Source organism: Procambarus clarkii, chromosome 85, assembly GCF_040958095.1.
Source record: "Procambarus clarkii isolate CNS0578487 chromosome 85, FALCON_Pclarkii_2.0, whole genome shotgun sequence".
Taxonomy (NCBI): Eukaryota; Metazoa; Arthropoda; class Malacostraca; order Decapoda; family Cambaridae; genus Procambarus; species Procambarus clarkii.
The window spans coordinates 6,104,652-6,176,740 of NC_091234.1; positions in this window are offsets into that span (position 1 = coordinate 6,104,652).

The following is a 72,089-nucleotide window of genomic DNA, read 5'->3' on the forward strand; positions in this document are numbered from 1 at the left end:
TGACTGGCGTAGGCAATTACTACTCTGGAATCTGGTTGACCAGGTTTGTGTTGGGCTAAAACAGCACCTAAACCAACAGGACTAGCATCCACCATTAACTCAGTGTCCATTGATGGATCAAAATACACAGCAGTCGCATTCTCTACTAGTGCATCTTTCACAGCATCAAATGCATTTTGCTCGACATTGCTCCAGTACCATGATGCATTTTTCTTCAGGAGCTCACGTAGAGGCTTCGTAATGGTAGCAAAATCTGGAATGAAGCGAGAACAGTAGTTTGCCATTCCCAGAAAACTATGTACTTCAGTGGACGTTGAAGGAGGTGCAGCATTCTTGATAACTACAACTTTCTTAGGATCTAGAGACAGACCTTTGTCACTAAGTACATGTCCAAAGAATTCAATTTTACGTTGATTGAACTCACACTTTGCTCGGCTTAATGCCAGATTCTTTTATCGTAAGCGTTGCAATATTGCATGAAGAGCTTTGTCGTGTTCAGCTTGGGTACGGCCATAAACAATGATGTCATCAGACATGTTGTCAGCATTAGGTATATCTTTCAATACCTGGCTGATGATGTGCTGGAATACCTCGGCAGCACTGTTGATACCAAAACTTAGGCGCTTGTACCTATACAGACCTCGATGTGTCGTAAACGTTGTGATGAATCGACTCTCATTATCAAGTTCAAGCTGATGATAGCCCTTGTTTAAATCTATCTTGCTAAATACAGTTGCACCATTCAAGTGGTAAATCATATCATCTACAGTGGGTGTAGGATGGCGTTCACGCATTATTGCCTTGTTGGGAACACGCATGTCCACACAAATGCGTATCTCATCTGGATTCTTCGGCTTTGGTGGAGTGACAATTGGGCTTACCCATGGTGTTGGGCCTGTTACTGGTTCAATGATATCTAGTTCGATCAGCCTATCCAGTTCGGCAACGACTTTCTTGCGAGTATGGAATAGTTGTCGGCGATGTGGTTGGGCAACTGGAATTACATCTGGGTTGATATGCAGATGTACGTTGCTATCAGTATAACAACCTATGGATTTAAATCGATCAGAAAATTCAGCAACAATACCATCAACATTGTTTGCAGATTCCACTGCTACAGCATTAGAAAGCTGAAGTAGCCCCAATTTGGTTGAAGTCTTGTAACTGAGTAAAGATTCCTTTGCATTCCTAACAACATGGAATGTAGTAATGAGCATTGCACTCTTTGACTTGATCTCTGCAGTGAAAGTTCCAATCACTGGCAAGGCTACCTTTGAAGCATGGGTAGTGGCTTTGCCATTATAGTTTTCAAGCTTTGGGAACTGTTTTTTAAATTTCTCATAGTGGCATTCAGCAATGGTGTCAATATTTGATCCAGTGTCAATGAGAACTTTGAGACAAATACCAGCAATGTATACTATAGTCTCTGGGTTGTTTGGAAGATCATTCCATTCTGTGATTGCTTGTATTCCATAAGTATAATCACATTCACTGTCATCTGAGACTGGTTGTAATGAAATGTTGTCTTGTACATTATTATTAACATTCTGGATATGAGGTGCAATATTGTGTTTACCACCTCGACCCCTATGACCTGATCCTCGTACAGTGCTATTATTCATTGACTGTGGTTTCTTTAGTGCGGAACGACACATAGCACCAAAATGACCTAGTTTTCCACACTCATAGCACTTCTTACCGTGAGCAGGACAAACATTACCTTGGTGTGGGTAGTCTCCACCACAATTGTAACATTTATTGTTGACACCCTCTGATGTGAATCTTTGTGACTGCTTGAGTCTTGTTCCATGACTCCAGTTGTGATGTGGCTCTCGGCTCAATTTACTGTTAGGTTTGCCATGATATCTTCTTTGATCATGGTGTCCTCCCTGAACCTTACGTACCTCATCACTGTTAGTAACAGTGGCAGAACCGTTATTGGCACTGCACTCCATGACACGAGCAAAACGTGCAGCATCTTCCATTCGACGAGCCATATCCAGTATCTTGATAAGAGAACTTTCATCATCAACAAGTTCTAGAGCTCTTCGACGGAGACGTGTAGATGTGCATGTTTCAATTATTTGCTGTTTGATTTCTTTGTCAACATCAGCAAACTCACAATGGGCTGCTAAACCCTGCAGACGTGTATGGTATTGATCTACAGTTTCATTAGAGAGTTGTTTTGCTCTCCTGAAATGCATAATTTCCATTGCAGTATTTTGTCTTGGTTTGAAATGTTCAGTTAATTTGGCTTTGGCAATGTCATAATCTTTGGCACCACCAGTGTCTTTCAGTGTGTGTCAAAGATGTCACAAACTCTATCACCTGCATAATGAAGTAGAAAGGCACGCTTTCTTTCAGCACTTTTGATGTCTGAAACTATCAACAAATTTTCAAACCTTTTAAGCCATTTGATCCAACTCTGTGACAGGTTTGTCTGGTCACAGTCAGGATCAAATGCAGGAAACTGAGGTATATTTGCCATTTTTAACTGAATATAAGTAAACTTATCACTTAAAATGTTCCTCAGAATACTAAACACTTACTGCACTGTATATGTTAGTTAAGAATTCACTGTAATTACTTTAATTTTGCAAAGCACACAAGCATTCTAATGCAAAAGTTCACAGCAGAGCACAATACAGCAGCAACTGACTTCTTACCTAGCCCTTGTGTACATGTGTTGTTCCTACTCACAACAGCACAGCAGTTGGCAAAGCAGTAGTTAGCAGTTGGTACAGCAATTGGCAGCTGTTGGTACAGCAGTCAGTTCACAGCGTGAAGAATTGTAGCACAGAGCGCGTTTCGTATACAAAACATCGGGTTTTGTATACAGCATCAAAGCGTCGTTTCGTACACCGCGTCGGCAGACTCCTCAGTACACAGCTTCTTCAGTCAGCACAGCTTGGGTAGCACACAGCATTGGTTAGCACACACCATTGGTTAGCACACAGCATCGGTTAGCATACAGCATCAGTTATGGTGCTCACAGCTTCTCATCCTCCTCCTGGCAGCATGCTTCTCCCTTGTGTTTTAAACTGAACAAATACCTGGGTTCACAGTTCATCCTCGTCGCCAATGTGGTGTTTGTGTGTTACTGAGGAAGTCTTGGTCGTAGGGTTGATATAAAGCCATCGCTTGGTTACTGACTTTAATACTTATAAACAATTACATGACTATTAGCTTCCAAGCTGGTACTATTGTTTACCTTCCTCTCCCTCTCTCTGGCGTCTCAGCTGCCGAACATAGAAAACGGATGGTACCATTTTCTGTGAACATGACAGCCATGAAAGCAGCCACCTCACAGGAGGCGGCACGCTCCACTAGCCAACTGCTGGAAAGGAACAGATCAGTGGTTGCTGTGGGTATTAAAGAGCAGGAAAGCTCTAATAGGACAGTGTGGAATGACAAGGACAAAGCAGCAGTGAATGAAGGACTGAAGGTACTAGACATGGAAGAGGCTGAGCATAGCATTGAGAAGGTTTTCAGGCTAGGATGGTACAACAAAGACCGAGACCGAGTGATAAAAATAGTGTTTTGCAAACGAGAGCACAAAGGAGAAGATTCTATCAAGGAAGAGCTCCCTGAAAAACATGAGAAAATTAAAAAATGTATTCCTCCAGAGAGACATGACGAGGGAGGAGAGAGCTGTGGCGGCAGAAGCAAGGAAGAGGCGCAGCTAGGGCGAGACGGGAAAACCAAGAAGTCACAGCTCCCAACACAACACCCCCAGAGGCGAGGGGAGAACCCACAACCAGCTACCCAGTAACACCAGAGGAGAGGACAACCCTGCCACCCTCCTCTGCATAGAAAAGCCCCCTACCCCAAACCCTCCCTGCCCCCACTCAAATGTTCAACCAAATCTCCCTCCCTCCACACACCCAATCCACACCCTTCTACCCTTCCCCTCCTCCCTCCCCCCCTTTCCTTCCTGTCCTCCCTCCCCTTTCACCCCATAACCTCCCTGTCCCTCCCCTTTCACTGGATCCCCCGCCCCTCATCCCAGTATCCTCTGAGACCTTGTTATCCACCTCACAGGTCCTCACACTCATGGAACAGCTTCCCCCACCAGCAGAACACTCACCAAGGAGGCGATTTGAGAAGGGACAGAAGAAAGTGGGCCTCAAAGCAATGTACACTAACACAGATGGAATTACAAATAAAGCAAATGAGCTTGGAGAACGGGTACTAGAGGAAAACCCAGACATAATAGCTCTCAGAAAAACAAACCTAACGAAAACGATAACAAACGCAGTGTTCCCACAGGACTATTATGTTATGAGGATAGAGAGGGAAGGAAGAGGTGGTGGTTATGTAGCTCTGCTGGTAAGAAAAGGCTGGGATTTTGAGGAGATGGTTATTCTGGGCTGTGAAGGCTTCAGTGACTACATAGCAGGTACCATAACAAATGGAGGGGAACATTTTTTAGTCGTAGTCATATATAATCCACCACCAAATGAAAAAAGACCCAGACAGGAATATGATAGAAACAACATGGCCACCATTAACATAATAGAAAGAGCAGCTTCTGTTGCTAGCAGGAATGGATCTGGATTACTAATTATGGGAGACTTCAACCATGATAAGATAGATTGGGAGAACAGAGACCCGCATGGAGGACCAGAAACATGGAGAGCTAAGCTGCTGGACGTGGCAACAAGAAACTTTCTAAGCCAGCACATCACAGAACCAACAAGAATGAGAGAAGATGAACCAGCAATGCTTGATTTGATATTTACCCTAAATGAGTGGGATATAAGGGAAGTCAAGATGGAAGCGCCCTTGGGAATAAGTGACCACAGTGTATTGAACATTGAGTACCTGGTAGAGCTAGGAATTCTCTCCCCAAAACAAGAACTAGGAATCAAAAGGCTGGCATACCGAAAGGGGATTTATGAACAGATGATAAGTTTCCTAAGGGAAATACCTTAGGACATAGACCTCAGAGTTAAGTCTGTACAGGGTATGATGGACTATGTTACCAAAAAGTGTCAGGAGGCAGTAAACAGGTTCATCCCGGCCCAAAGGGATGAAAGGGATCCGAGAAGCAACAGAAGAATACATGGTATAATAGGGCATGTATGGAAGTGAAGAAACTGAACAAAAGAGCGTGGAGGAACTTCCGGAATAACAGAACACCAGAAAGCAGAGAGAGATACCAGAGAACCAGTAATAAGTATGTCAGGGTGAGAAGAGAAGCAGAGAAAAGTTTTGAAAATGATATAGCAAACAAAGCCAAGACCGAACCAAAGCTACTCCACAGTCACATCAGAATGAAAACAACAGTGAAAGTACAGGTATTGGAACTTAGAACAGGCGAGGACAGGTATACAGAGAATAACAAAGAGGTGTGTGAAGAACTCTACAAGAGGTTCCAGGAGGTCTTCACAATAGAACAAGGTGAGGTCACTGTGCTAGGAGAAAGGGAGGTAAACCAGGCGGCCTTGGAAGAGTTCGAAATTATGAGAGAGGAGGTCAATAGACACCTGCTGGATCTGGATGTTAGAAAGGCTGTTGGTCCTTACTATACACTCTCCATAGTGTATAGTAAGTCACTGGAGATGGGAGACCTAACAGAAATATGGAAGAGGGGCGAATGTGGTCCCAATAAACAAAAAGGGCGACAGGCAAGAGGCACTGAACTACAGGCCAGTGTCCTTGATTTGTATACCATGCAAGGTGATGGAGAAGATCGTGAGAAAAAACCTGGTAACACATCTGGAGAGAAGGGACTTCGTGACAAATCGCCAACATGGGTTCAGGGAGGGTAATTCTTGCCTGACTGGCTTAATAGAATTCTATGACCAGGTGACGAAGATTAAGCAAGAAGAGAGGGCTGGGCGGACTGCATTTTCTTGGATTGTCAGAAAGCCTTTGACACAGTACCGCATAAGAGGCTGGTACATAAGCTAGAGAGACAGGCAGGTATTCACCTAATTGTACTCACTAATTGTGCTTGCTGGGGATGAGCTTTGGCTCTTTGGTCCCGCCTCTCAACTGTCAATCAACTGGTGTACGGATTCCTGAGCCTACTGGGCTCTATCATATCTACATTTGAAAATGTATATGGAGTCAGCCTCCACCACATCACTTCCTAGTGCATTCCATTTATTAACTACTGACACTGAAAAAATTCTTTCTAACGTCTCTGTGGCTCATCTGGGTACTAGGTTTCCAACTGTGTCCCCTTGTTCGTGTCCCACCCGTGCTGAAGAGTTTTATCTTTATCCACCCTGTCAATTCCCCTGAGAATTTTGTAGGTGGTTATCATGTCTTCCCTTACTCTTCTGTTTTCCAGGGATGTGAGGTTCAGTTCCTTTAGCCTTTCCTTGTAGCTCAATCCTCTCAGTTCCGGGACGAACCTGGTGGCATATCGCTGAATCTTCTCTAACTTAGTCTTGTGCTTAACTAGGTATGGACTCCAGGCTGGAGCTGCATACTCCAGGATTGGTCTTACATAAGTGGTATACAGGGTTCTGAAAGATTCCTTACACAAGTTTCTAAAGGCAGTTCTTATGTTGGCCAGTCTAGCATATGCCGCTGATGATATTCTTTTGATGTGGGCCTCTGGGGACAGGTTCGGTGTGATATCAACCCCCAGGTCTTCCTCTTTATTTGACTCTTGCAGGATTTCACCTCCCAGATGATACCTTGTGTTCAGCCTCCTGCTCCCTTCGCCTAATTTCATCACCTTACACTTTCCCGAGGTGAACTTTAGCAGCCATTTTCTAGACCATTCCTCCAGTTTATCCAGGTCATCCTGTAGTCTCTGTCTATCTTCATCCGTCTTGATTCTTCTCATAATTTTTGCATCATCAGCAAACATCGAGAGGAATGAGTCTATACCCTCTGGAAGATCGTTCACATATATTAGAAACAGGATGGGTCCAAGTACTGAGCCCTGTGGGATTCCGCTGGTGACATCTCGCCACTCTAATGTCTCCCCTCTCACCGTTACTCGCTGTTTCCTGTTGCTTAAGTACTCCCTTATCCACTGGAGCACCTTCCCATTTACTCCTGCCTGTTGCTCCAACTTTTTTAACAGCCTTTTATGGGGTACTGTGTCAAAGGCTTTTTGGCAATCCCGGAAAATGCAGTCGGCCCACCCTTCTCTTTCCTGCCTAATTTTTGTTACCTGGTCATAAAATTCTATTAAACCTGTGAGGCTCGATTTAACATCCCTGAACCCATGTTGGTGGTGCGTTACAAAGTTATTTCCCTCCAGATGCTCTACGAGCCTTTTCCTCACGTTCTTCTCCATCAACTTGCATGGTATGCAAGTTAAGGAAACTGGCCTGTAATTCAGTGCCTTTTGCCTGTCACCCTTTTTGTATATTGGGACCACGTTAGCTGTCTTCCAACTTTCTGGTAAGTCTCCTGATTCCAGTGACCTGTTATACACCATAGAGAGTGACACACTTAGTGCTTCTGCACCTTCCTTTAGTATCCATGGCGAGATTCTGTCAGGCCCAATAGCCTTTGTCACATCCAGCTCCAGCAGACACCTTTTGACCTCATCACTGGTGAGGTCAAATTCCTCCAAGGTTGCTTGGTTTGCTGCCTCCTCATTTAGTGCAGGGTCTTCTCCTTGTTCTATTGTGAAGACCTCCTGGAATCTCTTGTTGAGTTCTTCACACACCTCCTTGTCATTCTCTGTGTATCAGTTCTCCGCTTTTCGCAGCTTCATCACTTGTTCCTTCACTGCTGTTTTCCTCCTGATATGGCTGTGGAGCAGCTTTGGTTGGGTCTTGGCTTTACTCGCGATGTCATTTTCAAACTCTCTCTCTGCTTCCCTCCTCACTCTGAGGTACTCATTTCTGGCCCTCTGGTATCTCTCCCTGCTCTCTGGTGTTCTGTTATTTCTGTAGTTTCTCCATGTTCTTTTACTCAGTAGCTTCGCTACCTTGCATTCCTGGTTGAACCATGGGTTTTCTGTTGTTTTTCGTTTTTCTTCTTTTGGACGGGGATAAACCTGTCTGCAGCTTCCTGGCACTTCTGGGTGACAAAATCCATCATGACTTGCACATTCTTGTCTCTAAGTTCTGTTTCCCATGGTATTCCCCTGAGGAAGCTCCTCATCTCGTCATATTTTCCTCTTCGGTAATTCAGTCTTTTTCCCTCTACTCCCATCCTTGGATAGGTTATCCCTACCTCCACCAAGTACTCAAAGGTCAGTACACTGTGGTCACTAATTCCTATGGGGGCTGCAACTTTGACTTCCCTTATTTCTGACTCATTCAGGGTGAATATCAAGTCGAGTCTAGCTGGTTCATCATTGCCTCTCACTCTTGTGGGTTCCTTGACATGCTGGCTCAGAAAATTCCTTGTTGCCACTTCCAAGAGTTTAGCTCTGCACGTATCTGCACCACCATGTGGGTCCCCATTCTCCCAGTCTATCTTTCCATGATAGAAATCGCTCATGATTAAGAGTCTGGAGTCATTCCTGCAGGCAACTGAAGCTGCTCTCTCTATTATATTAATAGTTGCCATGTTGTTCCTATCAAACTCCTGTCTAGGTCTTCTGATATTTAGGGGAGGGTTGTAAATGACTGCCACTATTATCTTAGGTCCAAACATTGTTATAGTTCCTGTTATGTCATCTCTGAATCCGTCACAGCCAGGAATTTCCATCTCATCAAAACTCCAGTCCTTCCTTATCAGCAGGGCCACTCCTCCACCTCCTCTCCCTTCCCTCTCTATCCTTACTATATAGTAGACCTTTGGAAACACAGCATCTGTTATGACTCCTGACAATTTTGTTTCCGTTAGTCCTATTACATCAGGGTTTTCTTCTTGCACCCTTTCTGCCAGTTCACTTGCTTTATTGGTAATCCCATCAATGTTTGAGTACATTACCTTAAAGCTCACTTTCTTATATCCAATTTCACCCACACTCCCTACAAGTGTAGGAAGTTGTTCTATGGTCATTGCTGCTTGGGTAGGCTCCTCCTCCTGTGAGGTAGTTTCCTGGGGTTCAGGGGGAGGTGGAGTGGGGGATGGAGGGCTTAGGTGTTCCTCAGGCCTGCTTGGGGCAGGAAGAAGTCCTGGGGGTGAGAGAGCAGGGATTGCTTGGGGAAAGGGCACGCCCTCCTGCAGTGTAGTTGACAGGGGTTTGGAGGGAGGTGGAGTGGGGGATAGAGGGCTTTGGTCTTGCTCAGGCCTGCTTGGGGCAGGGAGAAGACCAGGGGCTGGGAAAGCAGGGGCTACTTGGGGTAAGGGGAGGGAGAGGATTTGGGTTTCCTGATGGGCATTGTGCAGGGGCAAGGAAGGGTTTGTGCTGGGGGGTAGGGAGGGCCCTATTGGGTGGTGGGATGGGGTGTTGCATTCCCCCCTGGGGTTCCTGGGTTGCAGGATTGGGGCTCCCCACTCCCCTCTGGGATTGCTGGGTTGGAGGCTGAGGTTCCCCTGGCTCCCATCCCTCTCCTTGCGCCTTTTCCTTGCATCTGCTGCCCTTACTATCTCGTCTCTGGTCATGTCCCTCTGAACATATACCTCTTTGTAGTTCCTTGCATACCTCAATTTGCTCTTCTTTACTAGGATGTCCTCTTTGATGTCCTCGCTCTTGAATACTACCTTGATCAATCTCTTTTTGTCTCTGTTGTACTCGCCAATCCGGAAAAAATGTTCTATGTCTCGTTCAGCCCCTTCCATTCCTATCTCCTTTAATATCCCTGCCACTTCAGCTTTGTCTTTATTCCTCGATTCCTCCCTTGTGGAGCCCTCTTGTTCCTTCACACCTACCACTACTACAGCTCTTTTCCTTTCCATTAGCTGGCTTGTGCATCTAGCTGCCTCCTGTGAGGTTACTATCATTACAATTTCCTTGAGTGTGGAGATTGCTCCTGGGCTCTTCAGCATTTCAGCAAAGGTTGGGCCAATTGTTGCGGTCCCTGCCATTGGTACATCTCCTGGTTCCTGGGGGTTGGTCCCCTGGGCCAGAGTCTGATGAGGGCCTGTGTTTAGGCTTTTTATCTCCTCTTGCGCTGCACTTAGTTCTGTCTGCAGCTTACATATAGTTTCCCTCAGGTCCTTCAATTCCCCACTGACTTCCTTCCATGCCTTAGCAATCATCTCCTTGAATGACTCGTCCAGTCCCTCTCCTCCAGCTTCATTCTGTTGTCTTACCATCCCGCTTGACCTGTGTGTGTGTATGTGTGTGTGTGTGTGTGTGTGTGTGTGTGTGTGTGTGTGTGTGTGTGTGTGTGTGTGTGTGTGTGTGTGTGTGTGTGTGTGTGTGTTTGTGTGTGTGTGTGTGTGTGTGTGTGTGTGTGTGTGTGTGTGTGTGGTTGTGTGTCTGTGTGTGCGAGAGTGTGTGTGTGTGTGTGTGTGTGCGTGCGTGTTTGTGTGTGTGTGTGTGTGTGTGTGTGTGTGTGTGTGTGTGTGTGTACTCACCTAATTGTACTCACCTAATTGTGCTTGCGGGGGTTGAGCTCTGGCTCTTTGGTCCCGCCTCTCAACCGTCAATCAACTGGTGTACAGATTCCTGAGCCTATTGGGCTCTATCATATCTACATTTGAAACTGTGTATGGAGTCAGCCTCCACCACATCACTTCCTAATGCATTCCATTTACTAACTACTCTGACACTGAAAAAGTTCTTTCTAACGTCTCTGTGGCTCATTTGGGTACTCAGCTTCCACCTGTGTCCCCTTGTTCGCGTCCCACCAGTGTTGAATAGTTCATCCTTGTTTACCCGGTCGATTCCCCTGAGGATTTTGTAGGTTGTGATCATGTCCCCCCTTACTCTTCTGTCTTCCAGTGTCGTGAGGTGCATTTCCCGCAGCCTTTCCTCATAACTCATGCCTCTTAGTTCTGGGACTAGTCTAGTAGCATACCTTTGGACTTTTTCCAGCTTCGTCTTGTGCTTGACAAGGTACGGGCTCCATGCTGGGGCACACAATTTGTGTATGTGTGTGTGTGTGTACTCACCTATTTGTACTCACCTATTGTGCTTGCGGGGGTTGAGCTTTGGCTCTTTGGTCCCGCCTCTCAACTGTCAATTAACTGGTGTACAGATTCCTGAGCCTACTGGGCTCTATCATATCTACATTTAAAACTGTGTATGGAGTCAGCCTCCACCACATCACTGCCTAGTGCATTCCATCCGTTAACTACTCTGACACTGAAAAAGTTCCTTCTAACGTCTCTGTGGCTCATGTGGGTACTCAGTTTCCACCTGTGTCCCCTTGTTCGCGTCCCACCAGTGTTGAATAGTTTATCCTTGTTTACCCGGTCGATTCCTCTGAGGATTTTGTAGGTTGTGATCATGTCTCCCCCTACTCTTCTGTCTTCCAGTGTCGTAAGGTGCATTTCCCGCAGCCTTTCCTCGTAACTCATGCCTCTTAGTTCTGGGACTAGTCTAGTAGCATACCTTTGAACTTTTTCCAGCTTCGTCTTGTGCTTGACAAGGTACGGGCTCCATGCTGGGGCCGCATTCCCCAGGATTGGTCTTACATATGTGGTGTACAAGATTCTGAATGATTCCTTACACAGGTTCCTGAACGCTGTTCTGATGTTAGCCAGCCTCGCATATGCCGCAGACGTTATTCTTTTTATGTGGGCTTCAGGAGACAGGTTTGGTGTGATATGAACTCCTAGATCTTTCTCTCTGTTCGTTTCATTAAGTACTTCATCTCCTATTCTGTATCCTAGTGTTTGGCCTCCTATTTCCACCACCTAGTTTCATTACTTTGCATTTACTCGGGTTGAACTTAAACAGCCATTTGTTGGACCATTCACTCAGTCTGTCTAGGTCATCTTGTAGCCTCCTACTATCGTCCTCAGTTTCAATCCTCCTCATAATTTTAGCATCATCTGCAAACATTGAGAGAAACGATTCTATACCCTCTGGAAGTTCATATACATATATCAGAAACAGTATAGGTCCAAGGACTGACCCCTGCGGTACTCCACTCGTAACGTCTCGCCAATCTGAGACCTCACCCCTCACACTGACTCGTTGTCTCCTGTTACTTAGGTACTCCAACGGAGTACCTTCCCTTTCACTCCAGCCTGCATCTCCAGTTTTTTCACTAGCCTCTTGTGTGGCACTGTATCAAAGGCTTTCTGACAATTCGAAAATATGCAGTCTGCCCACCCTTCTCTTTCTTGCCTTATTTTTGTTGCCTGGTCGTAGAATACAAGTAATCCTGTGAGGCAGGACCTGCCATCCCTGAATCCATGTTGATGCTGTGTTACAAAGATCTTTCGCTCCAGGTGCTCCACTAGCTTTCTTCGCACAATCTTCTCCATCATCTTGCATGGTATGCAGATTAGGGACACTGGTCTGTAATTCAGTGCCTCCTGTCTATCCCCTTTCTTGTATATCGGGACTACGTTAGCTGCTTTCCAAATTTCTGGCAGTTCCCCTGTTGCCAGTGATTTGTTATACACCATGGAGAGCGGGAGGCACAGTTCTTCTGCTCCTTCCTTTAGTATCCAAGGGGAGATTCCATCTGGGCCTATAGCCTTTGTCACATCCAACTCTAGTAAACACTTCCTTACTTCCCCGCTGGTAATCTCAAAATCTTCCAGTGGTTCCTGGTTAGCTATTCCCTCTCTTATCTCTGGGATTTCTCCTTGCTCTAAGGTGAAGACCTCTTGGAATTTCTTATTCAGTTCCTCACACACTGCCTTGTCGTTTATAGTGAATCCTTGTGCCCCTATCCTTAATTTCATAACCTGTTCCTTTACTGTTGTTTTTCTCCTGATGTGGCTATGCAGCAATTTAGGCCGAGTCTTTGCCTTGCTTGCGATGTCATTTTCGTATTGTCTTTCTGCCTCTATTCTCATCCTGACATATTCATTCCTGGCATTCTGGTATCTTTCTCTGCTCTCCAGTGTCCTGTTATTCCTATAGTTTCTCCATGCCCTTTTACTTTGCTGCTTAGCTAGCCTACATCTCTGATTAAACCATGGGTTTCTCATCTTCATTTCACTGTTTTCCTTTTGGACTGGGACAAACTTGTTTGCTGCGTCCTTGCATTTTTGCGTGTTGTATTCCATCATATCTTGGGCCGTCTTTTCCCTGAGCTCTGTTTCCCATGCTATATCTGCTAGGCATTTTCTTATCTCCTCATAGTTTCCCTTTCGGTATGCTAACCTTTTGGTTTCGGTATCCCTCCTCGAGTTCAATAACCCTTCTTCAATCAGGTACTCAAACACTAAGACACTGTGGTCGCTCATTCCTACTGGGTCCTCACAACTGATTTCTCTTATGTCAGAGTCGTTCAAGGTGAAAACCAGGTCGAGTCTTGCTGGTTCGTCATTTCCTCTCATCCTTGTGGGTTCTCTGACATGCTGGGTTAAGAAGTTTCTAGTCGCCACCTCCAGTAGTTTGGCTCTCCACGTATCCTCGCCTCCATGCGGTTCCTTGTTCTACCGATCATCCCTGCCATGATTGAAGTCCCCCATGATGAGCAGGTGGGATCTATTTCTACAGGCAGAAGAGGCTGCCCTCTCAATTATAGTGTTAACTGCCATGTTGTTGCTTTCGTACTCTTGACTGGGTCTTCTGTCATTTGGTGGAGGATTATATATTACTGCTACTACTATCCTTGGTCCTCCCATTGTCATGGTGCCTGCTATGTAGTCTCTGAAACCCTCACAGCCCGGGATAGCCATCTCCTTAAAATTCCATTCCTTTCTCATGAGTAGGGCCACTCCTCCTCCTCCCCTACCTTCCCTCTCTTTCCTTATTATTGTGTACTCCTGGGGAAACACGGCATTCGTTATGATTCCAGAGAGTTTTGTTTCAGTGAGTCCAATTACATCTTGGTTCACTTCTTGTGCTCTTTCCCTTAGTTCACTTGCCTTGCTTGTGATCCCATCTATGTTCGAGTACATCGCCCTGAAACAAACTCTCTTCTGCTTCTCCTCTGGGGGGGGGGGGGACCTGTGGGGTCTGGGGTGAGCGGGAGCTGGGAAGATCTGGTATGGGGAAACTGGTGGAGGAGGAAGGGCTTGGGGGGGTAGGGGGGGAGGGGGAGGGTAGTGGGTGAGGGGGGGAGGGTTGGGGGGTGGGTGAGAGGGGAGGGTTGGGGGGGTGGGGGGATGGGGGAGAAAAGGGGGCAATAAAGTGGGGAGAGCTTGGGGGGCGTGGGGGAAAAGGGAAGGCTGAGGTGGTTGAGGAAGAGGGGAGGGTTTTGGGGAATGGTGGAGAGGGGAAGGCTTAGGTGGGGTGGGGGAGAGTGGGGAGCTTAGGGGGGTGGGGGAGAATGGAGGGCTTGTGGGTGGGAGGGACGGGAGGGCATGTGGGAGAAGGGAGGGCTTGGGGGATGGGGGAGAAGGGAGGTCCTGGGGGGAGGGGGGAGTGGGAGGAGGGGGGTGAGTGGGAGGAGAGGGGTGGGTGGGGTGAGGGTTCCTTAGGTGGGTACTTAGTGGGGGGTTGACAGGGGTTGGGCAGGTAGGGTGTCTGTTGGGTGGAATGTGGGGGTGGTGCCGCACTCCCTGTGGCTAATGTGTGTCTGTGTGTGTGTGAGTCTGTGTGTTTATTGTGGGGGTCGCACGGTGGGGGGGGGGTTAACTGGTGGAGGGATGGAGGGAGAGGGAGAGAGGGAGTGAAAGGGAGAGGGGGAGTGAAGGGGAGAGGGGGAGTGAAGGGGAGTGAAAGGGAGTGAGGGAGATTGAGGAAGAGAGGGAAATAAGCAGCGCGGGGGGACGGGGGGGGGGGAGGAAGGAGGACAATCAGGTGGGTGAGGTATGGAGGGTCAGTCCCTGGGGTGAGGGGTGAGGTTGGCGGTAGGCTGGTTTGTGCGTGCGTGCGTGTGTGTGTGTGTGTGTGTGTTTACACTGGCGTGTTATGGTGAGGTTGGGGGGGGGGGTAGGTCTAGTCAGTGGCGGTGTAATGTAGCACACAGGTGTGAGAAAACTAGTACCAAGCTGAGGCTCTTGAGCTACTTTTTCGTATTTTAATTAACTTATGTTCAAAGCTAATTACTATATGAAAAAGCACTGTACACCTTGTATGACTGACTTTGAGAGGCACTCACCTCCAAGTAAGCATCCCACAGCACAATTAGGTGATTTATGAAGCGATGTCCGCCTTAATTGTTGACGTCTCCGCCAGAGGTCCTCCCACGTGGTGGTCCAAGCTCTTCCCTTCTCAGGCCTCTGGTGCCACCGTCTTGCCACAATCTCGTTCTTTTTCAATTTTTTTCTTATCCAACGTTATAAGAATTCACTATGTTGCGTTATCACTGCGTTGCTGTACCCTTCATATGACCAAAAACTATGTTTTGGGCTGACTGGTACGTAAATATCCCGAGAATATTGAAGTAATTCGCGGACCGCTGTCCTACACCTGTTCCCTGACAGCCGCCCCTACTGTGACTCCAGGTGTAGCTGGTAAGGTGCTCCAGTGGATAAGGGAGTACCTAAGCAATAGGAAGCAGAGAGTTACAGTGAGGGGTGAGACCTCCGATTGGCATGAAGTCCTCCCAGCATGGAGTCCATATCTAGTCAAGGATAAGACTAAACTGGAAAAGGTTCAAAGGTTTGCCACCAGACTAGTACCCGAGATGAGAGGTATGAGCTACGAGGAGAGACTACGGGAATTAAACCTCACTTCGCTGAGAGACAGAAGAGTTAGGGGGGACATGATCACCACATTCAAGATTCTGAAGGGAATTGATAGGGTAGATAGAGACAGGCTATTTAACACAAGGGGCACACGCACAAGGGGACACAGGTGGAGTGCCCAAATGAACCACAGATATTAGAAAGAACTTTTTTAGTGTCAGAGTGGTTGATAAATGGAATGCATTAGGAAGTGATGTGGTGGAGGCTGACTCCATACACAGTTTCAAGTGTAGATATGATAGAGCCCAATAGGCTCAGGAATCTGTACACCTGTTGGTTGACGGTTGAGAGGCGGGACCAAAGAGCCAGAGCTCAACCCCCGTAAACACAACTAGGTGAGTACACACACACACACACACAAACACACACACACAGACACACACACACACAGACACACACACACACACAGACACTCACACACACACAGACACACACACACACACAGACACATATACACACAGACACACACACACACACTCACACACACACACACACACACACACACACACACACACACACACACACACACACACACACACACACACACACACACACACACACAGACACACACACACACACACACACACACACACACACACACACACACACACACACACACACACACACACACACACACACACACACACACACAGTGTATAACAAATCACTGACAATAGGGAAACTGCCAGAAATTTGGAAACCAGCTAACGTAGTCCCGATATACAAGAAAGGGGATAGACAGAAGGCAATGAATTACAGGCCAGTGTCCCTAACCTGCATACCATGCAAGCTAATGGAGAAGATTATGCGAAGAAAGCTAGTGGAGCACCTGGAGCGAAAGAACTTTGTAACACAGCATCAACATGGATTCAGGGATGGCGGATCCTGCCTCACATGGTTACTTGAATTCTACGACCAAGCAACAAAAATAAGGCAAGAAAGAGAAGGGTGGGCAGACTGCATATTTTTGGATTGTCAGAAAGCCTTTGATACAGTGCCATACAAGAGGCTAGTGAAAAAGCTGGAGATGCAGGCTGGAGTGAAAGGGAAGGTACTCCGTTGGATACAGGAGTACCTAAGCAACAGGAGACAACGAGTCAGTGTGAGGGGTTAGGTCTCAGATTGGCGAGACGTTACGAGTGGAGTCCCGCAGGGGTCAGTCCTTGGACCTATACTGTTTCTGATATATGTAAATGATCTCCCAGAGGGTATAGAATCGTTTCTCACAATGTTTGCCGATGATGCAAAAATTATGAGGAGGATTGAAACTGAGGACGATAGTAGGAGGCTACAAGATGACCTAGACAGACTGAGTGAATGGTCCAACAAATGGCTGTTGAAGTTCAAACCGAGTAAATGCAAAGTAATGACACTAGGCAGTGGAAATAGGAGGCCAGACACAGGATACAGAATAGGAGATGAAGTACTTAATGAAACGAACAGAGAGAAAGATCTAGGAGTTGATATCACACGAAACCTGTCTCCTGAAGCCCACATAAAAAGATTAACGTCTGTGGCATATGCGAGGCTGGCTAACATCAGAACAGCGTTCAGGAACCTGTGTAAGGAATCGTTCAGAATCTTGTACACCACATATGTAAGACCAATCCTGGAGTATGCAGCCCCAGCATCGAGCCCGTACTTTGTCAAGTACAAGACGAAGCTGGAAAAAGTCCTAAGGTATGCCACTAGACTAGTTCCAGAACTAAGAGGCATGAGTTACGAGGAAAGGCTGCGGTAAATGCACCTTACGACACTGGAAGATAGAAGAGTAAGGGGAGACATGATCACAACCTACAAAATCCTCAGAGGAATCGACCGGGTAAACAAGGATAAACTATTCAACACTGGTGGGACGCGAACAAGGGGACACAGGTGGAAACTGAGTACCCACATGAGCAACATAGACGTTAGAAGGAACTTTTTCAGTGTCAGAGTAGTTAATGGATGGAATGCATTAGGCAGTGATGTGGTGGAGGCTGACTCCATACACAGTTTTAAATGTAGATATGATAGAGCCCAGTAGGCTCAGGAATCTGTACACCAGTTGATTGACAGTTGAGAGGTGGGACCAAAGAGCCAAAGCTCAACCCCCACAAGCACAAATAGATGAGTACAAATAGGTGAGTACACACACACACACACACACACACACACACACACACACACACACACACACACACACACACACACACACACACACACACACACACACACACACACACACACACACACACACACACAGATCAGTGGTTGCTGTGGGTATTAAGGAGCAGGAAGGATCTAATAGGACAGAGTGGAATGACAAGGACAAAGCAGCAGTGAACGAAGTACTAAAGGCACTAGACATGGAAGGGGCTGAGCATAGCATTGAGAAGGTTTTCAGGCTAGGCTGGTACAACAAAGACCGAGACCGAATGATAAAGATAGTGTTTGCAAACGAGAACACAAAGGAGAAGATCCTATCAAGGAAGAGCTCCCTGAAAAACGTGGGAAAATTAAAAAATGTATTCCTCCAGAGAGACATGACAAGGGAGGAGAGAGCCGTGGCGGCAGAAGCAAGGAAGAGGCGCAGGGCGAGAGGGGAAAACCAGGAAGTCACAGCTCCCAACACAACACCCCCAGAGGCGAGGGGGGAACCCACAACCAGCTACCCAGTAACTCCCCTTTCACCCCATACCCTCCCTGTCCCTCCCCTTCACTGGATCCCCCGCCCCTCATCCCAGTATCCTCTGAGACCCTGTTATCCACCTCACAGGTCCTCACACCCATGGAACAGCCTCCCCCACCAGCAGAACACTCACCAAGGAGGCGATTTGAGAAGGGACAGAAGAAAGTGAGCCTCAAAGCGATGTACACTAACATAGATGGAATTACAAATAAAGCAAATGAGCTTGGAGAACTGGTACTAGAGGAAAACCCAGACATAATAGCCCTCACAGAAACAAAGATCACGAAAACGATAACAAATGCAGTGTTCCCACAGGACTATTATGTTATGAGGAGAGAGAGGGAAGGAAGAGGTGGGGGTGGTGTAGCTCTGCTAGTAAGAAAAGGCTGGGATATTGAGGAGATGGATATTCAGGGCTGTGAAGGTTTCAGTGACTACATAGCAGGTACTGTAACAAATGGAGGGAAAAAAATTATAGACGCAGTCATATATAATCCACCACCAAATGACAGAAGACCTAGACAGGAATATGATATAAACAACATGGCCACCATTAACATAATAGAAAGAGCAGCTTCTGTTGCTAGCAGGAATGGATCTGGACTACTAATTATGGGAGACTTCAACCATGGGAAGATAGATTGGAAGAACAGAGACCCGCATGGAGGACCAGAAACATGGAGAGCTAAGCTGCTGGACGTGGCAACAAGAAACTTTCTAAGCCAGCACACCAAAGAACCAACAAGAATGAGAGGAGAAGATGAACCAGCAATGCTTGATTTGATATTTACCCTAAATGAATGGGATATAAGGGAAGTTAAGATGGAAGCGCCCTTGGGAATGAGTGACCACAGTGTATTGAACTTTGAGTACCTGGTAGAGCTAGGACTTATCTCCCCCCAAAAAGAACTAGGAATCAAAAGGCTGGCATACCGAAAGGGGAATTATGAACAGATGAGAAGTTTCCTAAGTGAAATACCTTGGGACACAGACCTCAGAGACAAGTCTGTATGATGGACTATGTTACCCGAAAGAGTCAGGAGGCAGTAAACAGGTTCATCCCGGCCCAAAGGGAAAAATCCGAGAAGCAACAGAAGAATCCATGGTATAATAGGGCATGTATGGAAGCGAAGAAACTGAACAAAAAGGCGTGGAGGAACTTCCGGAATAACAGAACACCAGAAAGCAGAGAGAGATACCAGAGAACCAGGAATGAGTACGTCAGGGTGAGAAGAGAAGCAGAGAAAAATTTTGAAAATAATATAGCAAACAAAGCCAAGACCGAACCAAAGCTACTCCACAGTCACATCAGAAGGAAAACAACAGTGAAAGAACAGGTATTGAAGCCTAGAACAGGCGAGGACAGGTATACAGAGAATGACAGAGAGGTGTGTAAGGAACTCAACAAGAGGTTCCAGGAGGTCTTCACAATAGAACAGGGTGAGGTCACTGTGCTAGGAGAAAGGGAGGTAAACCAGGCGGCCTTGGAGGAGTTCGAAATTATGAGAGAGGAGGTCAAGAGACACCTGCTGGATCTGGATGTTAGAAAGGCTGTTGGTCCAGATGGGATCTCACCATGGGTACTGAAAGAGTGTGCAGAGGCACTTTGCTTGCCACTCTCCATAGTGTATAGTAAGTCACTAGAGACGGGAGACCTACCAGAAATATGGAAGACGGCGAATGTGGTCCCAATATACAAAAAGGGCGACAGACAAGAGGCACTGAACTACAGGCCAGTGTCCTTGACTTGTATACCATGCAAGGTGATGGAGAAGATCGTGAGAAAAAACCTGGTAACACATCTGGAGAGAAGGGACTTCGTGACAAATCGCCAACATGGATTCAGGGAGGGTAAATCTTGCCTTACAGGCTTGATAGAATTCTACGATCAGGTGACACAGATTAAGCAAGAAAGAGAGGGCTGGGCAGACTGCATTTTCTTGGATTGTCGGAAAGCCTTTGACACAGTACCGCATAAGAGGCTGGTACATAAGCTGGAGAGACAGGCAGGTGTAGCTGGTAAGGTGCTCCAGTGGATAAGGGAGTATCTAAGCAATAGGAAGCAGAGAGTTACGGTGAGGGGTGAGACCTCCGATTGGCGTGAAGTCACCAGTGGAGTCCCACAGGGCTCTGTACTCGGTCCTATCTTGTTTCTGATATATGTAAATGATCTCCCGGAGGGTATCAATTCATTTCTCTCAATGTTTGCGGACGATGCTAAAATTATGAGAAGGATTAAAACAGAAGAGGACTGTTTGAGGCTTCAAGAAGACCTAGACAAGCTGAAGGAATGGTCGAACAAACGGTTGTTAGAGTTTAACCCAACCAAATGTAATGTAATGAAGATAGGTGTAGGGAGCAGGAGGCCAGATACAAGGTATCATCTGGGAGAGGAAATTCTTCAGGAGTCAGAGAAGGAAAAAGACTTGGGGGTTGATATCACGCCAGACCTGTCTCCTGCAGCACATATCAAGCGGATAACATCAGCGGCATATGCCAGGCTGGCCAACATACGAACGGCATTCAGAAACTTGTGTAAAGAATCATTCAGAACTTTGTATACCACATATGTCAGGCCAATCCTGGAGTATGCAGCCCCAGCATGGAGTCCATATCTAGTCAAGCATAAGACTAAACTGCAAAAGGTTCAAAGGTTTGCCACCAGACTAGTACCCGAGCTGAGAGGTATGAGCTACGAAGAGAGACTACGGGAATTAAACCTCACTTCGCTGGTAGACAGAAGAGTTAGGGGGGACATGATCACCACATTCAAGATTCTGAAGGGGATTGATAGGGTAGATAAAGACAGTCTATTTAACACAAGGGGAACAAGAACTTTTTTAGTGTCAGAGTGGTTGACAAATGGAATGCATTAGGGGGTGATGTGGTGGAGGCTGACTCCATACACAGTTTCAAGTGTAGATATGACAGAGCCCGATAGGCTCAGGAATCTGTACACCTGTTGATTGACGGTTGAGAGGCGGGACCAAAGAGCCAGAGCTCAACCCCCGCAAACACAACTAGGTGAGTACAACTAGGTGAGTACTCACACCATGCTGGAGCCGGTGACCGAGCGGACAGCACGCCGGACACGTGATCCTGTGGTCCCGGGTTCGATCCCGGGCGACGCCGAGAAACGATGGGCAGAGTTTCTTTCACCCTATGCGCCTATTACCTAGCAGTAAATAAGTACCTGAGATAGGTAAATAGGCACATGAGACTGCTGCTCAAACTCGAGAGGCAGGCAGAGGTACCCCACCTCTGCAAAGGCCCCAGCATGGATAAGGAACTACCTAACAGAAAGGAGCCAAAAAGTTACGGTAAGGGGCGAGAAGTCGGACTGGCGAACAGTAACGATTGGAGTAGCTCAAGGATCGGTGCTGGGACCAATTCTATTTCTAATATATGTTAACGACATGTTTACATGAGTAGAGTCCTACATATCGATTTACGCAGATGACGCAAAGTTGAACAGAAGAGTTGTGACAGATGAGGATTGCGGGATGCTCCAAGAGGACCTGAACAGGTTGCAGAGAGGGTCAGAGAAATGGCTACTGGAGTTCAACACAAGCAAATGTAAAGTTATGAAAATGGGACTAGGTGATAGGAGACCAAAGGGACAGTACATAATGAAGGGGAACTGTCTACTTGTGACGACATGAGAAAGAGACCTGGGCGTAGACGTAACACCTAATCTATCTCCTGAAGCAAATATAAATAGGATAACGACAGCAGCATACTCTACACTAGCAAAAGTTAGAACATCATTCAGAAACCTAAGTAAGGAGGCATTTAGGGCACTTTACACTACCTACGTAAGGCCAGTCTTAGAGTATGCCGTCTTATCATGGAGTCCCCATCTGAAGAATCATATAAGGAAACTGGAAAAGGTTCAGAGGTTTGCAACAAGACTAGTCCCAGAGTTACGAGGGATGGGCTATGAGGAGCGCCTGAAGGAACTGTGCCTTATGACACTAGAAAGAAGAAGGGACAGGGGAAACACGATAGGAACGTATAAAATACTCAAGGGGATTGACAGAGTGGACATAAACGAAATGTTCACACGGAATAGTAACAGAACGAGGGGACATAGATGAAGCTGGAAACTCAGATGAGTCGCAGAGATATTACGAATTCTTTTCTTAGCGTGAGAGTAGTGGAAAAATGGAATGCACTTAACGAACAGGTTGTGGAAGCAAATACTATTCATAATTTTAAAACCAGGTATGATAGGGAAATAGGACCGTAGTCATTGCTGTAAACAACCGATGCTCGAAAGGTGGGATCCAAGAGTCAATGCTCGATCCTGCAGACACAAATAGGTGAGTACACACACACACACACACGCGTGGTACGCGGTAGGGTCGGGTGACGTTTTTGATTCTCTCCTCGAAAAAGTATTCATAACTAGTGACATCTGAGTGATACCGAGGAAAACCATTGCGGGACTGTATTACGAATTGTAACACTCCAGATAGGAAATAGTTGTTTCAGTAACTGTGTCTGATAGTGCAAAGTAGAAAGTAATCAAGGAGTACGACATCAGTGTCACGGAGGAAACCTGCCGCATGGCAGAGGTGCAAGCGCAAACAAGGTCTACAGAACGCAGATTGCTTCATAAACTCGCCTATTGTACACTTAGGGGATGAAGTGGCCGGTAAGTGTAAGTCCGTTAAGCCAATCTAATGGTGTACAGTGTTCATTTAGTATAAAATTTAGGCTTGGATAAAAGTTCAATTAACTCAAACGAATCTCGAGAAATATACGGCTCATCTGAGACTAGTTTTTCACACATAGGTAAGAAAGTAGTCGCCACCAGAAACCACTCCCTCACACCTTCCTACGCCCCTCACCTTTATCCCTCCATCACACACACACACATACACACACACAGGGGAGAACAGATACACAGAGAATGACAAGGAGGTGTGTGAAGAACTCAACAAGAGACTCCAGGAGGTCTTCACAATAGAACAAGGAGAAGCCCCTGCACTAAATGAGGAGGCGGCAAACCAAGCAACCTTGGAGGAATTTGACCTCACCAGTGATGAGGTCAAAAGGTGTCTGCTGGAGCTAGATGTGACAAAGGCTGTTGGGCCTGATAGAATCTCACCATGGATACTAAAGGAAGGTGCAGAAGCACTAAGTGTGCCACTCTCTATGGTGTATAACAGGTCACTGGAAACAGGAGACTTACCAGAAAGTTGGAAGACAGCTAACGTGGTCCCAATATACAAAAAGGGTGACAGGCAAGAGGCACTGAATTACAGGCCAGTTTCCTTAACTTGTATACCATGCAAGGTGCTGGAGAAGATCGCGAGGAAAAGGCTCGTAGAGCATCTGGAGGGAAATAACTTTGTAACGCACCACCAACATGGGTTCAGAGATGGTAAATCGTGCCTCACAGGTTTAATAGAATTTTATGACCAGGCAACGAAAATTAGACAGGAAAGAGAAGGGTGGGCCGACTGCATTTTCCTGGATTGCCAAAAAGCCTTTGACACAGTACCCCATAAAAGGCTGTTAAAAAAGTTGTAGCAACAGGCAGGAGTAAAAGGGAAGGTGCTCCAGTGGATAAGGGAGTACTTAAGCAACAGGAAACAGCGAGTAACGGTGAGGGGGAAGACATCAGAGTGGCGAGATGTCACCAGCGGAGTCCCACAGGGCTCAGTACTTGGACCCATCCTGTTTCTAATATATGTGAACGATCTTCCAGAGGGTATAGACTCATTCCTCTCGATGTTTGCTGATGATGCAAAAATTATGAGAAGAATCAAGACGGATGAAGATAGACAGAGACTACAGGATGACCTGGATAAACTGGAGGAATGGTCTAGAAAATGGCTGCTGAAGTTCAACTCTGGAAAGTGTAAGGTGATGAAATTAGGCGAAGGGAGCAGGAGGCTGAACACAAGGTATCATCTGGGAGGGGAAATCCTGCAAGAATCAAATAGAGAGAAGGATCTGGGGGTTAATATCACACCGAACCTGTCCCCAGAGGCCCACATCAAAAGAATATCATCAGCGGCATATGCTAGACTGGCCAACATAAGAACTGCCTTCAGAAACTTGTGTAAGGACTCTTTCAGTACCCTGTATACCACTTATGTAAGACCAATCCTGGAGTATGCAGCTCCAGCCTGGAGTCCATACCTAGTTAAACACAAGACAAAGTTAGAGAAGATTCAGCGGTATGCCACCAGGCTCGTCCCGGAACTGAGAGGATTGAGCTACGAGGAAAGGCTAAAGGAGCTGAACCTCACATCCCTGGAAAACAGAAGAGTAAGGGGAGACATGATAACCACCTACAAAATTCTCAGGGGAATTGACAGGGTGGACAAAGACAAACTCTTCAGCACGGGTGGGACACGAACAAGGGGACACAGGTGGAAACTTAGTACCCAGATGAGCCACAGAGACGTTAGAAAGAATTTTTTCAGTGTCAGAGTTGTTAATAAATGGAATGCACTAGGAAGTGATGTGGTGGAGGCTGACTCCATACACAGTTTCAAATGTAGATATGATAGAGCCCAGTAGGCTCAGGAATCTGTACACCAGTTGATTGACAGTTGAGAGGCGGGACCAAAGAGCCAAAGCTCAACCCCCGCAAGCACAATTAGGTGAGTACAATTAGGTGAGTACACACACACACACACCATACCAACCCCCCCCCTCCATAGACCCAGCCACCAGCTACCCCAAGTCCCTTCCCCTCACCCTCCAGCACTGTCCATCCCCTCCCTCTCCCCCTCTTTCCCTCACCATAACCCCTCCAAAACAAACACACACACACACATACACACTCAGGCTACCTCCAACTCCTTACCTCAAGACACTGAGTCACTACCCTTTCTCAAACAGCCCACACACACTTGTATCACAAACAGGATTTGGCACCTAGGTGATAGGTTTTACCATACTACTATCAGCCACCCTCTTCCTCTCCCTCTCCCCTCTCACTATCCCACTCAAACTGTATCTCTCTCTCTCTCTCTCTCTCTCTCTCTCTCTCTCTCTCTCTCTCTCTCTCTCTCTCTCTCTCTCTCTCTCTCTCTCTCTCTCTCTCTCTCTCTCTCTCTCTCTCTCTCTCTCTCTCTCTCTCTCTCTCTCTCTCTCTCTCTCTCTCTCTCTCTCTCTCTCTCTCTCTTGCTCTCCCATCTCCCTCCCTCCCTCTCTTCTCCTTTTCACTCTATCTCAACCCTCTCCCTCTTGCTCCATCTCTCACTTTGGCCCCCACGATCTCTCTCCCCTCCCGCTCCTCTCTTGCTTCTCTGGATCCCACCCTATTTTTCATCCCCTTCTTTCTCAACCCCCCTTCTATCATCCTCTCTCTCTATCATCCCCGTCCTCTCTCTCTCTCTCTCTCTCTCTCTCTGCCCCCCTCCTGGCAAACCCTACCAATACATAGTAGGAACAGGGACAAACATGGCAGCAAGGACTTCCAAGGGAACAGGGAAAAGTCAAAGTAACCAAATGAAGGAAGTGTTTGCCCAGGTTTTGGAAGATATCAGAAGGGAGATGCAGGAAATGAATAATACAATAAGCAACCTGCAAAGCGAGCTGACAGTAGCAAAAGAGGAGATTAAAACCCTTAAAAAGAACAATACAGAGATGGAGGCTCAGATAATTATTCAAAGAGAAGATGAAAGTGGTACATTGGAAGGGACTGCCAAAGTACAAGCAACATTTGCAGAAATGCTAAAAAAGAACAAGGAAGTAATGTCCACAGTGAGGGAGGTAACCATGAAAACAGCCACCTAACAGGAAGCAGCAAAGGCAAATAGTCAACTGCTGGAAAGAAAAAGATCAGTGGTAGCTGTGGGTAATAAAGAGCAGGAAGGTTCCAATAGGACAGAATGGAACGATAAGGACAGAGCAGCCGCAACTGAAATACTAAGGAGGTTAGAGATGGAAGGAACTGAGCATAGAATTGAGAAGGTTTTCGGGATGGGCTGGTACAACAAGAACAGAGACCATGTGTTAAAGACAGTGTTTGCAAACGAGGCCACACAGGAGAAGATTCTAACAGGGAAGAGCCACCTGCAGTATCTGGAAGAATTAAAAAAATTATTCCTCCAGGGGGACATGACGAGGGAGGAGAGAGCCATGGCTGCAGAAGCAAGGAAGAAGCACAAGGCGAGAGAAGAAAACCAGGAAAACACAGCTCCCAAAACAACATCCCCAGAGGTGAGGGGCGATCCCAAAACCAGCAACCCAGTAACACCAGAAGGGAGGACAACTCCACCACCCTCCTCTGCATAGAAACCTCCCCTACCCCGAACCCTCCCTGCCCCCACTCAAATGTTCAGTCAACTCTCCCTACCCCCCTCATCCCACTCCTACCCTGCTACCCCTCCCCTACTCCCACCATGTCCCCCTTCCCCCCTTTCCCCCCACTGGCCTCCCTCCCACTTCATCCCATACCCTCCCTGTCCCCCCTTCACTTGACCCCCCGCCCCTAACTCCAGTATCCTCTAAGACCCCGTTACCTTCCCCACAAATCCTCATGTCCATGGAACAGCTTGACCCATCAGCAGAACGCTCACCAAGAAGGTAACATGAGAAAGGACAGAAGAAAGTCAATCTCAAGGCAATGTACAGTAACACAGATGGGATTACAAATAAAACAAATGAACTTGGAGAATGGGTACTTAAAGAAAACCCAGACATAATTGCTCTCACAGACACAAAGCAAACAAAAACCATAACAAATGCAGTGTTTCCACAGGACTACTGTGATGTGAGGAAAGAGAGAGAAGGAAGAGGAGGTGGTGGTGTAGCTCTGCTGAAAAGAAAAGGCTGGGATTTTGAGGAAATGGTTATTCAGGGCTGTGAAGGTTTCAGTGACTACTTGACAAGTACAATAGCAACTGGAGGACAAAAAATTATAGTCACAGTCATATATAACCCGCCACCAAATGACAGAAGACCTAGACAGGAATATGATAGAAACAACATGGCCACCATTAACATAATAGAGAGAACAGCGTCTCTCGCTAGTAGGAATGAAACTGGACTACTAATCATGAAATAATGAAACTTAGAATAGGCGAGGACAGGTATACAGAGAACGACATAGAGGTGAGTGAAGAACTCAACAAGATGTTCCAGGAGGTCGTCACAATAGAACATGGTGAGGTCACTGTGCTAGGAAAGGGGGCAGTAAACCAGGTGGCCTTGGAAGGGTTCAAAATTACGAGAGATGAGATCAAGAGACACCTGTTGGATCTGGATGTGAGAAAGGCTGTTGGTCCAGATGGGATCTCACCATGGGTACTGAAAGAGTGTGCAGAGGCACTTTGCTTGCCACTCTCCTTAGTGTATAGTAGGTCACTGGAGACGGGAGACTTACCAGAAATATGGAAGGAAGCTCATGTGGTCCCAATGCACAAAAAGGGTGTCAGAGAAGAGGCACTGAACAACAGGTCAGTGTCCATAACTTGTATACTATGCAAAGTGCTGGAGAAGATCGTGAGAAAAAATCTAGTAACTCATCTGGAAGAAGGGACTTCGTGACAAATCGCCAACATCGGTTCAGGGAGGGTAAATCTTGCTTTACTGGCTTAATGGAATGCTACGATCGGGTGACAAAGATTAAGCAAGAACGAGAAGGCTTTGCGGACTTCATTTTTTTTGGACTGTCGGAAAGCCTTTGACACAGTCCCCCATAAGAGGCTGGTACATAAGCTGGAGAGACAGGGAAGGGTAACTGGTAAAGTGCTCCAGTGGATAAGGGAATACCTAAGCAATAGGAAGCAAAGAATTGCAGTGAGGGATGAGACCTCAGATTAACGTGAAGTCACCAGTGGAGTCCCACGGGGCTCTGTACTCGGTTCTATCCTGTTGCTGATATATGTAAATGATCTCCCAGAGGATATAAACTCATTCCTCTTAATGTTTGCTGACGATGCCAAAATTATGAGAAGGATTAAGACAGAGGAGGACTGCTTGAGGCTTCAAGAAGACCTAGACAAACTAAAGGAATGGTCGAATAAATGGTTGTTAGAGTTTAACCCAAGCAAATGTAATGTAATGAAGATAGGTGTTGGGAGCGGGAGACCAGTTAGGGGGTATCATTTGGGAGATGAAATTCTTCAAGAGTCAGAGAAAGAGAAAGACCTGGGGTTTGATATCACGCCAGACCTGTCCCATGAAGCCCATATCAAGAAGATAACATCAGCAGCATATACAAGGATGGCTAACATAAGAACAGCGTTTAAACACTCGTTCAAAGAATCATTCAGAAATTTGTATACCACCTATGTTAGACCAATCCTGGAGTATGCAGCCCCAGCATGGAATCCATATCTAGTCGAGCATAAGACTAAAATGGCAAAAAGTTCAAAGGTGTGCCACCAGACTAGTACCCGGGCTGAGAGGTATGAACTACAAAGGAGAGACTATGGGAATTAAACCTCACGTCACTGGAAGACAGAAGAGTTAGGGGGGATATGATCACCACATAGAAGATTCTCAGAGAAATAGACAGGGTATATAAAGACAGGTCATTTAACACAAGGGGCACATGCACTAGCGGACACAGGTGGAAACTGAGTGCCCAAATGAGCCACAGAGACGTTAGAATGAATTTTTTTAGTGTCAGAGTGCTTGACAAATGGAATGCATCAGTCAGTGATGTGGTGGAGGCTGACTCCATACACAGTTTCAAGTGTAGATATGATAGAGCCCAATAGGCTCAGGAATCTGTACACCTGTTGATTGACGGTTGAGAGGCGGGACAAAAGAGCCAGAGCTCAACCCCCGCAAACACAACTAGGTGAGTACACACACACACACACACACACACACACACATCAATAAATAAAATAAAAAAAACATTAGTTAGTAGTTAGTTACACTTGATTGATAGTCGAGAGGCGGGCCGACAGAGAGCAGAGCTCAACCCTCGGAAGACCAACTAGGTAAATACACACATATACACAAAACTTACTTAAAACACTCACTATAGTAGGCTATATAGCTCCGGCCTGGAACCCCACCTGCAAAACAGACAAACTGCAATTAGAAAAATCCATCAGAAGCGAATATACACTACAATGTTTTTCTTTCACTGAGGGGGACTGAATTACATGGTATGGTTGCGGGTGCTCGACTTTACCACAGAGTAGACATGATAAAAGCATACAAGATACTCACATTGTGTACATAAGAATATTAAAATTATTCGCAAGGATGGGGGAAGGGCTATAAAAAACGTACAAAATGCTCATATGTGGGACCTAAGAACGTACAAAATGCTCATATGTGGGACCTAAGAACGTAAAAAATGCTCATATGTGGGACCTAAGAACGTACAAAATGCTCATGTGTTGGACCTAAGAACGTACAAAATGCTCATATGTGGGACCTAAGAACTACAAAATGCTCATATGTGGGACCTAAAAACGTACAAAATGCTCATATGTGGGACCTAAGAACGTACAAAATGCTCATATGTGGGACCTAAGAACGTACAAAATGCTCATGTGTTGGACCTAAGAACGTACAAAATGCTCATATGTTGGACCTAAGAACTACAAAATGCTCATATGTGGGACCTAAGAACGTACAAAATGCTCATGTGTTGGACCTAAGAACGTACAAAATGCTCATATGTGGGACCTAAGAACTACAAAATGCTCATATGTGAGACCTAAGAACGTACAAAATGCTCATGTGTTGGACCTAAGAACGTACAAAATGCTCATATGTTGGACCTAAGAACGTACAAAATGCTCATATGTGGGACCTAAGAACGTACAAAATGCTCATATGTGGGACCTAAGAACTACAAAATGCTCATATGTGGGACCTAAAAACGTACAAAATGCTCATATGTGGGACCTAAGAACGTACAAAATGCTCATATGTGGCACCTAAGAACGTACAAAATGCTCATGTGTTGGACCTAAGAACGTACAAAATGCTCATATGTTGGACCTAAGAACGTACAAAATACTCATATGTTGGACCTAAGAACGTACAAAATGCTCATATGTGGGACCTAAGAACTACAAAATGCTCATATGTGGGACCTAAAAACGTACAAAATGCTCATATGTGGGACCTAAGAACGTACAAAATGCTCATATGTGGGACCTAAGAACTACAAAATGCTCATATGTGGGTCCTAAAAACGTACAAAATACTCATATGTGGGACCTAAGAACGTACAAAATACTCATATGTGGGACCTAAGAACGTGCAAAATACTCACAGAGTGGACATGATAAGAACATACAAAATACTAATGGGAATGGACAGACAATTTGGTAATGCTCACCATAATGCACAGTGGAACTAGCGATTATAATTGGACATTAGGAGACATAAATTAGCTGTAGAGAGATTATGAAGAACGTTTTCAGCACAAAAGTTTCAAGATAAAAGGCGTATTCAGAATTTTTACGGTAAATGTACCTTCCAATTAAACAGAAGACAAACTGGCAAATGCCTCGAGAAAAAGAAGTCATTGTATTGCTGGATTTGGTAGCTAAAAATATGAAGCCCAGGAGCTAGCTCAAGTCTGCAAGCAGATAGGTAAACACACACACACATTCGTGACAACCCATTAACATGGGTTCAGGGAGGGTAAATCTTGCCTTACAGGTTTGATAGAATTCTACGATCAGGTGACAAAGATTAACTTAAAGAGAAGGATAGGCGGATTGCATTTTTTTGGACTGTCGGAAAGCCTTTGACACAGTACCCCATAAAAGGTTGATACATGAGCTGGAGAAACAGGCAGGAGTAACTGGTAGGGCGCTCCAGTGGATAAGGGAGTACCTAAGCAATAGGAAGCAGAGAGTTATAGTGAGGGGTGAGACCTCAGAATGGCGTGAAGTCACCAGTGGAGTCCCACAGGGCTCTGTACTCGGTCCTATCTTGTTTCTGATATATGTAAATGATCTCCCGGAGGGTATAGACTCATTCCTCTCAATGTTTGCTAACGACGCCAAAATTATCAGAAGGATTAAGACAGAGGACAGTTTGAGGCTTCAAGAAGACCTGGACAAGCTGCAGGAATGGTTGAACAAATGGCTGTTAGATTTTAACCCAAGCAAATGTAATGTAATGAAGATAGGGGTAGGAAGCAGGAGACCAGATACAAGGTATCACTTGGGAGATGAAATACTTCAAGAGTCAGAGAGAGAGAAAGACCTGGGGGTTGATATCATGCCAGACCTGTCCCCCTGAAGCTCATATGAAGAGGATAACATCAGCAGCATATGCCAGTTTGGCTAACATAAGAACGACCTTTTGAAACTTGTGTAAGGAATCTTTAAGAACATTATATATATACCACATATGTCAGACCAATCCTGGAGTATGCGGCTCCAGCATGGAGTCCATATCTAGTCCAGCATAAGACTAAACTGGAAAAAGGTTCAAAGGTTTGCCACTGTTACGGCCCTATTGGGTCGCAACTGGGTTCTTTCTCTGACGTTATTAGAGTTTGGGTATCCAGCCCCAAGTTAGTAGTGGCTTTCAAGGGGTGTGTTCCGTAACGCAAGTAAATTAAAGGGGAAGGGATACAAATTCACTAAATTAAATATATTATTTTACCACCACCATAAATAAATATATAAACAGTCACACGCGGTTACTATGACTACACTTATGTACAATAACTTCTTCTTCTTCCGAAGACTCAGGATGTTTCACGGTGCTCAAGACGAGTAACCCTGGTCCTCGTCTCGTGGCCTCTCGACGAATCCTTAGATTCTCTTAACGAGTCTACCCTGGCCACAGGCCAGCCAAATCGCAGTCCTACTGGGTGCGCCGTCGTGGAGGCCTTCAACCACAAATCCAGCCTGTAGCTGGCAGGTTCCAATCAGCTCTGCTGCGTGGGCCACTCCACGACCGGTACTAGGGTTGCGAGCCCTAGGCAGGAGCCTCGTGTGATTTCGCTGATCACTCTCCTCTCACAACACCCCTGTGGATAGTCTTCTCCGCCAGTCAGCCCCGGGCACGACAATTCCTCAACTGCCACGTCACAGGCAGGCTAACACAACAGCGTTCATCTGGGGGGTGACTCACAGCTTCTACAGCAAACTCGTGGAGATCCTATGGCTGCCTTGGGTAGACTGATCCAACGTCCAATACAGCAGTCCCAGATCGATTGTAATCAGACACATCATTAGTGCTGGGGACACTCTAAGGCACCTCATTTACAGGCTTAGACACAAACGTCCACCTATCCACTCCATAGATGGCGTTGCTATCTAAGCGTCACCTCACCAGAGGTCAGCAGCGGCTGTGTTATGAGCTGATCAGGACGGGAAACCAGCCCCTGTGGCCGGTATATCCTGTCCTCACTAGATGGCTTCGTCCATTTGGAGGGGGTTTCGGGAGCCGACTCACAGATGGCGTGGACGTAACTGCTCCGTGCTACGACGCTGGGCTCAGGTCCGTAACAGCCACCAGACTGGTACCCGAGCTGAGAGGTATGAGCTACGAGGAGAGACTATGGGAATTGTGTAGATATGATGTAAGTGTAGATATGATAGAGCCCAATAGGCTCAGGAACCTGTACACCTGTTGATTGACGGTTGAGAGGCGGGACCAAAGAGCCAGAGCTCAACCCCCGCAAGCACAACTAGGTGAGTACAACTAGGTGAGTACACACACACACACAAATGGTGAGTCGAACAAATGGTTGTTAGAGTTTAACCCAACCAAATGTAATGTAATGATGATAGGTGTAGGAAGCAGGAGGCCAAATACAAGGTATTATCTGGGAGAGGAAATTCTTCAGGAGTCAGAGAAAGAAAAAGACTTGGGGGTTGATATCATGCCAGACCTGTGTCCTGCAGCACATATCAAGAGGATAACATCAGCGGCATATGCCAGGCTAACCTACATACGAACGGCATTCAGAAACTTGTGTAAAGAATCATTCAAAACTTTGTATACCACATATGTCAGGCCAATCCTGGAGTATGCAGCACCAGTATGGAGTCCATATCTAGTCAAGGATAAGACTAAACTGGAAAAGGTTCAAAGGTTTGCCACCAGATTAGTACCCGAGCTGAGAGGTATGAGCTACGAGGAGAGACTACGGGAATTAAACCTCACTTTGCTGGAAGACAGAAGAGTTAGAGAGGACATGATCACCACATTCAAGATTCTGAAGGGAATTGATAGGGTAGATAAAGAGAGGCTATTTAACACAAGGGACACTCGCACAAGGGGACACAAGTGGAAACTGAGTGCCCAAATGAGCCACAGAGATATTAGAAAGAACTTTTTTAGTGTCAGAGTGGTTGACAAATGGAATGCATTAGGAAGTGATGTGGTGGAGGCTGACTCCATACACAGTTTCAAGTGTAGGTATGATTCCTGAGCCCAGTAGGCTCAGGAATCTGTACACCTGTTGATTGATGGTTGAGATGCGGGACCAAAGAGCCAGAGCTTAACCCTCGCAAACACAGCTAGGTGAGTACGCACACACACACACTGTAAATCATTGCTGTAAAACAACCGATTGCTGGAAAGGCGGGATTCAAGAGACAATGCTCGATCCTGCAAGCACAAATAGGTGAGTACAAATAGGTGAGTACACACACACACACACACACACACACACACACACACACACACACACACACACACACACACACACACACACACACAACAACAACAACAACAGTAAAGTTTGTTGTTAAACAACAACAGGTTAAACAGGATAAACAACAGTAAAGGAACAGGTTATGAAATTAAGGATAGGGGCAGAAGGATTCACTACAAACGACAAGGAAATGTGTGAGGAATTGAATAAGAAGTTCCAAGAGGTCTTCACCTTAGAGTAAGGAGAAATCCCAGAGATAAGAGAGGGAATAGTTAACCAGGAACCACTGGAAGAGTTTGAGATTATCAGCGGGGAACTAAGGAAGTGTTTACTAGAGTTGGATGTGACAAAGGCTATAGGCCCAAATGGAATCTCCCCTTGGATACTAAAGGAAGGAGCAGAAGAACTGTGCCTCCCACTCTCCATACTGTATAACAAATCACTGGCAACAGGGGAACTGCCAGAAATTTGGAAAGCAGCTAACGTAGTCCCGATATACAAGAAAGGGGATAGACAAAAGGCACTGAATTACAGGCCAGTGTCCCTAACCTGCATACCATGCAAGCTAATGAAGAAGATTGTGCGAAGAAAGCTAGTGGAGCACCTGGAGCGAAAGACCTTTGTAACACAGCATCAACATGGATTCAGGGATGGCAGGTCCTGCCTCACAGGGTTACTTGAATTCTACAACCAGGCAACAAAAATAAGGCAAGAAAGAGAAGGGTGGGCAGACTGCATATTTTTGGATTATCAGAAAGCCTTTGATACAGTGCCACACAAGAGGCTAGTAAAAAAGCTGGAGATGCAGGCTGGAGTGAAAGGGAAGGTACTCCGTTGGATACAGGAGTACCTAAGCAACAGGAGACAACGAGTCAGTGTGAGGGGTGAGGTCTCAGATTGGCGAGACGTTACGAGTGGAGTCCCGCAGGAGTCAGTCCTTGGACCTATACTGTTTCTGATATATGTAAATGATCTCCCAGAGGGTATAGAATCGTTTCTCTCAATGTTTGCCGATGATGCAAAAATTATGAGCAGGATTGAAACTGAGGACGATAGTAGGAGGCTACAAGATGACCTAGACAGACTGAGTGAATGGTCCAACAAATGACTGTTGAAGTTCAACCCGAGTAAATGCAAAGTAATGAAACTAGGCAGTGGAAATAGGAGGCCAGCCACAGGATACAGAATAGGAGATGAAGTACTTAATGAAACGAACAGAGAGAAAGATCTAGGAGTTGATATCACACCAAACCTGTCTCCTGAAGCCCACATAAAAAGAATAACATCTGCGGCATATGCGAGGCTGACTAACACCAGAACAGCGTTCAGGAACCTGTGTAAGGAATCATTCAAAATCTTGTACACCACATATGCAAGACCAATCCTGGAGTATGTGGCCCCAGCATGGAGCCCTCAAGCACAAGACGAAGCTAGAAAAAGTCCAAAGGTATTCCACTAGACTAGTCCCAGAACTAAGAGGCATGAGTTACGAGGAAATGCTGCGGGAAATGCACCTTACGACACTGGAAGACAGAAGAGTAAGGGGAGACATGATCACAACCTACAAAATCCTGAGAGGAATCGACCAGGTAAACAAGGATGAACTATTCAACACTGGTGGGACGCGAACAAGGCAACACAGGTGGAAACTGAGTACCCATATGAGCCACAGACACGTTAGAAGGAACTTTTTCATTGTCAGAGTAGTTAACGGATGGAATGCATTAGGCAGTGATGTGGTGGAGGCTGACTCCATACACAGTTTTAAATGTAGATATGAAAGAGCTCAGTAGGCTCAGGAATCTGTACACCAGATGATTGACAGTTGAGAGGCGGGATCAAAGTGCCAAAGCTCAACCCCCGCAAGCACAAAAACGTGAGTACAAATAGGTGAGTACACACACACACACACACATACACACAGAATGACAAGGAGGTGTGTGAAGAACTCAACAAGAGATTCCAGGAGGTCGTCACAATAGAACAAGGAGAAGCCCCTGCACTAAATGAAGAGGAGGTAAACCAAGCAACCTTGGAGGAATTTGACCTCACCAGTGATGAGGTCAAAAGGTGCCTGTTGGAGCTGGATGTAACAAAGGCTGTTGGGCCTGACAGAATCTCACCATGGATACTAAAGGAAGGTGCAAAAGTACTAAGTGTGCCACTCTCTATGGTGTATAACAGGTCACTGGAAACAGGAGACCTACCAGAAAGTTGGAAGACAGCTAACGTAGTCCGAATATACAAGAAGGGAGACAGACAAGAGGCACTGAATTACAGGCCAGTTTCCCTAACTTGTATACCATGCAAGGTAATGGAGAAAATCGTGAGGAAAATGCTCGTAGAAGATCTGGAGTGAAATAACTTTGTAACGCACCACCAACATGGGTTCAGAGATGGCAAATCGTGCCTCACAGGTTTAATAGAATTCTATGACCAGGCAACAAAAATTAGGCAGGAAAGAGAAGGGTGGGCCGACTGCATTTTCCTGGACTGCCAGAAAGTCTTTGACACAGTACCCCATAAAAGGCTGTTAAAAAAGTTGGAGCAACAAGCAGGAGTAAAAGGGAAGGTGCTCCAGTAGATAAGGAAGTACTTAAGCAACAGGAAACAGTGAGTAACGGTGAGGGGGGAGACATCAGAGTGGCGAGATGTCACCAGCGGAGTCCCACAGGGCTCAGTACTTGGACTCATCCTCTTTCTAATAAATGTAAACGATCTTCCGGAGGGTAAAGACTCGTTCCTCTCAATCTTTGCTGATGATGCAAAAATTATGAGAAGAATCAAACCGGATGAAGATAGACAGAGACTACAGGATGACCTGGACAAACGAGGAATGGTCTAGAAAATGGCTGCTAAAGTTCAACTCAAGAAAATGTAAAGTAATGAAATTAGGCGAAGGGAGCATGAGGCTGAACACAAGATACCATCTGGGAGGTGAACTCTTGCAAGAGTCAAATAGAGAAAGATCTGGCGGATTGATATCACACCGAACCTGTCCCCAGAGGCCCACATCAAAAGGATATCATCAGCGGCATATGCTAGACTGGCCAACATAAGAACTGCCTTTACAAACTTGTGTAAGGAATCGTTCAGGACCCTGTATACCACTTATGGCATACCAATCCTGGAATATGCAGCTCCAGCCTGGAGTACATACCTAGTTAAACACAAGACAAAGTTAGAAAAGATTCAGCGGTTTGCCACCAGGCTCGTCCCGGAACTGAGAGGAATGAGCTACGAGGAAGGGCTAAAGGAGCTGAACCTCACACACACACACACACACACACACACACGGAGCCTAGGGGAGCCGGTGGCCGAGCGGACAGCACGCTGTACATGTGATCCTGTGGTTCCGGGTTCGATCCCAGGCGCCGGCGAGAAACGATGGGTAGAGTTTCTTTCACCCTATGCCCCTGTTACCTAGCAGTAAATAGGTACCTGGGTTTTAGTAAGCTGTCACGGGCTGCTTCCTGGTGTGTACTCACCTAGTTGTACTCACCTAGTTGTGTTTGCGGGGGTTGAGCTCTGGCTCTTTGGTCCCGCCTCTCAACCGTCAATCAACAGGTGTACAGATTCCTGAGCCTATCGGGCTCTGTCATATCTACACTTGAAACTGTGTATGGAGTCAGCCTCCACCACATCACCCCCTAGTGTGTGTGTGTGTGTGTGTGTGTGTGTGTGTGGTGTGGGGAGAAAACAATAGTAGTAGAAACAGTTGATTGACAGTTGAGAGGCAGACCGAAAGAGCAGAGCTCAACCCCTGCAAGCACAACTAGGTGAATACACACACACTGAGGAGGTGTGTGTTGTGGGGGGGGGGGGGAGAGAAGGTCCAAAGGTATACCACTTGACAAGTCCCAGAACTAAGAAGCATGAGTTATGGAGAATGGCTATGGGAATTGCACCTCACGTCGCTGGAAGACAGACGAGTTTGAGAAGACATGGTCATCACATACAAAATTCTCATGGGAACTGATAGGTTGGATAAAGAAAGACTATTTAGCACGGGTGGTACACACACAAGGGAGACGCAAGTGGAAGCTGAGTACCCAAATGAGCCACAGAGACATTAGACTTTTTCGGTGTCAGAGTAGTTAGTAAATGGAATGTGTTATGATCCCAGGTAGCTGAGAAACGAGTCTACCTTGAGAGTTATTCTGCAAGACCTGACCTAAATAAGAGGTCACAGAAATATAGACATGAATGTCGGAAAATCCGACACCATTTAATATCATACAGACAGATAATAATAGCTGCTGTATTACCAACAAGTTACCCATAGAAAACGTAACTTGTAGTGGAATTACCGTCTAAAGAAAACGGGATATCATCACCACATACTATTATAATTCACCAGCTATTCTGCTGGGAATTGTTCTTAAATACATTAGTCTTTGGACTTTACCATTATAAAAACATCTTATATAAATTAACTTAATTATCAATATTAAAGTAGAGTAAATGTGACCCTTCTATCACTTTCTGAAATGTGGACAATGTAAGCCAGGCGTCAGAGTGAGGAGGAGGGCAGCCATTGTTGTGTCACCTCCGAGACGTGTGGAGCAAATTCGGCTCCTATCATTCTGGACAATGTCGGCCAGTAACGTCAATAGTATGGAGTGTTAAACAGCCATTGTTGTGTCACCTCCGAGACGTGTGGAGCAAATTCGGCTCCTATCATTCTGGACAATGTCGGCCAGTAACGTCAATAGTATGGAGTGTTAAACAGCCATGGTTTATACGAGACCAGAGGCTCACACAGGAGCAAATTCGGCTATCCGAAACCCGTTTATCATTCATTTATGGCCATTAATGTCAGGATATAGGGTGTCCCGGTTAGAGCACGTGGAAGCCTCAAACTAAAGGTAATTAAGCCAGGTCTTCAATGTTCCATGTACTGTATAGTGTTTTCTCTGATATAGCTTGTCATATATAGGATTCTGGCTTCACAGCTAGCGCACTTTTGACAGGTCAAGACGAGGAAGATTTTGTGCACCAGTTACTGGGTGATATGGAAGCTACCTCAAAGAGGATAATTTGGTGTCTACACCCTAGTTATACCTGGTGGACTAACCTGCTGTACTATAAGATAAGGAACCTCTTCAATGTTTAATAATGTGTAGTTAATACTGTAGTTTGATTGGCTGCATATATATTAATCTATTAAACCCCCCCTAATGTGTAGAGGATCGATTTGTGAGATTATGAGATTATTGCAGAAATACAGTCCACTTATCATTATACAAATTGCTATCGAAGTATATAAATTAACGTAAATATAAATTCATATAAATTAAATAAATACAAATCTCACAGGTCGGTTCCCACATTATTTGGTCATCTTCGAACCGGATGACGGATTATTTGATCCTTTGAACCCACATTTGGTCATCTTAGTACCGGATGAACCAGTTATCCAGTGGATTCATTAAATATACTAGTGCAGTGTTATTTAAACAAAGGCCAGCCAGTCAAAGACGGAAGCGTAGCCTCGAGGGAGCTCAGGAGCCTCCCTCAGTTCAGATCTGCCTCATCAGCGGTTTCATGCACACCCACAGAGATTTGGTGGCGTGTTATTCTGTGAAATGACAGCGCTAATATAGAAGCCAGCCAAATTAGTGACTGTGTCGCGAGATTGTTCACGGATTTCGTGGTGTTACATTTCGCGAGAGACTATCTACGAATTTTGTGGAGTTTATTTCGCGAGGTCACTAATAATATTTAATACTTCTTGATAATATTAGAAGTTTCATAGAGGCTAATTAAGAGGCTATTATCAATAATTGTGTATATTATTTCTCCAAATAGAGAATTATTTAATATATATTGCACTAGTGATCACAGTATAATATTTACTAATTGCCAACCCACAACAGGGTAGGATAAAACCATTGACTAGTTGATCTATTATTGCTCATCCTAGTCCCATTATTACCATAGTCAGTTGTACTATATTGAATAACCTAACACCATTAATGAATGGTCCAGACCCTATTTTGGGTGTAATTTTTATCAACTCGAATTGAGTTGTATATATAATAATTTACTTATGATCATTACACCTTTGAGTGATTAATTAGTGTCAATTCCATCCTAGGGTGATATAGAAGAGCTAACCTAAAGGTACTTCCAGTGACACTGGTTTATCACTCAAATCATTAGTGTGTATGATTGTGTATATATAATGTGTATTAATTTTAAGTGCTAACCTCTAGTAGAGGTAGGATTATTGCCTAGTGAGTGCAGAATTTACCCTAGGCTACCATCAGTGCTTGTTCAGTATTATGAGCAGCCCAAGTACAAGCCCCACAAGGCTTCACCAACGAGCCAGTATGGATAATGCAGGGAGAATGAAAAGAACCCTTGCAGGTCTTAAAGGCCACTTAACAAGACAGATCAAGAAATGTGAAGATTTGTCACAACAATCTCAAGTTGATTATGCTGACCTGGAAAGCTATTATCAAGCAGCTGCAGGTAAATTTGAGCAAATCAAATGCCAAATGGCTGTCCTTGTGGGGACAGACTACTACCATCAATTCATCGGTAGCCCTACTAAATATCAGGGTATAACCATGTTAAACTCTGCAGGAGGTAAATTACTCTCAGGGCCAGTATCAAGCCTGAGGAGACCTATGCCTGCAGATAAACAATACCAATAGAAATCTAAATTTGTCAGCTGATTATATTTCTCCAGTAGCATTATACTAAGGAGATTACAGCTGACTATACCAACAGAGGTTGATGTTAGTATCATCATTTAAAGCTGGAGATGAGTTCATGAGGCCTCAGTGGCAAATCAGTGAACAGTAGCCTAAAACAGCTACAAGTCACTGCGACCAATGTCACTGAACCCACTGCAGTCTCAGAACCATACTTTACTTTAATGATGAGCTATTCAATCTTCTGAATCAATTAACTAAATTAAACCCCAATAAATCTGATGACTGATTTGATACATTTATTATTTAATCAAGATGTATTCCATGGGCCTCAGTGTTTATATATCAGTGACCAGTTACCTGAACAAACTTCAAGTTATATCTAATGTCACTGATCTCATTGCAGTCCCTGAATCATACTTGACTGTAGTACGTGATCACATTCAGTCTTCTGGGTTAAATAATAAGTAATTAGGCTTGAATATTAGCCTTTCAAGAGTTGACAGGGAAATGAAATCGCATTAGACTTCTAACCCCTGCAACTCTAGTACGGGACATCCGTCCTGTACGAACAGACACACAAATGTGTGATTACTAACTACTAACATCAAATTAATCTAATAATTCGAAGGAGGAGTATCGGTGTTCGTCTGTTCTAAATAGGACTTCGACCCGTGAGCAGCCCCCTGGGGAATTATGTCGGAAAATCCGACACCATTTAATATCATACGGACAGATAATAATAGCTGCTGTATTACCAACAAGTTACCCATAGAAAACGTAACTTGTAGTGGAATTACCGTCTAAACAAAACGGGATATCATCACCACATACTATTATAATTCACCAGCTATTCTGCTGGGAATTGTTCTTAAATACATTAGTCTTTGGACTTTACCATTATAAAAACATCTTATATAAATTAACTTAATTATCAATATTAAAGTAGAGTAAATGTGACCCTTCTATCACTTTCTGAAATGTGGACAATGTAAGGCAGGCGTCAGAGTGAGGAGGAGGGCAGCCATTGTTGTGTCACCTCCGAGACGTGTGGAGCAAATTCGGCTCCTATCATTCTGGACAATGTCGGCCAGTAACGTCAATAGTATGGAGTGTTAAACAGCCATTGTTGTGTCACCTCCGAGACGTGTGGAGCAAATTCGGCTCCTATCATTCTGGACAATGTCGGCCAGTAACGTCAATAGTATGGAGTGTTAAACAGCCATGGTTTATACGAGACCAGAGGCTCACACAGGAGCAAATTCGGCTCCTGTTAATTTTACTTGGACGTAGTGTTATGGAACCCAAAGGTGTACCATGGTCAACACGCTGTCTACAAATTCAAGTTAAGTGTCTATCCGAAACCCGTTTATCATTCATTTATGGCCATTAATGTCAGGATATAGGGTGTCCCGGTTAGAGCACGTGGAAGCCTCAAACTAAAGGTAATTAAGCCAGGTCTTCAATGTTCCATGTACTGTATAGTGTTTTCTCTGATATAGCTTGTCATATATAGGATTCTGGCTTCACAGCTAGCGCACTTTTGACAGGTCAAGACGAGGAAGATTTTGTGCACCAGTTACTGGGTGATATGGAAGCTACCTCAAAGAGGATAATTTGGTGTCTACACCCTAGTTATACCTGGTGGACTAACCTGCTGTACTATAAGATAAGGAACCTCTTCAATGTTTAATAATGTGTAGTTAATACTGTAGTTTGATTGGCTGCATATATATTAATCTATTAAACCCCCCCTAATGTGTAGAGGATCGATTTGTGAGATTATTGCAGAAATACAGTCCACTTATCATTATACAAATTGCTATCGAAGTATATAAATTAACGTAAATATAAATTCATATAAATTAAATAAATACAAATCTCACAGGTCGGTTCCCACAATGAAGATACATATGTAAAACAATTGGGTAAATTTAACAGACAATTTAAGGGTATGGGCAGTGATCAAGAATAGAAATGAAGGACTTGACATGAGATGTCGAGAGTTTGTGAGGAAGGTAGGAGGCTCAAGGCAGGGGTCTTGACCTCACTCGAGCAGCTGATGTTGTGGGAGCAAGAGGCAGTGTCTGTGAGCTCCTGGTAACAGAGGAAGAATCTCATGTTACGTGTTCCGCCAAGAGAAGAATTAGTCAGGCGTTCTTGTATGAAGCCTGGGGACGACTCAGTGCTCGAGCCAGGAAGGAAAGAAACCCAGTAGAGGAGTTTAAATAGCGATTTTGTGGGCTGAGCAGCGCGCCAACGTCCGACGCTGGGGTCAGGGCGTGCCCCTGTACATCTAACTCTGTGGTAAGCTCATTTTAAGCCAGTTTACAGTGATTACCTATAGTTGGTCATGTGCCCAGCGATCGTAGCAAGTGTCTGTTGATATGTTAGGCATGTTTTGATAAGGTAGAAGGCCTAAATAAGAGAGTAAAGATGGAGGAACTACCTGGAGGGGGGAGCGACGTCCATCCACTCCGACTACTGGTGGGCGACTGAGTGAGAGGGCCGCCTGCAGGGGTGCCAGATCCAAATTGCTAAAAGTAGCGAGCTGACGGTCTAAAAGTAGCGAATTAGTAATAAGAGTAGCCCAATTTTTTGTTTAGTGACTGATACGGATTTCAAAGTAATCTATTTTGATATATAGAGTACATTAAACGATTTTAATTGTTTTGTTAATATTATCTCTGCATATATATATTTAACCAATATGATAATAGGATAACTTACCAATATTTACTGTTTGAAGCTTAATGGATGTGGAGTCCTTCCACGTCTTTACAGTTGAAGATTACCAAGATCTTGATCTGCATCCACAACCTCGTTCTTGTATATTGCAGACTCATATTTAAGCATTGACATGAGTGGTTCAAATGACGAGCAACAAGTTACATTTTCTTCAAGGTATGTTTTGATTCTCAAGACTGATGTCAAAAGCTCAAGTCCCATTCCCATTCAAGATTTCTCAGTTTAGTTTTCACAGACTAAACTTTAGTCTAAACTTTTTTTTTAGTTTAGTTACTCTCGAAATATCCGTTCAACCAGGGCATTACTGATTGGCAAGCTGTATATTTTCAATGCAAACTCAGCGAGGTCGATCAGTATGGGATCGCCAGCAGTGTTCTTGATAGTTATTGTCTTGGTCTAAAATGACGATTCAGATATAGGAATTTGTCCCTTACTAATGTTGGACTAGTCAATGGTTAACATTAGGCGCCACTGACTTTCAGTTTCACTAAGCTTAGATTGGTCAGCTAATACTATTTTGAGGTTATCTTGAGATGATTTCGGGGCTTTTTAGTGTGCCCGGTCCTCGACCAGGCCTCCACCCCCAGGAAGCAGCCCGTGACAGCTGACTAACACCCAGGTACCTATTTTACAGCTAGGTAACTGGGGCATAGGGTGAAAGAAACTCTGCCCATTGTTTCACGCCGGCGCCTGGGATCGAACCCAGAACCACAGGATCACAAGTCCAGCGGGCTGTCCGCTCGGCCGACCGGCTCCCTACTCCCTACTACTAATGGAAGTTCTGAAAATGGTGGCCATGTGTGCCTAAGGTATATGACTGGTAACAGATTTTTCACCTTTTTTTAAAGTTTCAACATTACTAAGAATACGAGAAAGAAGCTATTTGCAAGCTTTCATTAAAAAATTATCGCATCTTTCTTGAATATTTTGAAACTTTTCCTGGGTTATAAAATTGTTTTGTCTGTTAGTGGCCCAAAGTGTTGAAAATTCGTAACCAAAGTAAACTTTTTCTAGGGGCAGAAACATAGAATTATAGTCCAAATTAACATGAAGCTTTCATGATGAGGACGAACGATTCTTCTGAGTATTCCAAGAGTGACGTTTTCTAAGACTGTGAGGGCTATACTGATCTGCTTCATCTTTTTGATAAAGTCAATTCATACTTTCAAAATAATTTAGGATTTGTTTGAGACATGTGAAATATAGTTTATTGGAGGGATCAGCGTACATTGAAAATAGTTGCTTTGCAACATATTTATCACAAGAGGAAAAAGCTATTTGGTAATGAGTTGTTAGAGAATCCCACTGATCAAACGGCCGCTTTACACTACCGCTCCTTGCCAACCATCGTCTTCCTGACAAAGGTATTAACTGTAAGGGATCATTCCCATCATTTATCAATCTGGAAATTTCTAGATGACTTTCTCCCCTTAATGAAGACAGTGGAACCAGGTGTAGCTTTTGGGATGAAGTATTATTAACAATTAAGGTTGGGAAATCTATGGCCCCTGGGGAGGATTACCTTGCCTTGCGGTTACTTTTTCTTTCAAAGGTTCCTAGGATCAACGTCCCCCGGGGCCGGTCTCTGACCAGGGCTCCTGCGGTAAGTGGTCTAGTCAATCAGGCTATTGGACTCGGCTGTGATTTGTACAGATTATATTATTAAAGCATAAATATTCATCATTGAGTTTCTTAATATTAATAGCCCAACTTGCGTTTAAACTATCCCAAAAAGTCGCAAGTAGCGAAATTAAACATTTGGGAGCGTGGGGCTCTCAAAAGTAGCCCAATTCGCTACTTGTAGCCCAATCTGGCAACCCTGGCCGCCTGGGAAGCGGAGGGCTCCCAGGGAGGGCAGAAAACGGACCAGCCCAAACATGGGGGAAGTCACCTCACAGCATGTAAAAAGCAGGAAGATGTCAAGTTAAACATTTATTGTGTGTGATTCATTTTGTTTGTGTTTATAGAGGAACATTTTTATTGGCATGTCGATGGGTTGCAGGTTTGTCTAGGGAAGGAGTTGCTGTGAACTTATAGGAGTAGTTGATGAGACTCCAAGGTTGTGGAAGGTGCTGAGCTCTGTGGAGGAGCAGCCATACAGTGAGAAGCAGGAGGACCTCAAGCTGTGAGAAGGGGAGCAGTGGAATGAAGTTTCACATGCTTCTGTGATACCAGTGGTGAAGCACCATTGTTGCTCAAGGAAGACTTCATGGTGTAGTAGCCGGGAGAACTGTGGAGGATCCTGGTAGACGGTTCTAGGAAAACCTGAAGATATCAGGGTAGTGAACTTCCAGATGTGGAAAGGAGGTTCTTATTGACTACTTGTAATTCCTGAGCCCAGTAGGCTCAGGAATTTGTACACCAGTTGATTGACGGTCCGATTGACGGACCAAACAGCTGAATCTCGACCCCTGCAAGCACAACTAGGTGAGTACATACACACCAAGAGCAGACTTGGGTATCAACTAGACCTTAATAATGAGATGAAGTCAATATTGGGGGAGTCAATTGTCCATGTAATCCTACACCAGGGCGAGCGTGGGAGCACTGTTCCACGGGACCGGGTACCAACGCTCTTCTTGGTCGTGGAACATAAGCAGGTATCAATGCTCCTTAACATCACGGAGCGTCGGCAGGTGTTCGTGTTATTGTTACGTTACATTTCTTTATACACACGTAGTGCCCTGGAATCCGGGCCTGAGGCCGAATGCATGGCCATGTTGTACATTTCTTTAACAAAAGTCTCCCGTGTTTCATTATATATCCATTATTCTCTCTATGTTGTGTCTCGATCTTTCACCTTCTAGTTCTCTAAAGTTATCTTAAGCACCAAGATATCCCGATCTTCCAGGATATCATACATTTCTTGGTTATTTTTCGTAAATGACTGTAATTTTGTAGGTATATAAATAATTATATAGGTGCAATGCCAGGGTAAGTTTTTGTGTATTTTTTTGCTTATGTGGAAGCAGTCTCTTGTATATTTTTCCCCTAGGAAAATATAAATTCCACAGAGCAACAAAACAGCTGATGAACCCCAAGTGCCTCAACGCGATAACATGGAGCTCACAAACTCAACAGAAATTGCACGAGCAGAGAAAAGGGGGTTTAAAAGCTGATTAAAACGCCGCTCACGTGCAGACAATATTATTAAACGTCCAGACACCGGTCGCTAAACACACCCCCCTGGACTTCCTCAGACGCCATAAAGCACAATTAAACGTGTGAAGCCCCATTATCGGCCATGGTTGTTAATACAATTGGCAATCAAGGCGGGTGTCGCGGTGCCGTGCCGGCCAGCGCCCTGGTTAACACTAGTCAGCTCATTTCAACGCACCCGACCCCCGTTAAACGCAACTGCTTCACGTAATTGTAACTGCCGCTCACTAAACACACTTGTCACCAAAATAACCACCTCCCAGCTGCCCGCTAAACCAACTTCTCATTCCCTAAAACACAGCCACCCATTGTAAACACAGACACTGTATCGCTAAACGCCCTCACTATCCAACAAACGCACCTTCTACCTGCTGAAGAGGCCATCCACCTCCCGCTAAACGCACCCGCCACACACTAAACTGAAATAAACTCGTTTAGATACTAAAAAAATCAGGAGGGGGTAGAAAATGCTAAAAGGAAGAGTAGGGGACACCAGTGTTGTATGGTGGGGGGGATGGGGTGGGAGGAAAGGGAATGAAGGGTAAGGGGGGGGGGGTTGCATAATGTAAAGAATAGGAAAGGTGTTAGAGCGGAGAAGGGATGGGTCAATTGGCTGAAATGGACGGTAGGAGAGGAGTGTGGAAGTGGGGTATAGCAGCATCTGTCCCTTCCTGGACAATTATTAGTCGTCGAGATAATAATGGTCTGTAACGGACCTAAATGGCGTCATCTGTTCTGTTTCTACTGTGGGAGCTTCCACCCCCAAACCAGGCAACTCCCCCTCCACACTCAGCTCAACCCTACCATTGTGGCCTGGGGTTAACACCTTGCTCAAACACCAGTCCCCTGGGGCTCACAAGCCCGACACACAACTAATACACGCCCACACGAATAATACCGACAATTGGAAACATCAACATAATATACCGCCCTCCGGCAGTGTGTTTTTTTAATCACCCCGACACCATCTTCACCACCACCAAAACTACCACCATCTACTACCGTCTACCACCATCTACTACCGTCTACCACCATCTACCACCTCATTCTTCACAATTTTGAAACGAAGAAAGACAGAGGCTTTCTCTGCAAGCCTCTGTCTTTTCAAGTTTCCTTATGTGATTTGCTTTTAGACTGGGGCACTGCGATGGGGCGGTGTTACGAACCTTACCTCTTGTGAAGGTTTGTTTTAATTATAAATTGTTGGTGGACACAGTGGACAATGTATTATTGGAATAAATCTATTGCTGATATCTGTGGGGCCACGAGTCACCAGTAATACTCCGCCAAGCAAAGTAGTACCTTCTCAGCTGGAGATTGTTAGGAATAATGTGAACCGGAATAGCCTAACTATGTGAGGGAAAATGGACTCAATCAAAGAGCAGGCATGGAGAATATGGTAAATAAAGTCAATAAAGGGTTTGGTTGGAAATGTAAAGAATAGAGTATTAAGGGGCGATGACGCAAGAGCGGTCGGTGGACACCATCTTTGCTTTGAGGGGAGGAGGAACGTTGATGACCAAACCTTGCTTACTGACGGTTTTTCTCCAGCCGTACAGTCAGATAAGCCAAAATTGAATGTTAAAAGGGTTGCAAGATAGGGTAGAGTACTCAGGCAGTCTTTGGTGATGTTTTATAAGAGAGAGTCCAGGTTTCCTAATGGTTTATATATATGTGTCACCTGTAGGTAGGTGTGGTGGCTGTGTGAACAGTTCCAGATTTGGGACTGTGAGCCATAGGGTATCTAGAGCCCGCTTGGTAGTTTTATTAACTAAGTTACCAACTACAGAATGATCTTCAGTTGTAAGGCGTATAATGTCATATTTTATCATGTTATTTATATATTTATATATATATATATATATATATATATATATATATATATATATATATATATATATATATATATATATATATATATATATATATATATATATATATATATATAGATATATAACTTTTTAGACACTCAACCCACCAGGAGACTCGAACACTGGCCAACAAGGTGGCAGTTGTGTGGGATAGTGTAGTCTGTGCATTAAGCATTTGGCACTGAGTTTTCCCATATAACAGGAACCGATGAAAGAGCATTAGAGGTCCCACACTATCTCATTGCCTGGGAGAGGATTGGAGTTCTGGTTGGTTAAATACCCCAGAATTCCTACCTCTCTTATAATGGCTTTGAAGTATGGTGTAGTGGATACAGCATGCAACTGCCACCTTGTTGGCCAGTGTTCGAGTCTCCTGGTGGGTTGAGTGTCTAAAAAGTTATAAACTTCAGCTACTGGAATAGGGTAGTCTGTGCATTAAGCATTTGGCACTGAGTTTTCCCATATAACAGGAACCGATGAAAGAGCATTAGAGGTCCCACACTATCTCATTGCCTGGGAGAGGATTGGAGTTCTGGTTGGTTAAATACCCCAGAATTCCTACCTCTCTTATAATGGCTTTGAAGTATGGTGTAGTGGATACAGCATGCAACTGCCACCTTGTTGGCCAGTGTTCGAGTCTCCTGGTGGGTTGAGTGTCTAAAAAGTTATAAACTTCAGCTACTGGAATAGGGTAGTCTGTGCATTATATATATATATATATATATATATATATATATATATATATATATATATATATATGTCGTACCTAGTAGCCAGAACTCACTTCTCAGCCTACTATTCAAGGCCCGATTTGCCTAATAAGCCAAGTTTTCCTGAATTAATATATTTACTATAATTTTTGTATTATGAAATGATAAAGCAACCCTTTTCTCTATGTATGAGGTCAATTTTTTTTTATTGGAGTTAAAATTAACGTAGATATATGACCGAACCTAACCAACCCTACCTAACCTAACCTAACCTATATTTATAGGTAAGGTTAGGTTAGGTAGCCAAAAAAAGCTAGGTTAGGTTAGGTTAGGTAGGTTAGGTAGACGAAAAAACATTAATTCATGAAAACTTGGCTTATTAGGCAAATCGGGCCTTGAATAGTAGGCTGAGAAGTGCGTTCTGGCTATTAGGTACGACATATATATATATATATATATTATATATATATAATATATATATTATATATATATATAATATATATATATATATATATATATATATATATATATATATATATATATATATATATATATATATATATATATATGTGTTGTACCTAGTAGCCAGAACTCACTTCTCAGTCTACTATGCAAGGCCCGATTTGCCTAATAAGCCAAGTTTTCATGAATTAATTGTTTTTCGACTACCTAACCTACCTAACCTAACCTAACCTAACCTTTTCGGTTACCTAACCTAACCTAACCTATAGAGATAGGTTAGGTTAGGTTAGGTACGGTTGGTTAGGTTCGGTCATATATCTACGTTAATTTTAACTCCAATAAAAAAAAATTGACCTCATACATAATGAAATGGGTAGCTTTATCATTTCATAAGAAAAAAAATTGTGAAAATATATTATTTCAGGAAAACTTGGCTTATTAGGCAAATTAGGCCTTGCATACTATGCAAGGCCGATTTGCCTAATAAGCCAAGTTTTCCTGAATTAATATATTTTCTCTAATTTTTTTCCTATGAAATGATAAAGCTACCCATTTCATTTTGTATGAGGACAATTCTTTTTTATTGGTGTTAAAATTAACGTAGATATATGACCGAACCTAACTAACCCTACCTAACCTAACCTAACCTATCTTCATAGGTTAGGTTAGGTTAGGTAGCCGAAAATGTTAGGTTAGGTTAGGTTAGGTAGGTTAGGTAGTCGAAAAACAATTAATTCATGAAAATTTGGCTTATTAGGCAAATCGGGCCTTGCATAGTAGGCTGAGAAGTGCGTTCTGGCTACTAGGTACGACATATATATATGTATATATATATATATATATGCAAACAAGCCTGAATGGTCCCCAGGACTATATACAACTGAAAACTCACACCCCAGAAGTGACTCGAACCCATACTCCCACAACTGGTATGTACAGGGACGCCTTAATCCGCTTGACCATCACGACCGGACATAAGGAAGTGATAGCCGAGGCTATATGAACCACTTCCCCGCCGGCACTCGGATGGTAATCTTGGGCATAGCATTTTATCAAATCACCTCATTCTTTGGGGCACACGTGAGGAACACAAATGCAAACAAGCCTGAATGGTCCCCAGGACTATATACAACTGAAAACTCACACCCCAGAAGTGACTCGAACCCATACTCCCACAACTGGTATGTACAGGGACGCCTTAATCCGCTTGACCATCACGACCGGACATAAGGAAGTGATAGCCGAGGCTATATGAACCACTTCCCCGCCGGCACTCGGATGGTAATCTTGGGCATAGCATTTTATCAAATCACCTCATTCTTTGGGGCACACGTGAGGAACACAAATGCAAACAAGCCTGAATGGTCCCCAGGACTATATACAACTGAAAACTCACACCCCAGAAGTGACTCGAACCCATACTCCCACAACTGGTATGTACAGGGACGCCTTAATCCGCTTGACCATCACGACCGGACATAAGGAAGTGATAGCCGAGGCTATATGAACCACTTCCCCGCCGGCACTCGGATGGTAATCTTGGGCATAGCATTTTATCAAATCACCTCATTCTTTGGGGCACACGTGAGGAACACAAATGCAAACAAGCCTGAATGGTCCCCAGGACTATATACAACTGAAAACTCACACCCCAGAAGTGACTCGAACCCATACTCCCACAACTGGTATGTACAGAGACGCCTTAATCCGCTTGACCATCACGACCGGACATAAGGAAGTGATAGCCGAGGCTATATGAACCACTTCCCCGCCGGCACTCGGATGGTAATCTTGGGCATAGCATTTTATCAAATCACCTCATTCTTTGGGGCACACGTGAGGAACACAAATGCAAACAAGCCTGAATGGTCCCCAGGACTATATACAACTGAAAACTCACACCCCAGAAGTGACTCGAACCCATACTCCCACAACTGGTATGTACAGGGACGCCTTAATCCGCTTGACCATCACGACCGGACATAAGGAAGTGATAGCCGAGGCTATATGAACCACTTCCCCGCCGGCACTCGGATGGTAATCTTGGGCATAGCATTTTATCAAATCACCTCATTCTTTGGGGCACACGTGAGGAACACAAATGCAAACAAGCCTGAATGGTCCCCAGGACTATATACAACTGAAAACTCACACCCCAGAAGTGACTCGAACCCATACTCCCACAACTGGTATGTACAGGGACGCCTTAATCCGCTTGACCATTAAGATTAAGGCGTCCCTGTACATACCAGTTGTGGGAGTATGGGTTCGAGTCACTTCTGGGGTGTGAGTTTTCAGTTGTATATAGTCCTGGGGACCATTCAGGCTTGTTTGCATTTGTGTTCCTCACGTGTGCCCCAAAGAATGAGGTGATTTGATAAAATGCTATGCCCAAGATTACCATCCGAGTGCCGGCGGGGAAGTGGTTCATATAGCCTCGGCTATCACTTCCTTATGTCCGGTCGTGATGGTCAAGCGGATTAAGGCGTCCCTGTACATACCAGTTGTGGGAGTATGGGTTCGAGTCACTTCTGGGGTGTGAGTTTTCAGTTGTATATAGTCCTGGGGACCATTCAGGCTTGTTTGCATTTGTGTTCCTCACGTGTGCCCCAAAGAATGAGGTGATTTGATAAAATGCTATGCCCAAGATTACCATCCGAGTGCCGGCGGGGAAGTGGTTCATATAGCCTCGGCTATCACTTCCTTATGTCCGGTCGTGATGGTCAAGCGGATTAAGGCGTCCCTGTACATACCAGTTGTGGGAGTATGGGTTCGAGTCACTTCTGGGGTGTGAGTTTTCAGTTGTATATAGTCCTGGGGACCATTCAGGCTTGTTTGCATTTGTGTTCCTCACGTGTGCCCCAAAGAATGAGGTGATTTGATAAAATGCTATGCCCAAGATTACCATCCGAGTGCCGGCGGGGAAGTGGTTCATATAGCCTCGGCTATCACTTCCTTATGTCCGGTCGTGATGGTCAAGCGGATTAAGGCGTCCCTGTACATACCAGTTGTGGGAGTATGGGTTCGAGTCACTTCTGGGGTGTGAGTTTTCAGTTGTATATAGTCCTGGGGACCATTCAGGCTTGTTTGCATTTGTGTTCCTCACGTGTGCCCCAAAGAATGAGGTGATTTGATAAAATGCTATGCCCAAGATTACCATCCGAGTGCCGGCGGGGAAGTGGTTCATATAGCCTCGGCTATCACTTCCTTATGTCCGGTCGTGATGGTCAAGCGGATTAAGGCGTCCCTGTACATACCAGTTGTGGGAGTATGGGTTCGAGTCACTTCTGGGGTGTGAGTTTTCAGTTGTATATAGTCCTGGGGACCATTCAGGCTTGTTTGCATATATATATATATATATACATATATATATGTCGTACCTAGTAGCCAGAACGCACTTCTCAGCCTACTATGCAAGGCCCGATTTGCCTAATAAGCCAAATTTTCATGAATTAATTGTTTTTCGACTACCTAACCTACCTAACCTAACCTAACCTAACATTTTCGGCTACCTAACCTAACCTAACCTATGAAGATAGGTTAGGTTAGGTTAGGTAGGGTTAGTTAGGTTCGGTCATATATCTACGTTAATTTTAACTCCAATAAAAAAAAAATAACCTCATACATAATGAAATGGGTAGCCTTATCATTTCATAAGAAAAAAATTAGAGAAAATATATTTAATCAGGAAAACTTGGCTTATTAGGCGTGTGTGGCTGTCGACCGTGCTCTCAGCCACAGCTCAGAATGGAAGCAAGTCGACGAAGAACTCTGTAGGGTGAGGCAGGTCCAAGTCAACAACGGCTTCTCCAATGATTTCGTCGAAGACCTCATAAGAAGGAAAGTGAAACGCCATGCAACCTCTGAAGAGACAACTAACACAACACCTATACCCCCTATTAAACTATTTTACAGGAACTTCTTTTCCACAGCTCATAAAACGGAGGAAAGGGTCCTGAAAGATATTGTTAATAGAAACGTTATCCTTACAGACAAAAATCAGAGGATACAACTGACGATTTACTATAAAACCAGACAAACGGCCAGCCTACTCATGAGAAACTCTCCAGACACAAAACAGAACGCTTTAAAAGAGACTAACGTCGTCTATGCCTTCAAATGCCCTCTTGGGGACTGTAAGCTCCAAAAAACCCAGTATATAGGCAAGACAACAACATCTCTTTCTAGGCGTTTAACGATGCATAAGCAACAGGGCTCCATTAAGGAACATATAATCTCTTCCCACAACCAAACCATCGCCAGAGAAATCCTAGTAAACAACATAGAAATCATCGATAGATACAGCGATAGCAGGCGGCTTGACGTTTGCGAGGCACTACACATCAAGAAGTCAACACCAGCAATCAACAGCCAATTAATGCACAACTCTATTCTACCCACCTCAAGACTCCGCTCCAATATAGAAGCATCAAGAAATATGGACCAATAGGCTTTCTACAAACACTTCTATTCAATACCCATTGTTTCGTGTTCTGTCTTGTGTTGATGAAATTAATACCCTATTAATGTCACCTCTTGTTCTGTTTTGTGTTGATGAAATTAATACCCTATTAATGCCACCTCTTGTTCTGTCTTGTGTTGATGAAATTAATACCCTATTAATGCCACCTCACCCCATCCACCTCACTCAAATGTAGATATAAAATCGGAGATGCGTAAGTTCTATTCAGTTGTGTATTTGTAAACTAAAGTCTTTGAAAATGTAATAAGTTTTACGAAACGCACTCGTGTCGCGTCAGACTAGAAATAAAAATGAATTTTGGAGAATTGATTTTTGATTTACCTCCAACAGTGAAAAGAAATGTACGAAAGATTTAGAAAATTCGTGTTAGAATTATTAATCTTACTTTTTCGGTCATATTTAATAATATATATATATATATATATATATCGTACCTAGTAGCCAGAACGCACTTCTCAGTCTACTATGCAAGGCCCGATTTGCCTAATAAGCCAAGTTTTCATGAATTATTTGTTTTTCGACTACCTAACCTAACCTAACCTAACTTTTTCAGCTACCTAACCTAACCTAACCTATAGAGATAGGTTAGGTTAGGTAGGGTTGGTTAGGTTCGGTCATATATCTACGTTAATTTTAACTCCAATAAAAAAAAATTGACCTCATACATAATGAAATGGGTAGCTTTATCATTTCATAAGAAAAAAATTAGGGAAAATATATTAATTCAGGAAAACTTTGCTTATTAGGCAAATCGGGCCTTGCATAGTAGGCTGAGAAGTGCGTTCTGGATCCTAGGTACGACATATATATATATATATATATATATATATATATATATATATATATATATATATATATATATATATATATATATATATATATATATATATATATATATATAAATTGTGTCTTTTGTACAAGGTTGTTTCCTTACTCCTTGTTTTCCCTAAGCTCAAGTAAGATCATCTATTTCCCTAGACAATATTTACAAATTTCATCCCCACCCCACACTCAATTCCTAACGGAAATGGGTGGCCTGTCGAAAAGCAGCCAGATAAAACTGGGTTGCCTGTATGGAAAACCTGACATAAAAATTGTGTAGCCCATTTCTTCACTTTGACTTGTGTAGAAGTTTAGATTATTTTTAATATTGGTATAATACGAGTTTATGTATTTTATTAATTATTTATGGTCATTTTATTAATCTTTATGAAAAGTGTTTTAAATTTTGTTGTGTTCTCGAGTGCAAAAATTTACCAGTTGACAGGGCAGTCGAATAAACTAAGCACTGTCCTTATCAGTTTTCCTAACTAATTCTCAGCCTAAAAGTGAAAGTGTTGGAGTCTGCTGTATCTTAGCACACTAAAAATGGATTTGGTAGCACAACAAATTGTCGACAATCCAAGTGTTGAGGCTTTAAAAGCGGCAAAAAAAGTCTTATCCTAGTGGCTGTTGGCAAGCACTATGGACTATCATTGCACATGGGAATAGTGAAGACGGAACTGTTATGAGAGATAATGATACACTGGGTAGATGAGCAAATTCTCCGACCGGAAATATTAGAGCAGTCCCCGTCCACCAGTGGTGCAAAGGTTGTAACTACAGGAAAGGTAGAGACTCAGATGCTGCAGGCAGAATTGGGACTAAAAAAGTTGCAGTTGTAGGCTGAACAAGCTCAGAAGAAGCTGGAGACAGAGCAAGCTCAGAAGAAATTAGAAATAGAACTAGCAATGAAGAGGTTAGAAGTGAAGCAAGCTCAGAAAAATATTGAGTCAAGAGACTAGGCTAGCAGAATTGGGAATTCGATCAGAAAACACTGGTGTTGTTGACTTAAGGAACACCTGGGCAGTTAAAGGTTAACAAAAAATGTCAACTTTCCTCTATTATGTGAGACAGACTCAGACAAATTCTTCACTCATTTTGAAAAGTTGGCACAGAGTATGGAGTGGCATGAAACATAATGGGTTTCTCTTCTGCAGGGTCAGTTGGTGGGAAAGGCACAGAGGATATTTGCAGCTATGTCTTTGAGTGACAGTTTTGACTATGACAAGGTAAAGGCAGCCATCCTTACTGCTTATCAACTTGTTCCTGAGGCTTATAGGCAAAAGTTTATAGGCAAAAAATTTACTCTTAGTAGAAGATTTTTTATCATACATACCTTCTAATGTGGCTTTATATTTGGCAGACATATTTATGAGTTGGCTAAATTAGCAGATGAATATGAGTTGATGTATAAAGTAACTTTTAAAAATAAAATTAATTCAAATAGACAAGGATCTGGTCGAAAACTAAACTCCTCCGTTAGATTTGGGTCCCAAATATACCCAACAATAGGTCAAGGAAACACTTTTTCAAAGGTGCCAGGTGGTAAAGAGAGTAATGTGAAACCCAAAGAGGATCACACCAGTAATAAGCCTCACCCAGAGTTGAAACAGTGTTCCTACTGCCATAGGAAGGGTCATGTTGTTGAGAGTTGTTGGTTTCACCACCCAGAAAAGAGGTCTATGGCACTCACAGTGTGTGGGGAGGAAAACCAAATGTGTAGCAAAAATAATGGGGAAGAAAAGCTCTTGCTATTAGTCATTTTGGAGAATTTATATCAAATAGGAAATTACAGTGTGCAAATGGTTTGTGGCATGATGATAAAATTTTGAGGGATACAGGAGCATCCCAATCTTTACTTATAGAGAGTGTTTTACAATATATACAGTCTATAGAGACTGGGGAGGTAATAATTATACAGGGAATCACAGGAGATTTCCAGACTGTACCATTGAGGGAAGTAAACCTTGAGTGTGATTATATTAAAGGCAAAAGTTTAGTAGGTGTTAGTCCTAAATTACCAGTTCCTGGCGTTGATCTAATTGTGGGAATGATCTTGCTGGTAATCGAGTTAAATTGAGATGACCACCCAATAATGCTAACTAAGCCAGAGTCGATTAGGGCACAGACAGATCCTTAATATATGGTAATGTACCCAGCATGTGCCGTGACCCAGTCAAAATCAGAGTCTCAAATATCACAAACTCCCAGTAATGTAAGTCAGGAGACAAAATTAGAGGTTAACAATTCAAGTAGTGAAGTGGATCTTTGTGACACTTTTATGGCCAAGTTGGAAGAAGCAGATGGGAACAAGATGAGGAGCACCTCCACCAAACCACCTAGGAAAAGGGGTAGGGGAGAGTGTAGTCCAGTTACCACTTCTGGCTCTTCAGTCTTGAGATCAAAATCAAATTTTATTTATCAGCAAAGAACTAATCCTACGTTGATTGACTTGCATAATAAAGCAGTAACTGAACTAGAGGCACAATCGAGGGGCTATGACTTATTACTACACTAGAGGTATTGATGCGGAAGTGGAGACCTAGGAGCTCACCTGTGTCACACACTTGGGAGGTAGTTAATCAAGTGGTCATATTGAGGGGTTATAGAGAAAAGGTGCTAAGCGTAGCCCATGATTCACCAATAGGCGGTCATCAGGGTATTGTTAAAACATATAATAAAAAAAACAAGTATTTTACCTGGCCTGGATTAAAGAAAGATATCATCCAGTATTGAGATGAATGTCCTGTATGTGTAAAAACTGGCAAACCAGACCAGGTAATACCAAAAAACCCCTTTACAGCCATTGTGGTGGCTGAGGAACCCTTTACTCATATTATAGTTGATGTAGTAGGCCCATTGTCCAGAACCATGAGTGGTAATATGTATATCATCACCATAATGTGTCAGACTATACGCTTTCCTGAGGCATTCCCTGTGAGAAATACTAGAACGAAAGTGGTAGCAAGGCACTTAATGACATTTTATATATTTTTGGCTTACCAATAGTATTACAGACAGATAATGGGGGGCAATTTTACTTCCAAAGGTTTTCAGCAGTTTTGTGGGGAGTTTGACATCCTCCATAAGACATCCACTACTTACCATCCTGAGAGCCAAGGTGCTTTGGAAAGGATGCACCAAACCCCTAAACAAATGCTGAGAACCAGTTGCATGGAAACTGGCAGAGACTGGGATGATGGTCTTCCACTGATGCTCATGGCACTGAAGGATACTTATCAGGAGTCCCTGGGGTGTTCACCCAACTCATTAGTTTTTGGCCATGAGGTTAGAAACACACTAACCCTTTTAAGAGATAAGTTGCACATTTACAGCTCCTGTGACAAACTTGCAATGTATAAATGTGAAGTTTAGATGGTCTCAGGAATGTCAGGATGCATTTAGTAAATTAAAAGGAATGTTGTCATCTGGTCCAGTGTTAGCTACACTGGAGATCAGAACTCCTGACTACTCTAAGCCATTCAAACCATATATAGATGCTTCGAATTGGGGTGCTGGTTCTGTACTAATGCATGAGGATAATGATAGTATTAATTATCCGATACATTATTATTCTAAAAAGTTTATCAAATGTTAACAGAATTACTCCGCAGTAGAGAAAGAGGCATTGTCATTATTACTAGCTGTTAAAAAAGTTGACATATATGTATCAGCCAATACTGTTGAAGTATTTACTGACCACAACCCCTTAACATTTATTGCTAGCATGAAGAATTCCAATCAGAGTATATTAAGGTGGTCTTTACTGTTACAGGAGTCATCTGGTCATCAAACATATTCCAGGAAAATTAAATGTAGTAGCAGATGCACTTTCTAGATTGCCAAAACCTGGGGTCACTTAGGGTTGTACCACTGCACTGAATTGTATATATTATTGTGTAAATGTGTTCATTAGTTTTCATATACCATAAACTGTTTATTGACAATGTTGAAATAAATGTGCAGCTGGCAGAGGGAGGGGGCCACAAGTGACTATTATTACTCTGCCAGTAGAGTTGTACCTTTCAGCTGGAGATTGTTTAGGAATAACGTGTATTGGAATAGCAAAACTATGTGAAAGAAAAATGGACTCAATCAAAAAACCTGTATGAAGAATATAATAAATGAAGTCAATAAAGGAAATTATTGGAAATGTTAAAGAATAGAGTATTAAGGGACAATGACGCAACAGGGACGGATGCCATTTTTGACCTGACACAAAGCACCATCTGTCTGACTGGTCCTTGTTTTCTGAGGGTTTTCTCCGGCCTTACAATCAGATAAGTCACAGGGTTGTATTCACAGGGTTTCAAGGAAGGGTAGAGTATGCTGACAGTCGTCTGAACAGTTTTTTTTGAGAGAGAGTCCAGGTTTCCTAGTGATTTATATATGTGTGTCTCCGGCTAACAGGTGTGGTGGCCGTGTGCCCAGTTCCTGTTTTGGACTAAGAGCCATAGGGAAACCAGAGCCCATTTGGGACATTATTATTCAATGTTGTTACCTTCAGAATGACCTTGAATTGTAAGGAGAGAATTTATGCCATGTAATATATAGTGTGTCTTTTACATGTAAATCTTTGTCCTTTATCAACTCGGATGTTTTCCCTACTCCTTGAATTCCCCTTGGTTCAAGAAAAATCATTATTTCTCTAGACAACATTAAAATACATAACACCCTCACCCACCCGTGACAGGCTTCTCCCCAAACAAAGGGTTCATCTTTTCTTTGTAACCTGTAAAGTGGAGCGGCTATGATAGAAAAGTCAGCAATAAATGAACGATAAAATCCTACAGGACCTGTAAACTGCCTCACGGCTTGTACTGTATGAGACGTTGGAAAATCACAGGCAGCAATAATTTTTTATTCATTCAAGGTGATGCCTGAAGGGGTGACTGTATGACCTCGGAAATTGATCTTTTCCTTTAAAAATTAGCACTTTGAGGGTTTTTTTTTGTAAATTTGCTTCTGCAAACTTTGCAAGTACTTTCTCAAGGTTGTGCAAGTGAGTCTGAACATCTTGCGACATGATTATGAGATCATTAAGGTACACCAGAAGAGTACTACCTATCAGTCTATGAAATAGGTTTGTCATGAGCCTTGAAAAGGCTATTCACCTACTCCGCAGTTCAAATGTCATTCTTTTGAAACGAAAATGACCATTGGGAGTAAGGCTGTCAACTGTTTACTTTCCTCATCAAGGGGGATTTGCCAGATTCCCTGCAACAAATCTAAAGTTGAGAGTACTTTGTTACGACCTATGCTTTGCAACAAAACTTTTAAGACTGGAAGTGGGGAAACGGTCAGGTATAGTTTCTCTGTTAAGCTTCCGGTTGTCGATTACCGGTCTCCATGTTCCATCTCACTTTCGTACAAGAATCAATGGAGCGTTCCATGGCAAAATATTTGACTCGATCACATCACTCTGTAACATTTCCTCTATAATTCTATCATCTTCTGCTCTCTGCGAATGCAGTAAATGGTAAACTTACCATTTACTGCATTCGTTTTACCATTTACTTAAATTGGTGTAGTTTCTTGCTCAAGGGGAATTTTATGCATAATAAGTGGAGTGAGACTTAACTTTTCTCCTGGTAGAGCTACAATTTTTCTCCTGGTAGAGCAATAAAATTCACATTCTATTTTTATTCAAAACTTTCAAATGTTGAACCAAGTAGACAGGGAAATCAGTAGGACTGAGGTGTTGCGCTTACACCTGTCTGTGATCCACATTTTCCTGTGGGACATTTGAGTGCACATTTAAGTGCACACACACACAGTGTGTTCCATGGGGACATCATCCACCATTCGCATTGGTAATGAGTAATGAGCTAAATCTACAACGTGGGTGCAAGACTGGAGATGGATGTCGGCACTGCTAGTGTTTGCAACATACAATGTGAGGGGTACCATCCTGCACTGTGTGCCAGGAGGGTTCAACAAACGCACCGTTCACTTTACACGTTTCACTTTCCGCAATGACATCCAATAACTTAGGCACTCCCTGAACCTAAACTCCTTCTCTGGTGAGAGAATGAGTGTGCAGCACAGTGTCAGTAGCTGTGGAACTACTGTCTTCAGAGACGGAAGCTGCTAGGCGAGAAAGACAACGAAATTCCGTAAGGGCGTCACTGCCCAAAAAGTCTCGAGTCTCATTCTCCTGAACAACTGCACAACAACAATGCTTCAAGTGAGTACCTGTTTTCTCGGGTATGCTACTGCAGCAAGGATCTGACAAACCAACGCTAGCAAGTCGGCTGTCGGCAAAATGAGCATAATCCCTCTGACGGTTGAACTCATGACCCACTCTAAACATACTACATAAAGGTATGACCATGTCCTTAATACTGATATTCCAACGATGGGGAAACAATGCAATATTTTCATCCATCATGGTGTACAAACCCAGTAATATATCACCTGGAAAGTGGATACTGTCGACAACTAAGCATGTTACAAAAAATCGTGATGTCCTTTAACTTGAGTGGGAGGTCGATTTCCCCATGACTGTAACTTTATTTCCAGAAACACCACTCAGAAAAGATATGGGGTGACTTTCTTACTGTGACAGAGTGCTTACTTGCAATATCTATAAGAGCTGCCGGCTTGACAATATTTATTTCAGCACCTAAATCTATGAAGAGTTTTAAAAAGCTACCATGTACTAGGGGCCGATACTAAAGGACCATGTGCAGACGAGGAGTCACAATAACATGGCTGAAATTATTTGACCAAACCACACACTAGAAAGTGAAGGAACGATGACGTTTCGGTCTGTCCTGGACCATACTCAATCAACTCAATCGACCTTTCCAGGTGGTTAGTCTTACCACAATGCCAACAGGAGGCAGTGGTTGGTCGTGGACTATAGCGTCTCGGCAACTTATGAGGAGGGGTATTTGACAGCAGGCGATGACTATTCTGCGACTGTTACGTTATCGGCATCATTGTCTGAGTGTGGCACGGCAATTCCAGGGCCATCTATGAGTCTGCATTCAAACTCCCCTGGTATTGGATGCTATGTGGACAACGCCATCTATTGGTGGTGGCGTGGCAGCGATTAATGGCTCCAGTTTCCTGCCCTAGTCAGAAAGAGAGGTCGACGTGGACGACATCTGGTGGATGGCGTGTCACGATCAGCGCCATCTGTTGTGCTACAGAGCATAATGTCAACTCCCAGGTGAATGAGTAGTACCTCATGGTTTCCTCAGTGTACAGTCGCCGTAGTGTCCTGCGTGAAAGCGACACCAGTCAGGACCTAGGGTCCCGACTCGGACCACAGGTCCGGTTGGGAGTGGAGACGGGTTCAAGTAAAAAATGGGCACACAGGAAATGATTTCGACGTTCAGTAAACACTTACCGAGTGGATAACTGAAATGCCCGACAGTCCAATACGGGGTTGATGATAGTATTTAATTTAAGATTGTGAAACTTAAAAACTAAACTAAATGCTCCACACATGTGTTAATTTCCACGTTCAGTTAACACTCACTGAGTTGTAAACTGAAAGACTAAGCCAGCCAATGCATGGTTGATGATGATAGTAATATTTTAAGATTGAGAAACTTTAAACTAAATGACCACACATGTAGCGATTTTGCATTCAGTAAACACTTACTGAGTTGTAAACTGAACGCCGGAGCCGGCCAATATGAGGTTTGTGATAGTAATATTTTATTTATATTTACGATGGAGAAACTTTAAACTAAAAAATGAGGTCACATGGAGGGATATCTATGTTCAGTAAACTGTTACTGAGTTGTAAACTGAATGCCGGAGCCGGCCAATACAAGGTTTGTGATAGTAATATTTTATTTTTTACGATGGAGAAACTTTAAACTAAAAATGAGGTCGCGTGGAGGGATAACAATGTTCAGTAAACAGTTACTGAGTTGTAAACTGAATGGTAGAGGCACCCAATACCTGGTTAATGATAATAGTATTTCACGTAGGAAAAACCTTCTCCTAAACTAAAATTGAGCTCACATGAAGTGATTTTCACTTACTGAGTGTTAACTGAATGTCTGAGCTATCCAATACATAGTTGGTGATAGTAGTATTAATTCAAGATGGAAAACTTTAAACTAAACTAAAATGAGCTCACATGAAGTGATTCTCACGTTTCATTAAACACTTACTAAGTTGTTAACTGAGTGTCTGAGACATCCAATACATGGTTGATGATAGCAGTATTAATGACATTGATAATAAGAGGTCTTGAACTAGATACTGGCAGGGGGACAACAAAGCTGTGATATTGAAAAAGAAACTGAACTGAATTTGAAAATTGATTAATATATGTAATGTGAAGCCAATCTACTGGAAAACAGTAAGCAAACTTTATTTGAAAAGAACATGAGAAGACTGAAAAGCTGGGGCAAGAAAAATGTTAAAAATAAGAAGTAATGATCTTCATAAGCATAACATAACATATCCATGACCGTAATTAATACAGTGTGAACTCTCTTAAACTATGCTCACCGTGAAATCTCGTCACTATGCATAACTTGTCACTCTGCGAAACAAATTATTGACTATAGTTCGTCAGTGAGAATAAAAATTACCACTTATCTTTTGGAGTGCTATTTTAGTCAAGAAATACTGTAAAGGATGATTATTGACTAAAGGGAATTTCGCGGACTGCTGGTGTTTGATGTGTTGAACTGCTTAAAGGAAGCATATTTGCTAGAAAAAATTCCTGTGAAATAATTCTTGTTATATGTTTTGACTATCTAGCTAATAGCGTATTGCCTGGCTAATAATGAAATGTCACATTTTGTCTGTCTCACTTAGCACAAGTGAAGAGAAAACATTGAAAAAACTGGCAAAGGTTAAAAACTCCTGTGAAATCATATCTGTTATGTTAAGTTTTGACTTAGCTGCAAGCTATGTTTGCCTTCTCTCTCTTTCTCAATATGGAAGTGGGTTGGTGTGGGTTATTTGTGTGGACTCGGGAGATATGATCACTACTTATAAGTTTCTCAAAGAAAATGATAAGCTATGTAAGGACCTTTTATTTAACACACACACACACACACACACACACAAACACACACACACACGACATCCGTGCAGTAGTGAGATCCCCCTTTGATGGCTGTGCACGTGACAATGTAAAATTAAAATGTGCAAAGATGATTCGGAGTGCTATTTAGTAGAGAAATGATACAAAATTGTGTTTATTGCTAGGGAGAGCCAGTAGCATGTAAGGTGTGGGATATTGCGGTCCTAACCTAGTCAAGCGATAGACAGGCAGACAGACAGACAACAACAATTGGTAGTGGCCCTCGTGTCTATTTGATTTGATAGAAGAAAAAAATGAAGACTAGTAGCCCCTGTTTTTTAAGATGAAAAACTTTTAACTATAAGAAATGTTTGACTGAGTGACTGACTGACTGACTGCTTGTCTGGACAGGTCTGCAAGAAATAATAGTAATGTAGGTAGGGAACATGTCTCCTCGGCTCCTTTATCTTCCACAAAGCCTTTCCTCCTATCTCAACCCTATTAGTTCATGCTCTCGTGTTTCACTTTTGTTAAAACTAAATCTACACACGCCGATATGAAATGTGAAAAAATCTTACATTATGCTGATGTTAACAGTGCTTGAATAAAATTATTAAGAGTGCTAGGGTACTGTTGCCCGCAGTCATCTCGCTAAGGCAGGTCGGTGACAGAATTGTCAAAATGATGTACCTTGCATACATCAAATCTTTAGTGGTTTATGCGGCACCTCTGCTTGTTTTGATGACTGAAAGGAGTTTGATGTGTGGCTTATTGTGTGGACTCTGAGATATGATCACCACATATAAGTTTCTCAAAGAAAAGCGGTAATATTTTTCTTTGTGTTTGGATGTAATGGCTAAACATGGTTGACATTTTCAATAATGTTATTTGGTCATCAGACAAAGATGATTTTCCACGTTACGTTACAATGTGTTACAGGGTCTAAAACTGGTATACGCCAATATTATATGGTAAGAGATGTAATGGAGATGGACTAAGCCTCACTTTTCGTTCAAAATGACATTTTAGACTGCAGAAAGTTGATATGCGTTACGTTACAATATGTTACAGAGGGCTAAAACTGTCACACAGTAATATTTATATAGTATGATATGTAATGGAGATGGACTAAGTCTCACTTTCATTTAAAAATGTTATTTTGGTCTGCAGAAATTTGATTTGCGTTACGTTACAATGTGTTACAGAGGTCTAAAACTGTCACACAGTCAGCAGTCTCTGTTTTTTTTTTCTGCTGGATCGAACGATCACTAATGGCTGAGGGTGAGTGAAAACTCGCGCTATGGAAAGACACAAGGTCAGACCCTAACGAGACAGACGGAATGAGTAACCACGCATACTTTTTCAAATGTTATAAGAACTGAAAACAGACATAACCCAGAGCTATTTCACTATCGTCTCGTCCGGTCTGTTTACATTGGATAATGTAGGTCTTGGAGAGAAAGAGAGTGTGTGTTGAACTCGAGGATAATGAACAAGTCAATTTAATAATAGTATCAAAACTATGTTTTTCCGCATTGGTCATTATATATGTTTACTTTGTATGTGGGGAACATTGCTCGTCTAAGGGATAGAGAGAGAGTGTGTGAGTGTTGAACTCGAGAATAATGAACAAGTCCAATTTAATAATAGTATCAAACTATGATTTTCCGCATTGTCTTATATATGTTTACTTTGTATGTGGGGAACATTGCTCGTCTAAGGGATAGAGAGAGAGAGAGAGAGTGTGTGAGTGTTGAACTCGAGGATAATGAACATGTCAATTAAATAATAGTCTCAAAACTATGTTTTCTGCATTGTCTTATATATGTTTACTTTGTATGTGGGGAACATTGCTCGTCTAAGGGATAGAGAGAGAGAGAGAGAGAGAGTGTGTGAGTGTTGAACTCGAGGATAATGAACAAGTCAATTTAATAATAGTCTCAAAACTATGTTTTTCCGCATTGTCTTATATATGTTTACTTTGCTTGGAATTTGTATGTGGGGAACATTTCTCACCAAAGAGAGAGAGAATGAACGGCGCGTTTGAGGTATAGTGAGGACTGACCGTGATGTGTATGTTTGTTTGTTTTACACAGTGAATATGAAGCTACATTATGTTATGTCTACCAGTTGTTGAATAAACTTTACGTTATGTGATACAAGAACTAACAAGCTTGTGGTAACCTTTTATTGTGTTTGGATGTAATGGCTAAACATAGTTTACATTTCATTATTCAGACATCGGACAGAAAGTTGCTCGTTACTCTTAAAATGATATTTGGGCAAAGAACGAAGTTACCATATTGGTCACGTTACATTAATGATATTTGGGCAAAGAACGATGTCATCATGTTGGTCGTGTTACCTTACAAGGTTATAAGGGTGAGAGTGATGGGGGCTCGAAAATTGACATTAGTCGTCCATCCTCTGGTGCGCTGTCAGTCTAAGTGAAATGAAAAAAAGATACGTGAACAGCGGCGGCAGGAGAAAGGAATTGATGTTACTTTCCCCAACTATTAAATGATCTGGAGAGAGAGAGAGAGAAACCACTGACTGCTATGTATATCCCATGCAGTTGTGTTTACAACAAATTATGATTTGTTATAATAATAAGATTGAAGACCAGCTTATGACTGGATATTCTTAAAAAATGCTATTTGAGCAAAGAAATGATGATACCATGTTGGTCACATTGCGATACAAGGTTACACATATGATCAGAAATAATACTAAAGGCTTTGCTCAGAACATCCGGTCTGGGAAGGGTGTAGTGATGCTTGATGGTTTGGGCTTGGAAGTGGGTGGGAAGGGGGTAGGGGTTTGGTGGGGGTGGATGGTGAGAGGGTATGGCCATCCCACTACCTAGTCCATCTCACAACGCCTCAAACCGCCACGAAGGTTAGACCTTAACGAGACGGATTGCTGTTTCATTCATTCAAGAGTCATGAACATTCTGTGACATAGTCTTGCTATGATAACGCCGTTGTGTGTTACAAGGTCTGCACAGCAGTAATGGCTGTAGGAAGAAGAGGTGATGGAGATTGAGTAAACATGCATACATTTCAATGATCACAGTTGACAAGAACAATTTGTAGGTAGAGATCGCGTCTCCGTGACGATGTGAAATGTTTCCCTCTTTTAGTAAACGCTAACCTACTGACTTGACTGAGTTTACTAAGTGATGTGCCATGTGGTGACACTTCTCAGGTCGATGTGACGGTATGTGATCCTGGTCCGTACCACTCTATAAGGTAAGGGGGAGAGGGGTGCCCCATCTAGAAGGTAATGGAAGGGATGGAGAGGGGGCCCCTGATAATATGGGAGAGGAGGGGGATGAGGGGTGGGAGTGATTGACGATGACAGGTGAGGCCCTGCTGGCGGAAGTAAGGGCGAGGCCTGTTGGGGTGCACATCTCCAGACCACTCTGAAGACATCGAAAAACCATTAAGGTAAAGGACCACATCCCTCCTGCTGCAGCTCTCATCTCCTGGTCTCTGCTCTCTCGAAGAAAAACCACAAACCACAAATGGCCCCTAAGCACTCTCACGCCGAGGGGAAGCCCCCTCACCCTTCCAACACCCCTCCCTCACCCCTCCTCCACCCCAAACAACATACCTATGTTGGGATCCCTCACACTCAGCCTCTACATAGCTTACTTACTATCATCAAAACTATTATCTACACACAGGATTAAGTCTACGGCAAACACACATACATATTCATTTACTCTTTCCCTCATATTCCACTCTTATCCTTGTATTTCTTACTCTACTACATAACCCACATACTCTCCTACACCCCCAACAACATGACCTCTCATCTTTCCTGACCGCATACCCAAACACCGGACGCTCACACGTGTCCGACATGCCACAACTTCCGGGAAAATCCCCCAAAACCCATTGTGCTCCACCTGGCCAGATGCCGCGCGTCGCTCTAGTCGCTGGGGGTCCAGATGGCACCGCGGTCGTAGTCGCGGGGGGTCCCCCACGCCAGATGGCGAGCGTCGCTCTAGTCCTCAACTTCACTACTTGTATCTACGTCTGACAACGCCGGAACTTGCTCAAATCTTTACGTAATATTTAATTATCTTTAAAATATTCGATCTACACTTTACATGATATTTAATTAACTTCAACTTACGTAGTTTTCACGCTTAATTTCACCTTAGCAACGGTTTCTCACTATTCCCGCCTTACCAACGATATAAAACAAGCTCCAAGGTGCGGCTCGCTTGGCCCACCCATCGCTTGGCCCGCACATGGCCGCACATGGCCCACACTGGCCCACATTCACCCGCGCTAGTTTACCTCGCCACGCTGTATAATCCGCACTACGAACACTGTATAATCCACACTACGAACACTGTATAATCCGCGCTACGACACTGCACTTGTTTTGGATCCCGATGCTTCAGTGGTCCAGATTTGCCTCTTAGCCGTCTCTCGTTGCGGGAATCTGGAAAGAAAGAAATAAACCCCACATGTGCCCCACAATGGCCTAGTCCCTTTAATTAACTAACTCCTCTGACCTGGTCTCACCGGACCCTTCTTTCCTCCGTCTAGTAACCACCATTCTCACCACAACCCGACGTCTACCATTTCCCGAACATTCCCTCACCAACTAAACCAGAACCACACTTCCTTCATCTCGCACAGTGTTCCAAAACCTGTTTGCGCTGCCACCAAATATGTCGTCTACCAATTCCCTAACATTCCCTCACCAACCAAACCAGGAACACTATGAAGGGACATATCAAAGGTCTTTAAAGGCCGTCGGGTTTTGTCATTTAATTACAAAGAATAGGCTATGACAAATAATAACATATAACATACTCTATTAGGTCAATACACTTCCAATACCCATAGACCACTTGACCTCCGCGGTCACCACCCACACTCGTAACTTCCGCCTAAGTCCCTAATACGAAATGATTACTACAATGCTCCACACCCGGTTAGTCTTTCATTCAATACTCACATACTGCAGACTTAACTTGGTCACTAAGATCACATCAGGTTCTTGCATAGCTGTCTGCTACACTTCGCTGCTGCCACAAACGGAGATCCAGAGGACTTCTCAGTTCAACTACCACAATCAGACTGGCTCCAATCATCCATCTACCTCAACCATTTCACCCCGCCTCTCAAGGAAGGTATAATCCGATTAACCTTATCCCTAGAAGCGGTAATCTTGTTCCTAGAAGCCTGAAGAAGAATAATTCCTCTTTCCAGGAATTATTAATTTGGCTAAACAGCTTCGGTCTTAATCCATAGACCTTTCTTAGATATGTGATCCATAGTCTGTCTACTTAACATGTACTTCCAATCATCATTCGTTAAGTGTTTTAGTAATGATCCTCTAGCTAATAATTCCTACTAACTTGTGGATTACAACAAACTCCCCCCTTTCCGTTTTTGTGTGTTAGGAGTGGAGTTGTTAAGTGCAGTGTTGCGTGCTCGTGCACAACATAAGGTGTAAAATGGCAGAGAAAAAGACCATCGACATCCTGGATGATGTTCAGGAATTGCTGACCAGGAAGACTCCCCGTCAGAACTGAAGTACCTGGGAAAGCCTGAACTCGTGTTGATAAGTGCTTATTTAGGGATCAAGGTGAGTGATCGGGATTCCCGTGTTGAGATCCTCTCGATGGTCCATAAGCATTTAAGACCGACAAAAAGCAGGAAAGCGAGGTACAGAGTAAAATGAAAAGTAGTATAGCTACCACTGTAAAGGAAGACCAAGGGAAGTGACGGTAAGAGTGACACGAGTGAACTGAATATAAGTATACCTCTGTAAAAATGCTTGAGTTGGAAATCCATCGGGAAATAGAATGGGAAAGCTAGAACTAGATAGAGAGAGAGAAGAGAAAGCAAGGGAGAGAGAAGAGAAAAAAGCTGCACTTTGAAAGAGAGAGATGAGAAAAAGTTAGAACTAGAAAGAGGAAGACAGGAGAAGAAATTGGAAATGAAGTGTTTAGAATTACAAGAAAAGGAGAAGGAAAGACAATAAAGAGAAGGGAAGAGTAGAAAGGAAAGAAAGGGAAAAAGCGAGAAAAACAAGAAAAGAGCAAGAATGACAACATGAATTGGAAGTGCTAAGATCAGGTGGTAGGAGGGGAAACAAGTAGTTATGACCAGTGAGGAACATTAAAATGGTTCCTAGGTTTCATGAAAAGGAAGTCTCAAAGTTCTTTGCCGCTTTCGAGAAAGTAGCAGCATCATTGGATTGGCCAAGAGAAAATTGGGCCATTATGATCCAATCCGTTCCGACGGGAAAGGGCCCAAATCGCATACTCCATATCGTCGGTGGATGATTCCAGTGATTACGACGCTGTTAAGAAGGTGGTGCTGATGGCTTACCAGTTGGTGCCAATCAGCAATCACAGTGCCAATAAGTGGCCGTAACAACGACCAATAATTTTGTGAGTTTAGGGAGGTCGCTGAGGGCTTGTTACTACATTTACATTGTCAGAGAGTGTCAAAAGTTGAGCAGTTCGGGGAGGTAATTTATCTGCAGCATTATTCATAGCCTCAAACACTTCCCCAATTTCGTGTTGAGACCAAAAATTTTGCTTGTTCAAGCATAGGTTTGGTGTGTTCTGGGGGAAAATGCATTAATGTCCCAAAAGCTATCATTTTAGCCAGTGCCACCGGGTCAGAGATTTATTTTTATCCGCCTATGTTGAACTCAACATCGCAGTCTCTAAAGCGTACAAATACTGTTCTAGACGGCTAGTAAATGCATTATACAATTCACCACGTTGCATGGTGGCAATAGCAATTTTCTTAACTAATCCCTATGGGTCCAGGTCTTCTTTGTTAACAAAATGATGGGGGATTTTTTTTTAAATTCTGCCCATGACTGGAGGCTAACAAAATGCTTCCTCATCGACAAAAACACGTGCATCACCTTAGTGTTGCCCATAGACGACCAGCAAATGCTCTATAATCATCATCAGAAGCCTCTGTTCCTCGGAAAGCCTCGAAAAATGAGCTTTGGCTTTCTCTCTTCAACTTTGCTAAACCATGATTCCATTAAGTGAGAATTCTCCAGCAAAAGTTCAATAGCCATCTCCTGCACTGAACGCTGGACATTATTACGAGCAACTGCTCCATTTGAGTCAGAAGGGAGCTGCAACTGGGTTAGACATTGTCACTATAGTGAAATTTACTTGCGAATGTAAGATTTTAGCCACACTAGGCATAAGAAGAACAATTACAAGAATACACTATAACACAACACTCATAAATGACAAAACTAGGCTCGAGTAAGTAAATGGCTAAAATAAAAATTTAAAATGTACTTAGGAAACCACACTAATGGAAATTAAACAAAATTTTAAATTAAATTTGCAAAATGGTATGAATATGATCAGTAAAAGTTTGAATCATATGGACTGTTGAAAACAATGAATTACTTTGCAATATTATAACAACTGTTGTAATTAGCAAGCAAAAATACTAGAACACAAGTAATTTGTGGAACACTTAAATTGGTAACATACTAAAGTAACATTTAATGTAAAATACTGAAAGAATTAACTTCAAATTAAGGTCTGGGGAGAGTATAAAAAATTGTACAGTACACTTCCTACTGCTGGGAAAACAATTATTTTTTACTTAATGCACTTAATCAGAATGTACTTGAAATACTGTATATCGCTAATAATATACAATGGAATTGTTGAGAGAAGAAATGTTGAAAACACCACAGAAAAGATGTGTGTGGGGTGGGCAGCAAACTCCTCTGTTATCAAGTTACTGAAGGTGGCAATACATTCTATACAGGGTTATTTATCTCTTAAACACTGTTATTGTATTCCAAAGTAAGTACCAGCTATCATCTACTTAACTCGGGGGTGCAGGATATGCAGTTCAGCAGTAGCCAATTAGGAGAACGGCGTCGAAGTGTGTAGAGTAGATACTCGGATGGTTTTTTATATGTGGGGCGACAGTAGCGCACCTTGCGGTAGTGACACGAAGCTTGGATTGATGACACAGGAGTGGAGATGAAGTTGACAAGGATTGACGATGTTGCAGAGACGATGATTTTACAATGATAACGGCAAAGAAAAACACATGTGACATTCACTAGTTTGGCAAAGTTCACTAATGGGTGATGGAGAAGTAGCGATGTTAGTGGCGGTGCTGGTGACGTAACTGTTCAAGCCCCAGGTTAACACAGAATTGTTCTTAATTAAAAAATTGGACAACACATGCGGAGATGAGTTGGAGCTGGAGGCGTTGGTTGATGACGATGACACTAGCTGGAACAATACAGATGAGCACACACAAGGCATGTGGTGTAGCCCAGGAGGTTCGAGAATGGCACTTGAAATTCAAAA